General features: G+C 37.4%; 3 protein-coding genes across 3 annotated transcripts in view; 1 reads left to right on the top strand and 2 right to left on the bottom strand.

Annotated features, from left to right (window-relative positions):
* Window positions 1-14054: 14054 nt before the first annotated feature.
* On the bottom strand, window positions 14055-45798 carry LOC145777156 (nociceptin receptor-like). Its single transcript, XM_082588460.1, has 12 exons — window positions 45739-45798; window positions 40394-40568; window positions 35419-35581; window positions 33947-34045; window positions 33424-33559; window positions 30366-30424; window positions 23480-23513; window positions 20973-21001; window positions 20430-20753; window positions 17201-17378; window positions 16893-17044; window positions 14055-16661 (listed from the first exon to the last, which is right to left on the bottom strand). Exons 2-12 carry the CDS (start codon window positions 40537-40539, stop codon window positions 16587-16589), a joined length of 1395 nt encoding a protein of 464 aa, XP_082444586.1. The 5' UTR covers window positions 40540-40568; window positions 45739-45798; the 3' UTR covers window positions 14055-16586.
* A 6956-nt stretch (window positions 45799-52754) lies between these two features.
* Window positions 52755-54182, top strand: LOC145776741 (equilibrative nucleobase transporter 1-like). Its single transcript, XM_082587968.1, has one exon. It carries the CDS (start codon window positions 52755-52757, stop codon window positions 54180-54182), a length of 1428 nt encoding a protein of 475 aa, XP_082444094.1.
* A 968-nt stretch (window positions 54183-55150) lies between these two features.
* LOC145776955 (uncharacterized) overlaps window positions 55151-56003 on the bottom strand; it is a 1671-nt gene continuing 818 nt past the window's right edge. The window contains exons 2-4 of the mRNA XM_082588203.1: window positions 55890-56003; window positions 55541-55659; window positions 55151-55261 (exon numbers count right to left, since the gene is read on the bottom strand). The exon at window positions 55890-56003 is cut by the window's right edge and continues 73 nt beyond it. Coding sequence (XP_082444329.1) covers window positions 55547-55659; window positions 55890-56003 — 227 coding nt within the window. The 3' untranslated portion in view covers window positions 55151-55261; window positions 55541-55546. The remainder of the gene's footprint in view (window positions 55262-55540; window positions 55660-55889) is intronic.

Below are 56003 nucleotides of genomic sequence, written 5' to 3'. Positions count from 1 at the left end.
CCGATACAGCAGGGTAATTGCCACGTCACTATTGGGCTGCTGTGTTAGCTATTGCTAACATTACTTCCAACCATTTGGAAGCAATGAATCAAGCAATCTTTCTGCAGAAGAACAGCTCATTTGATTTACGAAACGACCCATTTTTCAAACGCTGTTTCCACAAAAAAACTTGGATGCGTTTTGGCTGTCTGCTTCCAAATTCTATTTCATGATCCCGTGCAAAATCAATCAAAATTATATTGCCATTGCATCTTCATGGCTATGTGAACATGGCTTTTCTGTTTTGACTGAAATTAAAAGCTGTAAACGAGAGAGACTGCTTGAAATTGACGATAAAATTCGGGTATATGTTTGTCAACTTCAGTCGAAGCTTATATTGGTATAAACAAGCACCACATCCATCGCATTGACACGTGAAAATAAATTTTTTTAAAGCAACTTTTCTTCTTTTGCAAGTGTGCCGCGTGCGTTTTATATTTTTTCTAATGTGCCACAAGCTGAAAAAGTTTGAGAACCACTGCCTTAGACCATGGTTGGGTGAGTTCATTAATCAGTGGTTCTCTAAAAACCGGACTGCAGACGATAAATGAAACTTAACTTTTGCAGGTGACCCTAGTTCCTGGGCTACTCCGTGTGACATAAAAGGAAGAAGTTCCTAATGACAAGTTTTTGTGTGTGTTTAGAATGTAAGGAATATTTTGTAAACTAAACCGGTTTTTCCAAAAGTTTTGGTCATTTGAAGTGTGTTTAAAATGCCTATATGCTTTGGCGCCTTTTTGGGCTACTTGCAAAAAAACTTGGTTTGAAACGTGTTTTTGGCTGGGTAATTTTGTGGAATCTGGCAACTCTACAAGGAAAATCTTGAGAAATGTTTCTTTCTACAATTGATGGCCGATGAGGTTTTCAACTGTTCATAGTTTGCACAAAATCAGTGTTGTACGTTGACGGCGTCAACTTTTTGTTGACGCTGAGGCTAGCGCCGTCAATTTATTTTTCAGTTGACGGAAGTGATAGCGCCGTCAACTATTTTGCCAATTTTAAGCGTCAAGCGCTAAGCGTCATTTTTTTGTTTCCATGGAAAATCTCGTTTCACAATAAGAGTTTCACAATGTATTTTGGCCAGCGCGACTCATCCGAATTACCGGCTTTTGCGTTGGTTGGAATGGCTCCCTGGAATACATGCGGAAGAAGTTCGCCAAATGGTGATCACCCATGTATTGAGAACGGGGGATCAGAGACTGAAAGCGAAAAATCCATGAATGGCATCGCGGACGTTGAATATACTTTATTTCAAGAGCTCTATGCCCCTAAAAAGAGCGATGTTGGTGCAGTGGACCTCGTTAAAAGATTTATACATGCTAAACTATCACAGCACGCTTGGAACAGTAATACATTTCCGACTAAACGTTTTCAACTTGTTTTTGAAATACAACACACCAATACCAACCAGCGCTGCTGTGGAACGCATGTTTTCACTTGGAAAGGACAATATGCGCAGGGGCGCCGGAAGCGGGGGGGGGGCAGGGGGAGCGGATGCCTCCCTGCCCTCAAATTTCTGTGGATGGGGAGAGAAGAGGGGGCAATGGTGCCCTTTTAAAGTCATGTAAGCTACTGCACACTTTGCAATATAACAATTTATGCTATTCGCTTTTAGCCTAATTATAATGTTCTATTTTTGCCTCAAAATAATATTCACGACACAAAATTCTCCATCACAGTAAGTTATATTACATCATTATAAAATAGCATGATGCCCTTCCGTGCCATTGTTCTTTGTATAGCGGACACTTGTATCATTACTCGATAATGAGCTGATAGATGAGCATTATCGCTATATCTTATCTTAAAAACTTACAAAAAAAATTGGCCTTTCAGCAATAAAAGTGCCCTTTTTTCATACTTCTGCCCATCCATTCAAAAATTGCTCCGGCGCCCCTGAATATGCGTCCCAAACACAGCAGATTGTCAGACAAACGTTTTGATATGCTTGTGTTTCTGCAAGGAAATAACTAATAGGCTGGGCAGCTAATTACAATACAGTCTCAAAACATAATACCTGCTCTTTATTTATAGCTATTGTTAGCCTGAACTTGGTTGAAATATTTCTGTTTTATGAGACGCTGGCAAAAAGTAGCGCTAGAAATTAGCGCTGACGCTGACGCCGTCAATTTCTTTAAGAGCTTACGCAGTAGGGTGGGCCGTTTTTGACTTTTTTTCGAAATTCAAAAACGGCTAGTCATAAAAAGTGGCACATGCATGAAAAAATTACGTGTGCAAAATTTCATCAGTTTGGGGGTGCATCTTCTGCCCCCGCAGGGGGGTCAAACTTTCAATTTTTTAAAAAAAAATAGGAAATTTCACTTTCCGTTTTAACATAATTTTTTTTATAATTTTTCTAATGGCTAGTTATAAATTGTAAGTGGGATGTACTCAGAACTTTCTTATGTAAAGACATGTTCGAAGCTTAAGGTTTACTGCCCCCGCATCGACGACAAAAATGCTGAATTTTCACCAATTTGAGATGCTATTTTGTCATTGCTCAATAAACAAACTTGTCGCAAAAGGGCGAGATGGTGTTAACGCTGTAGCCTACGCTCATTTAGCCTATGTTCTGTCCACTACCTTTGCAGGATGATACGAACTGACAAACTATAAGACGTAATATTGCTTAAATTAAAAGAAATAGTAGGCTACGTTTGATCAGTTGCAGCTATCAAACGTAATCCTATAATTTACTTCAGAATAAAAGCAATATGATCTGCAGGTTCCGTAAATGGAATGTAGCCTACTGTACAGTTCCACGTGAATTGCTATCATGATTTTGTTTACACAAATTTGTCATTTACAAACCATTAAACGTTCACTTGATAGGCTACTACAGAACCACATACAAGAGTAAACTTTGTTTGACAGCAATGTAACGATAAAAAAGAACTTGTGTTAACAAAAAAAAACGAAATTGTGTTAAAAATACAACAAACAACAAGGTCTTTTAGCCAGTTCCCCAGATTTTGCTCAAATTTAGTTCTGGTTGAAGTCTAATGAATCATAAAATCTTGTTTAGACTGGAACCTAGGAATTTTTTTCCTTGATTTGATTGTAATATTGCTTTAAAGTAGGCTACCCATCTCTTTCAACGCTGTCCACCACATGTGATCAGCATCTGTTGTGTGTGGCAGAGAAAACAACTGTTGTGAAGGCATCTTTGTTTTGATGTGCTCTTTTATCACATTGCTGTCAACACCACGCATTGCAGGGGGTTCCGTAACTGAAATATTTTGCCAGTCTATCATCTCAAAGTAACGTTCGGAACTGAACTGCAATATTGACAGGGTGAATTTTTGCTGACGAGTGCTGTGAGGTGATAATATTCTTGAATTAAAAATTCTTCTCCATCCTATAGTTCCCTTACATAGCCTACTCTTTGCTATATCATATGAGTGCAATCAAAATGTTTTCAGGATGGGCATAAAACACATTCCTCTATATTACTTTGTTGAGGATATTGCAAGCTTTATTCGATAGCTTCTGATCAGAGTGTAGAATTTTAAAGAAATGTTTTTGGCCATTAGTGAAATTGCTTTCCTTTATAATGGCAAACCATACTGGAATATAAACATTCATAATATGGTCCACACGTTCCACCAATACAGCTGACGCGTTAGATGCAACACATAAACGTAGAATTCTATTGGCTGTGTTCAACCATCTTGAGTGGTTCATCATACCTGGACTCCTATATGCGAAATGAATTGATATATCTCCACTTTTCACTGTTCTGTGCATGTGTAGAAGATATTTTTGGTCAGTGCTGAGGTCATTTTCATCAATTTTAATCTCTGGTGCCGGAACTGCTTTATATTTTACAACATCTGGTTGTGTGACAGTGGCTAGCTGCTTTATAATGGGCCCAGTGAAGCTATCAGGTCTGCTAGTATTGCCATATCTTTTATAAGATGCCTAAGAGGTAATTCATTACTATGGAGTAGGCATATTAACTATTAAAGTGGCTTTTGGAAATGATCTTCCAGGAGCTTTATCACGACGCCTTTTTGACCTTTGTTTATTGCGGTTCCATCGCATCCAATTGCCATTACATTATCGTAGCTAATTTTATTGGATCCAAGATATTCAAGAATCCCGGTAGCTAATTGACACATTAGATCAGTTGGCTACAGTAAAATGACCATTGAAATGAGAACTTGGCTCCTCAAGTAAAGTAGGCTATTGTGCTCTTCAACTGCGAAATGTTTTCGAAGTCGCCCGGAAATTTCATTTTGTTTGATGGTTTAATCTTTTCGGCCATCAAAATATATGCTTTGCAAATTTATGCACATGATTGGCCTACTTTCCATTTGAGTTGCGACTCTCCTCGGAAAACGTTTAAAATTAGACTTTGTGGCCGATTTATCATGTTTATCAATCACCATTATGCCAGTTGTTCTTTGATCAAGAAGGAACTGTTGTTCTGTAACAGGGACACGATTTTCCTGCGGGCAAGTACATTGCAGAAAATTGGAACACTCAGGCTACAAGTACAACAACCAATTTCAAATATTTTTGCTTTGCAGATTCTTTCATTTGGTCCAAATTTTGGTGAAATTTAGGCCCACCCCTAGAATTTGACTTCAAAACGTTATTCATTTTTTTTTTGTAACTCTTTATCATAAATATGTTCTGATGTTCGTACCTCATTCGTATCATTCTGCAAAGTTAATGGACAGAACATAAATGAGCGTAGGCTACAGCGTTAACACCATCTCGCCCTTTTGCGACAAGTTTGTTTATTGAGCAATGACAAAATAGCATCTCAAATTGGTGAAAATTCAGCATTTTTGTCGTCGATGCGGGGGCAGTAAACCTTAAGCTTCGAACATGCCTTTACATAAGAAAGTTCTGAGTACATCCCACTTACAATTTATAACTAGCCATTAGAAAAATTATAAAAAAAATTATGTTAAAACGGAAAGTGAAATTTCCCATTTTTTTTCAAAAAATTGAAAGTTTGACCCCCCTGCGGGGGCAGAAGATGCACCCCCAAACTGATGAAATTTTGCACACGTAATTTTTTCATGCATGTGCCACTTTTTATAACTAGCCGTTTTTGAATTTCGAAAAAAAGTCAAAAACGGCCCACCCTAGTACGCAGTCCTTTACGCCGTAAAGTTTTTAGGCAATTCGTGCTGACGCTGACGCCGTCAAATTATTTCAATGACGCGTACAACACTGCACAAAATAGATAGGCCTAGAGCCCTAGACTACAGACAACCTTACCATTACTTGCTGCTAGTCTAAATCTATCTAGGGAGACTATGAAAGGGAGACTATGAAAACCTATTGCAGTAGGCTTTCAAATGCAGAAACCTTCTCAAGCTTTGCGAGGAATTCGGAGTTCGCGACATTTAAAGACGCCCGCTGTGAAAACCTACACAACTATCAATTGACAAACTTTGTGGTTTTCGAGGTTTGCTAGGTTTGCTACATTGAAAGACGGCCATTACTAAGCCTTATACCCTACATGTGTGCTTCTCTTTGTTTTTGTTATATTCATAGAAAACCTTCATAGTTGCCTTCATAGAAAACCAGTGCAAAATTAATGTAATAAGCTGATTAAACATTCAAAATCGGAATCGCGGAGTGCAAATCTCGACCTAGCTAAAACGGATTCACAAGTAGGCTACAACACAATGCTTTTTTAATGGTGAAAATCATAGTCGAGTAGGCTACACGGGTAGGCTAGTAGGCCTATAATCTCTGACGAGTAGTAGCCTAACACCATGATGACATGTCTGCAACGTGGTTGGCACTTAAGCATGAAAAAACTTTGTAAGACAAATGAATCATTGGACCAACCATAAGTTACAGGAACAGCGTTTCAAGCAACCAGAACTTGCAAGGAAAACATTTCTGATATAAAGTAAATTTAAAAGTCAGCGTTTCGTCGTCCACAGCTTGGCGTAGAAGGTTAGGCAGTGATTTCGATGACGTGTGTTCGACTCCCACTCAGTCTTTCCTGCCCTTTCTGCAGGAGCCGGAGTTTGAAATTCTTGGCAAAAAAAGAGTCAAATTGGAACGGAATCTGATTGTTTTGCCAGTTGATAATTTTAACGTACAACGGTACAAATACGCTGTGATGGATTGTAGTTTATGGTTTGCGCTCGGAGCTACAATGTAGTTGAAGTCAATATCCCAAAAATATTTGGAACAAGAGTGGATAGTTTAGAGTCACAGATTTCGGAGTCAGAGTGGAGTACCGGTAGCCTTCCCTAGGCTAGCCTACACCTCTGATAACTACCAGGGATGTTCACAAGATCATTGAAAATGGGATAGGATCAGGAGAGGATCTTGATTTCCACGGAAAAGTAGGATCAGGACTGACAAAGCCTTGATAGGTTATTCCTGGTACTTGTTCGCATACTTGTAGAGGCTCTTGACGCAGGGCCGGTTACCGAGATTGGCAGAGTGAAGTTTTCCAATTGTTTAAGTGTTGTTGCCAGGTAATTATTCCATTCACTAGGTGCCGCTAAATGGAGAGCAGTCCTGAAATGCGTTGCTCAAGCGCATACCCCGAGAGTCGAACCAGCGCCGCGTGATCTTGAGCCCGACGCGTAACCACTGAGCTAACGGGGTACAACATCATTGTTGTACAACTTCATTGCAGCTAAACATTAAATGACACAGCATGCATAGCGATCATAATTAACAACAAAAAATAGTAAATGTAGTCTATACTGCATCGTTCAAGTGAATCACAGGCAAAACGGGCAGCTGTGAGAGAATCATGAATCAATTCAATGAGAAACATTTAATACCGTATAGCCTACCCTATCTAATCTACACTAGCAACAAAAGTCAAAGCAAAAAAAACTTGCATTCATAATCTGTCAAAATACAAACTTTTTTAAACATTGAATAAAAAAATAACAGTTAACCTCTAAAGAGTCAAAAGGCATGTTAATTTCACTTTGTGTGGAGCTGCATGTACATTAACTGTTAGTTTTTTATTCACTTGTTGAATGTTGATCCATTCATATCAGTTTGTATCCTCTGTGGATCCTTCTTTAGTATCATAGGCCATTGGGCCAATCCTATTGATGTTTGCTGGAACACCCCTTCATTTTCTTTGAATTTTTTTTTAAACAGTTTTACAAGCTGTTTGTGAACTATTTGCCGAACAAAAATATTTTCAAATCAAACCTAATTTCGATTTTAGTAAACTACATAATTTTGTCCAATTTTGTTTTGAACAACACTTCTGAAACGCCGAGAGCTCAAACAAAAAAGGAACAAAAAAGTAGCGGCAGACTTATTAGCCTTTTTACCTCTGGAAATGACAAGATGCGGTTCTTATTGTAAGCTAGGTCGATTTGGTTTTCGTACTAACGAGAATAGGATGACCATTGACCATTGTTTTTACTTCTTTTTTTTTAGTCATTGGCTATCTCGGGTAGTGATGAGCAGTGTGATACTTTTTATAACCAGCAGTCTTGCAGCGAAGATTGCAGGGTTGGAGAATGGAGAGCCTAATTCGCTGCGTCATTCTACTACCACATCGTTGAAAATGCTGAATGATTCAAATGGAATCGTCATATTGGGTAGGCCTATAGTATTCTGTTTTCCCTATATTTGCGAGGTATTGAGGCTGACTCTTTAGTAGCCTACAAGAGCAGCCTTGAATGGTGGGCAATGGCAAACTTCTCTGAAAGATTAACTTGTTAAAACATACATAGCCTACAGCTTCTGTCAAACAGTTTTAACCCTATTTCCTGTGGGGGGGGGGGGGGGTCGGTGGGGACTTGCTCCTTTTCAAAGCAATATCATTAAAGAACTACGCGATCCACAGCTTTAAAATTTCTTGACTTTTCCTAAAAATTATTCAAGTATTTTTTCCGCTTTAAATGACGTTGCTATTGTCTATAGTTTTAGAGATATGGCATGATTTTCATAACATACTCTGATATTTTAGCTAGCTACTAGCTAGCCCTTTTGTTTTCTAATTATACGGAATAATAGGATTACTGAGCGCCGCCGTGCGTGGAACTGCGACGCAGATATCTCATGAGTTGGCTTTGTTGTAAAGCATTCAACCGTTATGAGTCCGCCTTTTGTTTGCAAACTCGAGTTTTGAGTTGCTTTGATTAATCTTTTAATTACATCTGAGTTGCTTTGAAATTATCAGAGAGCATCCGATAAGCTATACTGAAAAAATGTAATTTTACTTTGTTTTCTATGGCGAATACATTTTGTTTCTAACTTATAACAAGAAGCAGTAGGAAAATTCTTGCCAAAACTCTGTTTATCTCATAAAACAAACGGACTGATGTGGTAAGTTTCTTGATTTCTTGTCGGAAAGCAAAGAGTGCGTTCTTGACCCGCCAATAAACTTTTCAATGTACCTGTACACTTATATTCACATGAATGTTGTGAAAATGTTTTATGAAAACGAGAGATTGATGGATATTGAAAAGAACTTGACACAGACTATCTAAACTGCTTGGCTGTTGTGGAAAAACACGCGCAGCTAAATTATTGTGCTTTGACAAGCATTGTGCATATTGTATCACCACTGAATCTTTACCTAAATGGTAATTTTGCAGTTGCTTGAGAGATTACAAAATTATTTTTTATACGAGGATTGAAAAGTTTTGATATATCTCAGCAGAAACACTATTAGGACCAACTCAATAATTTCAAACTTTTCATTCAAATGTTGGTCTTCAAAAGCTTATTTTCACAAAACGGTGTAGGCCTACATATTTTTTTCCATAAATTTAGACGTTTGTGTCATTTGGAGCAAAGTTGTTTGTTGGGTTGAAAGAATCTGAAATCCATGCCTCGTTTGTGTAACGTATCGTAACGTAATCTATCAGTCAGCGCTTTTGTGCCTTTTTGTTTTCGAATACATTTCCGTGACAAAAGATTGGCTTTTGTAATAACGCCATCAACCATAGAGTTGTATTCTCTGACTGCATCTCAAACGCTATACCATACTCAGCAATTTTGCTAAAGCATTGTTACACAAAATGCATATCTGACAAAAGAAGGGAAATATGTTGAATTGAATTATATTTTATACGGATCGTTTTCCTTGTCCTTGAAAAAAAGAAAGAACGATTTTTATCGTTTGGCATAAAAATATGTATATTGAGGTTCACCTTGGTTTGCATAATGAAAATCACCCCAAAGAATTGCTTGAAGTGATTTTTGCAGCTATTTGATCCTTCGCGATGATATCAATTATAGTTTCTATCAGATGAAACCTGTTCAGACTATTTTTTTAAAACTATGGTTCATTCAAGAATATCGTCAGACTAATAAAATAATGGCGTAACTCACTTTTTGACGAAATTGAGATATTAGTGTTTTTTAGGTCCCTAAAATATAGCGCATCTATCACATAATTTTCTAAGGCCTACGTTAACGAGAAAGTGGTATTTTTGTAAAAATGTCAAATGGCCTAACTCAAACGCATGACTTAGGCCATTTTACAAATCTCTTTAATCGTTGGCTGAAAGTAAAGCTTTCCACCAACAGAGCAGATATTCAGCAGACGACGATATAAATTGTACAGAAATTGAGCTTCCACTTCATCACAAGTCTAGACGATTAATTTAGCACAAAATAATTATGTTTTTTTCTATTCCATGTATCGTAATCTTGGCCATTTTCAAGTAACTACCCTACTTAAATCAATCTGTTTTCTTTCTGTTCCTTTGAAAAGCTTCATTTTTCTAGCACTCTGGTTGTGCGACTTATTACCTCACACTGTGATACAGGTCAGATCTTCTCAATGCACCGTTTCTCAGAGTCTTCTTGCACCCAAGGCAGGTTTTTGAAGAAAGCCATTGTTGGATACTTAATTAATTCTCAGATTAATATCACACTTAGCAACTTTATAAGCTCGTTGCTGGTTCATCGCCATCATTCTTGAGTTTCACTGACATGGGAGGAGAATATAGGAAAACATAGATTTAAATACGTTTGATTTGACTTTTAAGTGTAGGTAACTGTGCTAAAATAAAAAAGAAGAAAATTACTTTTTGTCGAAATTTCCCATTGACTTGCTTACTGTAGATTCCCATTAGGCCTACATGTAGTTTCCATTACTGTACATGCCCATGACTGCAGAAAAATCACAACGTACAGAAAGAAGAAATTCTTGTATCGTGGAATTACCATAATCCAATTTCATCGACAATACAAAGAGCTTGCTGAATCATTAGGAATATGATCATTGAGCACAGCCTATTTTAGTGAAGTATTTCATAATGAGAACTTCTCCGTCTTCATCGTCGGCTCCATCGTGTCCGAGTATTGGTTTGTCTTCAAATTGAATTTGGCTTTGGATGGTGATGTCGTATGTGGCTTTGGAGGCCCAGTCTATGATGGAAAAAGACGTGGGCAAAAGGCACTGGGAGACGATCATCATAGATCTACCGCCAATGTGTGAAACCAGGCTGGGGGCTTCCAACTCTACCAAGCCTGCCCCCATTACCAGTGATATCATCGCCATTGGGCTTTGTTTGGTCCAAGTCCACATTGAGACAAAGGCCATTCGCTTGTATGGTTGTTTAAGGTGGTCTTAACTACGCGAGGGCTACGCACACACTCTTGGCCAGCTCCATGTCCACTGCGGTCCAATAAGATCAAAACGTGCAGCTTCAGGGGAACTGGTTGCAACTGGCTGCCGGGTGCTCTGTTCCTACCACGTAGGGATCAGTGCGACGTGTGTGTTTCATTTAAACACGGGAATATTACCAAGGAACAATACGATAACCAGATCAAGTTGAAGAATGAAGCTAGAGATGAGAAGATGAAAGACAAAGAATCCGCTAGCACAGTAAAATCCGTATGGACAATGGATTTACAGGCTGTACTTCTGTGTCCCAAAACTAAGGCAAGAAGTATGTACTATAAAACCAAGCTGCAGGTACACAATTTTACACTATTCAATCTTGAATCAAAAGATGCTTATTGCTCTATTTGAAATGAAACAAAAGGTGATTTACGCAGTGCAGTATTCGCTTTCTTGCAGTTTAGTCATTTCGAACGGGTAATTTCTGGAAGCCCCGGTCTGGAGGAGATAGTTATTTGGAGTGATGGATGTGGATATTAAAATAGAAACTTTAATGTCTCTAGTGCCTACTGTGCCCTTGAATGGAAGCATGGCATCGCTATTACTCAGAAGTACCTCGTGGCTGGTCACACTCAAATGGAGTGCGATAGCATGCACAGTACTATCGAGCGAAAATTGGTAAACGACATTTCTACGACGAGAGATTATCCAGAATGCCAGGATCAGACCGCATCCCAACAATGTACAGAGGATGCAACACAGTGATTTTATGAAAATCGATGGATAATGCTTGTTGAGTATCAGGCCTGAAAAGAAAGCTGGAGCTCCCACGGTTCATGATCTTTGAGGCCTGAATCATAAAAACAGTGGAAAGGTATTGTACAAGGTCCCATTATGTGAGGCTGCATAGTGGGAGGATCTGCCACAGCGGTCACAACCACACTTAGGTGACACTACATCGATTTCTATTTTTTCAAGCCATCTTCCAATCAAATTGAGGAAATATAATGATCTCTAATCTATGAAACATGTTATCCAACAGGGTGCCACTCCTTTTTTGATAATTTGCCTCATCACTGATAATAATGTAGCCTATTCAGCTTGTCTTGCCAACTCTGAACTGTTTTTGGGCGAAATATGCAGTCTAGCATGAAATACAACTCCTATCGTTAGATTGGAGTTGCTACTAGGGATTTTCCTCTTAATTCTAGTCATATTATTACTGTTATTACGTCACCGTTAGAAAACTTATATTGATAAACTCAAAATATCAAATGGCCTAAGTCATGACTGTGCATTCGGAAAATGGCCTAAGTCATCTCAGCACATTATGGGATGCAAAATGAAGCAAATCAAGGTATACATGCTCATTGTACTTGTGTCGACATGCTATTTTCGTTTAACTGTACAATAAATATGATAAAAACAACCGTGTAGACAGTTTTTTTCGATTATCTCAAAACAAGAAAAAATGAGTTACGCCATTAGTTTATTAGTCTGACGATATAATACTTTGTAAATATAGCTTACTTCATTTTTGTGTTTTTACTTCAATTTTTTCACAAGCAAGACTTTACACAAAACAAGTTATTTGCAACGTGAGTTGATTGACCATAGTAGCCTAAATGGACCAAAATGCTGTGGCCAAAACTTGATTACTTTTTATCAAAATGTTTGCACATTGGAAACAGCAATCACTTTGTTTCAAATCAGCAAATCACTTTTTGTCATTGTTTCAACGTCTGCAGACGTCTAATCTAATATACGACAAAATTGGTTTTCTGGGTCTTCGGTTCGGAAAAACATCATTATGATGTATTGTGACGTGGTCTATCAGCCAGCAGTAGTTTATGCGTCTTTTGTTTTTGGATGTGTGTCAATTACAAAAGATGGTTTTTGCAGTAACGCCATCAATCGCAAACTGCATCTAAAATGCTATTTCAAAATTTGAACAGAAAGAAATCTTCTAATGCGTAATAAATAACTTGACACAAAATGCATGTCCAACAAATCAGAAAAAAAATGTAGAAAATGTTATTTTGCAAATCTAGTTAACAACATGAAAAAAAACACTTCAATCATATTGACACAAACGTGCATTTTTAAAATATCAATAACCTTCAATTTTGCTCAAGGAAAAAGTCAACACTTTAGTGATTTTTTGTTTTTTTACGACAATAGCACTCGGCCTGAAAAATAATTTTTTTCTATTTTTCGTATCGTTATGCCACGACTTTGAGTTTGTCACGCAGAACGGGAGTTCCATTTGGCAAACGACCTGTTCTATAGCCTACCAACACGATTTGACTAAACGATTATTATCACTACATTTTGTCACAACTGTTGGCAAAATTGTTTCATTCAAAGTGATCATTGTTGGTAAGTATTGAAACATTTCACTTTGGAATGCATAGTTTATCAGTAAGGAGTTTTAGACGCTCTTTGTTTTTGGAGTGCATGATGGCCTAAAATGGAACAAGCTTCTATCGAAGCAAGTCACTACCTTTGGATAGGTTGTTGTTCAAATACCACGTGACACCACAGGCTACCTTACTTTTCTGTATTAAACCGCTCCCCAGACAGCAAATCAGACACTTTTTACATCGATTCAACGTCTTTAGACGTTCAAATAATGTTAAAAACGAATAAATAGCTTCCTGAGATGTGCTGTGAAATACAAAGTGTTTCTTGATCATGCATAACCAAATTCGACAGTGTGAATGTGAAAAAAAATTTGCTTGATTTAGTTCCAATATCAAGTAATGACAGTACGTTTGAAAAAGTGTAGACTATAAACATGTGACTCAAAAAGAACTTGAAATAGTTTTTTTGTGGTGATTTTGTCTCATTCTCTGCAAATGTTGAAACAAAGCAAATTTTTTTTACAATGCCTCCGGCAAAACAACAAGCAAACGCGAGTCGGACGCCAATTACGATTTCATTGAAGCGTGGACGACGTCTCCGCGTAAGAGATTAAAATCTACACAATGGAATTAACCCGTCACACTCAATTATAAGTTAATTACGAAGCAATTTCTCAAGTCAAATAAAAAAATATGACCAACCATCAAATTATTTGATTTTTCAAGTTGCGCTGTTGAACAAATTGCAAAAGAGTTTCGATGTTATGTTGTCAGATAAATTATCTACACCATGTGAAAATTTGATTGATCTATCTTGCGTAGTTTTTGAGTTACACGAGCTCAAAGTGATAGTGTCGAACCGACCCCCCCGTCTGCAAGTCAACTGGCCAAAATACGTCACAGGATAAAGGGTTAAAACTATCAAAAATGTCGCCAGTGTAACACTGTAAAGCTACTTATAGTCGTTGGTTTAGGCCTAGGTCACCCATGTGCTCCTGCTTGAAACTTGGTAAACTGCCAAAAATAGAATGGCCTAGCTGAATATATTGCAAATATTGCTATTGCAAATGGAATAGCTTTGATAATCCCAATATAAACAAAGCTTTGTATAAGGAAATCGTGTTATATTTACAGGAAAGACAAAACACTTCAACAATATTGAGCAGCAAAATATATAATATACTCATTTAGCCCATGATAGGCTAACACATCAACAAAATTAAACGAACGACGGAGAAAGCTACAACAACGCTCTGCATGAATCTATGGTAGTTAAATCTGGGGTGAGATGTAGGCTATCAATATCACTATCAAATTCGTCTTCTCGTGTAGTTTGACTTTTTTGTTCAACGATGCATCAATGGTTAGGCATAGTGTGGAATTAAAATTTTGAAAAAAATAATGCAATTTTAGGGCATAGCCTACAAAATAGTGTGACAAATTAGGCTAAAATAAGCCTATACCTTAAGTTATTTTATAGGCCAAAGAGATGCTTTAACCCGTTTTCAGGACGACTATAACTTAAGGGTTGTAAGAATTTTGAGAGTAGCCAGGCTTTTTTTAATTTTCGTCCTTTTCATATATTTTTAATTTAATTCAAATGTAATGGCAATTAAAACGGCGACTTTTTCAAAAACTGGCAAGAACAAACACTTCTATTTTCTGGTAGTTTAAAAGCGTAGTACAAAGAACAAGAAATAATATTTTGAAAAAAGTTTGCAAACAAAAACTTTATTGTTCAACGTTTTCTATCAAGGCGGAGTTGGAGTCGGCCTTTTTTAACTTCTCCGACCTGTCAAACTCCTTCCCACTCCACAGGCCTGGCTTTAACCACAGATAAAAATTCTACTGACCTAAAGCATTATAACTATTGAGTTAGCTCGCTTTCTCGTAAGAGATAAGTTGTTCAAATTCCAAGGCAGTTGATGACAAAGCCAGGTCAAGGTGATTCAGTCTAGTGGTAGGTAGGCCTAAATAGGTCGGTCTTGAATCTTTACCCTCAGACTGATAAAGCGTTTGATAGGTTATTCCTGGTAGTTTCGCATAGGCTACTTGTAGAGGCTTTTGATTTTACCGAGATTGGCAGAGTGAAGGTTCCGATGGTGAAAATGTTGTTACAGGGAATTATTCCATCCACCACGGGCCGCTGAACGGAAAGCAGTCCTGAAATGCGTTACTCAAACGCTCGCCCAGAAAAGCGAACCAGCGCCGTGCTGCTATATTATGCTTTCTATATGACACTTTATAAGTAGGACACTCCAGAATGCCATGGTTAGCAGTTTGTTATTCAAGTCGAATCCGCATGCCACTGAAGAAGCTAAACGACTCCTGGTGTAATTCGATTAAGCTTGACCCACGCAGGTTAAAAGTTAGGAAATCAGTAGTGTTACAGGAGGTCCAGGCGGTAATTTTGGACCCGGGACCAGGATGATTTTAGGGGGCCGAAATCTTTCAAGAAACTACCCCATATTCTTTTATTGTGCATTTTTCTTGGAAATGTTTTAATTTGTGGCCCTATGACGATCACATTGATACCGGACCCAAATTACCGGACCCAAATAGGCCCCAGTCCAAAAAGTATCCCCTAGACCTCCGTTGCCACTACTGGCTGAGCTCCTTGAGTTAGCTATAGCAGCGCGACAAAAGAAGCGGTGGTGTTAGGCTAATAGGCTATGCAGGGCCGTTAAAAGAATAATTTGGATTCGGTGCCAATGCAAGCTCTGGGTTCTAAATTGACATTTCAGACAAAAATGCACTGTATCCAAACGCATAGGCTACAAAGTTTTCAAGCACTCAGCCCCTTGGAAATGTTACGGGCCCCTAAAATTATGAGCCCCCATCTAAAAGTACCTATGGACTCCCTGTCAACGCTACTGCTAATATGTAGGCCACCGTAGCTTACTGATTATATCTGAATTAGTTTAAAATAGGACCAAGTGTAATTAAAAGACAATAGCCTATGATTGAAAAAAATATAATACAGTAGTAGGCTGCCCTACGAATATTTATTTCATGTGTTACTATTTGGTTGATGAGACCCTTCTTGAGAATCAGAAATAATGGTTTTCTAAGTCATTTGCTGCTTTAGGTCATATAAACACAAAGATGCAAACAAAAAATAATAGGTGCAAAAAGACAAATCAAAAACTTTGTAAATCTCAATCAACAGTCTCCTCAGTTAAACAATGTTTGTAGGCAAAGGCGATGATAACATCCCTCAAGTTGAGTGATTGTGACAATTCAAAGATATTGGTAGGCTACCGGTAGGCCGGCTGGGATTAAATCATTTGTTGAAGACCATAATTTGACACCCCACCGATACCTTCATCATGATTTAAGCTTTTGAACAAAGCTGCTAACAGTAAGCTAAGCCAATTTTTACTACATTTCATTGAGGCTTTACCTCAGCATTGATAACATTTATAACAGTTGTTACTTTTTAGAATAAAAATAAAAAATATAAAAGTTATTGAAAACCAAAAAACTGAAATAATTTTGTCGTGGCAGCAACAAGTGGACCTATACAAAATCAATTTTCGTCAATAGAATGACTGGCGGAGCTGTTTTTTTAACAATGAATATTGAGTTGTTTTCACAACACGAAACTATAGTTAACATGTGAGACAAATATATGAAAATATTGATCTTCAATGTCGATTACAGATGCACTTGGGTTGGTGGTGATTTGTGTTCCCATGGCAACTTGATGAATGCTCAGCTGCCTGAATGGATGATAAATGTTTTGATGAAATCCGAAATATGTTAACAACAGACTACTTTTTGAATGATTTGTAATCTCACAAATAGCAATGATGTCACATTTTTTGTTATTTCATCTCTGGTAGCCTGATTACTATCGAGCAGGCCAATTGACAGCAGTAGATAGTTTTACTTAAACCAAATGATATTCAGACAGACAAATAAAAACAAACAAAAAAGTAGTAATTCTCCACCTTATGTGGAATATTACAAGTAGACGTTCGACCATGGGTGGGCGCTCCTGTGCGAGAAGATCGAGTGTATTTGACGTGAATGGAAGAGCGATTGCTATTTGATCTTTGAAGGGAACACACTGCTGACCGAAGACGTTGGTAAAACTTGGAACCTGTTTTATTAAAAACGTTTACTTTTTTAAAATTCAATAATAAAATTTAAATATTGGAATACTTAACGGTAGCCTAAGGTATCTTGTGGTGTGGTGTTTTCATATACACTAATTCTGGTTTGTAAGTCATGGAAACATAAAGAATTTAACATTTACCTAAAAACGTGTAAAAGATTGGATTGAGCATGCTGTTGAGGCACGCAAGCAAGGATACAGCATGCGTGATTCTTTCACAATTTTCTCCTGAGGAGGGCATGCCTCCTTCGCCAAGTTTGACAAGTTGAACAACGTAGAATGGCAGCCAGCAGATGATGAACATTGCCACCAATGAAACCTAAAATTAGTGTATTATTTCATAAACGTAAAATTGATTAATTGAATCTTTAAATAACAAATAAACAAGATTCCATCATTAGCCTACCCAACTTAGTAGTGCGATGCAGGGTTTATAAAAGTAGCCTACAGGATGTCTAACTACTAGAAGTGTAAGCTACAGGATCAGAACTTGGATCTTACTTTGTTTTAAGGGATCGGATCTATAGGTGCTTTTTTATGGAATCCGGATCTAATCTTGATCTTAAATTTGCATATTTTTTCAACTTTAAACACAAAAACGTTAAAAAGTGTTAACCGCCACCCGTTCCCCCCGGACGAGAGGGAAACGACTGTTTAGGGGCTCACTCATTTTAGTCTGCAGCTTATAATGTTTTTTGACTATTTAAAACAGAAAAAAGCTGATACAGAAGCTCGATGGAATCAATACTTTAAATCCTGCAAGACTATATCTACTGCTTTCCAAACCTCGGCTGGGGGCCCACCTCGGTCTAGGGGCCACGTATATTTAGTTCGTGCAGCGTTTTTCGGCTTGTAATTTCACATGTAGGGAAAAATTTGATTTGGAATGTTTTTCCATTTCTGCAAAATTTTCTCGTTTGCTTTGCTCGCTCAACCATACTTTACTCACCTAATGAGCGATGTCGGGATAGTTTCATAAGTATAGATTGAATGAGTAAAAAGTTTTCTGTGTCCCACAAAAAAAAAACAAAAAAAAAACTAACAAATAATATAACATTCCGAAGTAAACACTGCTCACTCAAATAGCCTATAGTTAATGAATAATAAAATTGATAAGTTTTAGTGCTAATGGAGATAAGCTATAATGTGAAATGAGCGGAGAAAATACTATAACTTAGATGAAGCGAAAGTCAAGACACTTCAGATAGATTTTCGAAGTTTTAGCCTGCTGAAACGCTACACCATATCCTATTAGGCTATACAAATTTTCAAGAAATAAATTATTGAAATCCTTCTATGGTCGTGAATGATTTTTTTTCTTGTGGCAAACGAATTTATATTTTAAACCAAACTTTCTACCAAATCCAAATTTGATTTGATGATTTGGGTACATAGCCCACAAAGCAATCTACTGCTACATGCAAATTGTGCATCTTGATAAAAAGCAACATTATTGCTCTAAAAATACATAAAAACTAATCAAAACAATATTATGTATGTCAAATTTTTCCGGGAGCAACCCCCACACCCCTTTTTCCACTTTTACTTGTTTTGGACATTAAGTTTTCCATTGTCCCTTTATTTTATAAACGTTGCTTTGTTAAACCTTTGATTCTTCTCCAACTTTTTTCCTGATCCGCTACTGCATTGTCGGCATATTTACTATTTTTTTCTAAAAAATCTTAGAGTTATTGACTCTTTGCTGAAATGATGAAAGTGAATTTTTTTCCTACATTGAAAGAGTTTGCGGTCATAACCTAACGCTTTCTTGTCCTATTTTTAAGCCATCACGAAACATAGGGGCCCATTAGTGGATTTCGAGGGAAGCCAAATTTGGTTCTCACACGGCCCTATTCCTGTCAACATTTCCAAACCTGAGAATTTTTTGAATCATGGCGTTTGTGTAGGTGAGACCCTATACCACTGGGACACTACCATTTTCTTGAACCATTGTGAACGTGAATGACTGAAATTTTGCGTGTGTAACTAAGGAAGATAAATGTTGTTTAGCTTAGTTTGATGACGAAATCTTTTGTAGTTCAAGCATAACATCAAAAAGAGTATTTTGTACTTGTTGAAGTAAACAGGAGTGGCCTATTTCTTTTGTGTTTTTGATTTAACAGTTGTTGTGTAGGAAATAGCTTGTAGGCTACATAGAGTTAATCCTCATAACTTATATTTTCATAAACCAAAAACTCCAAAGTTAATTTGTTTAAGTTTTAGACTGAGAGGCAAAACTATTTCAAAATGGGGTTCAGGTTCAGGCACCAGTGGGACATTTTGTTTAAGGACCTGTGGGACAGTATAAACGTTCAAGGACCTGTAGGACAGTATAAACGTATACATATGCAACATATATAACACGATAGGATGGTGTTGACAAATTCCTCTCTTAAAAAGGTCATGAGCCATTTAAACAACTCCATTGTGTAGGCTACTCTTTTTTTGTTGTTAATAGCTAGTATTTGTTTTGTAAGTTTTGCTGAGTCAATCCGTTAAAACTATTCATTTCAACGTTTCTTTGATATGCGGTGTGGAAACAATACTTTGTAACACATAAATGTATGTATGAAAGCAATGTAGAATGTCCATTTTTTTATTTGCAACTAGTTTCTTGTGGCACTAAATGTATTTCTAAAGTGTCCCACTGCTCCCTTAGGTTAGGCACCAATAAAACACTTCAGTGGCACATTTAAAACTTAAAAATTAACATTAAAAATCAAATTGTTTTGTTAAAATGTTTTAATAATGTCAGCGAAAAGTGGAACTTAATAAAAATTGAGGTTTGCTACGCATTGTTTGTAAATTATTATTTGAGTTAGAGAAAAAATTATTTTGTCTCACTGGTCCCTGATCTTTCTTACTGCCCAGTCTCAAGCGCAGGCTACTGCCTTCATGTTGTCCCTTCACCAGCAAATGTCATACCCTCTTAGATGTTTTGAAAACATGTTTTAGAAAAACGCATGAATATGTTAAGTTGCCATAGGGGAAAAAACAGTTTTTGAAGTAAAATTACTTCAGATCCGCATCTTAAGGCCGATCTAGAAAGTTTTCGACAAAGGATTATTCACTTTCGCTGAGTGGTTTTGGGTACGAAGCCATCAAATACGATATAAAAGCGTGAGTGCTGTAAAAGTTGAAGCTATTAAAACTATAGTTTGGCCCTGGTTGGTTCAAAACCTCTCCAAGTAGCCTATGCAAAACCGCCTGCACAGCCCTTTCAAGATTGCCTACCCAGCCCAAGTATGAAGGTTCTCCCAACCAACGAAACAACATCATTATAAAACTTTATAATAACGTAGCCGATACACTATGTTGTTTAGCCAATTACATTTGCTTTAATCACTACATCGTTGAAACTAATACTTACTACAATGATTGTCACTTTATGTTTTTGAGATGTATTCCTTAGAGAAGACCTAGAAAGCGTGGATCTTAAGCTGGAACGAAACGATTTCAAAACCGAATATCTCATTCGTTGAGAACTTGCTTCCTGAGATTTGCGACGCCCTGAAGACTTATTTGCTGAAGTAACAGAGGGGTGTCTTACTCTCCATAGTATGAAGCTGTAGCATACCCCCATGACTACAATAGGTAATACGAAGGTGAACAAAAAGTTGCATATCAACCAGGCGCGGTAAACGCTCCATTTCGGATTGAAACAGACAGCCTCTATATTTCCAGTTTCTTGAAGCTAAAAAAAAACAAATGTGCTTTTTATAAGTTATTAAATAGCAATATATCGAAAAAAACATAGAAGTAGTAAGTCAATGTGTCGTGGTAGACTCCGAAATTCTTTGGTGTGCGGTAGTGCCAAAGGTTTGTAAACAATTGAAGAAATTCTTCAATGGTGAAATTGGCTACTAAGGTTTTTAGGAAACTAAAAGCCATGGCCATTTGCTTTAAAACTTACCGGATACATGCCACTGAATTCATCAAAGTCTAAAAAATAAATAACATTACATTTAGAAAACATTGGAACTGGTTGAATTAAACAGGCTAATTTTCTGCCATTGTTCGTTTTTTAAATTTTTATTTCATATACATTGGTTGTCTGGTGACGTTTAGGCCTACTTGTGGGATGACTGCTGAAGTTAAGCATTTATTCTTACCACTCTTTAGAGCAGCATAGACCTGAACGTTATCTCAGAATCAGTTCTCCCTGTGCACAATTTTTCTGATATCTATAATATAAAGGGTGAGCAATTGAATTGCTTTTCTAACAATACTTGAATAGTAGGGTGGGTCGATTTCTCCATTTATCATATAAATTTGAACATAGGTGCCACTTTACCTTCTAAACATTTCCTCAAAGTTTAAAATCGTTTTGTGCACAGCAACCCATTACCCCAATGACCCTCTGTTTCTATAACAGGGTTGCCAGATTGGGCGAAAAGTTGCATAAATTTTTGTCATTTTATCTCATTTTTTCACCCAATCCGGCAATCCTGCGCAGTGAGCGAACTTCTAATAGTTGTGCGGTTTAGCACGCCACAAAAAAACTTTGTGAAACTGACTCTTTATCTTATTCATCCGATAATGATCCGAGTTTCATGGAGAGTGTCTCAAAAAGTAGTGCCTACAATACCATCCCAATCCCTTGTGTTGCAAGGGAAGCCCATCAAAAGATGGTTTCTGACGAAACAGTTGCTGCTATTGCCACTGCTACTTTGCAGGATGTGTTAGGAAAAGACTTCTCCACAGACATCATTATTGACCCACGGAAAGTGAGACATAGCCGAGTCAAGGGGAGTACTGGATTGAAACCAACCCAACATGTCGTCAATAATTTATATCGCTCTATTTCGATGGGAGAAAGGATGAATCATATGTCTTTGATGACTGCCACCACAGGAGAAAAATAAAAGAATACCATTAGGCCTACGTTTTACTGACACAACCTGGTGACATCTACATCTCTCACGTCACAACACCAAGTGGTCGTTCAGTTGACATTTTAAAATGTATGATCGACGAGAATGTAAACGTGGATGTAATTCGAATAACAGGTTGTGACGGGACAGCAGTGAACACTGGGAATCGTAATGGAGTAATTGCGAGAATAGAAGATCATATCCATTATGAAGTTCAGTGGAATATATGTTGGCTTATGCTGCCCATCAATGAGTTACCATTGAACCATCTAATTTGATTATTTGGAAAGACAACTGGTCCAGAAACATTCATTGGTGAAATTGGAGATATTCTGTGGTCAAACCTTATAGCCTTGGAGATCGCATTATTTGATAAAATTGAAACTCCCCATTTGCCAAAATTGGACAATTCAAAGATCTAAACACAGACCAGATGTACCTTTTGGAAATCTGCCATGCAATCAGTTCTGGGAAATGCTCTGAAACACTCTTACACAGAGATCCTGGGAAATATAGGCTAGCCTAATCATTCACAGGAGAAAATCGAATGTGGCGCTATTATGTTAGTCAAACCCATCCATCAGAAGGTGTTAAGACATTGACACGATTCATTGCAACTGTATAGCCTACATGGGCCTGTATGGTTTGCACTAAGATGGCCACAGATATCAGTGATGCTCCAGCAGTAGGCTACTTTTCCTTACGACACAACTCAGTCGTGGAATTGAGCCAGTAGAAGTGCAGTCTGTCATCGACAAATCGATCAAGCAAAATTGTTATGCAGCTCACCCCGAAAACTTGCTATATGCCAATGCCATGTTTCATGACAATAGACCTGCCATTCGTGAAGTAGCTGTTAGGCGAATTCTGAAAGCACAAAAGCTTTCATCTACAATACTTTGAAGATTCCATCGCCCTGCTGATCAACTTAATGCGATGGATTATATTGATCCGATCGACTGGACACAGATTGACGTAACTGAACCACTATTATTATCATCTAACTTAAGAACTAAGAGTGAGGATGAACTTTGGGGTGCAATAAAGTCAGTCCCAGTAAAGTCGTCATACACACCACAGACTCAAGCCGTTGAAAGAATGATTCGTGTAGTCGATGAGGTCAGCCTCAAAATACTGTCGAAAAGGAGAAAAGCAACTCTATGATTTATTCTATCTTAGATGCAAGGAAGCAGCGGCCTATTTTTGAATCAAAGAAAGACTGTGTTGTTTAGTTTAACATCCAGGTGTGGCTTTAACTCATTACTTTTGAATTGTGTTTCATTTTCACTGTAGCCTAGCCTACCTATTAAATATACTGTAATTTACCGTGAAGTAGAAAACTGTATTTTTCCATACCACCTGGGGTAAGTGGTTAGGAGCACACCATCACATTGAAATTTTAACACTTCGTTTAGTATGGCAAGCCTCACCTAAATACCGATTTATGAGACAATCCGAAAATTTTATGTGAAAATCGACCCACCCTATTGAATAGCCTACTTGAATTGTTAAACGTAAGAATTTAACTAGCCTATTTGGCACTTACCTTCAGACGAGTTTTCATCTGCAGTAAGGCTTGACTGCAAACAAAGCGTGAGTAAGTGTTAGTTAGCCTTGTATTTTAAAAATTCATATTAACTTAGTCTAATCTAGTTTCCACAGCTCTGTAAAATTTTACAAGAATCATGCATAAGTAGGCTACAATGTGCATAACAAGACGGCAGGGTTGGAAGTAACGATTAGTTGTCACTATTCGATAGCGTTATTTGTTGCTTTCTGAATATCGAATGCTTATACCCATTCCTTTTAAAAATAAATATCGAATGCGCGTGATTCACTGCTTTTTTATGCAAGCAACGAAACCATTATTCGTTTTCCACTAATCGATATTTAGGAAAACTGCTGGAATCATTTTTTGTTGTTCACTTACTTCGTCGTCAAAATGAATTTACGAGATTTAGTTTTCGGATTACTATCCGACCTAGTCCCCTTCCGGTTTTCGATCTTTAAAGAATTAAGGAAAATTTTGCGGCAACACAGTTCAGAATAACCATGCCAGTGAGAGTCGTTAACAGTTTTGCCAACCTTGCTGTTTTCCTGCAAGTTTGGGCTTGCGTTTTTCCGAATTTGGGTATTTTTTTTTTAGTTTGCCGGTTGCTGGTTTTTGGGCTTGTTTTTTGGCCAGTCAAACTTTTTTTAGCTTGTTTTTGACACTGAAATTTATTGTAACTTAATCAACATTGTACCCCTTCTTTTCAAGATAACTATTGCTTGGAATGGCGCAAACAAACGTCATTCTTGAAAGAAACGTGATGTAAGGACTACAAAGGTTGTATTGAAAATTTTGAACTGTTAAACTGCGTGCTTTATGGTAATTGGTATTGATTGCAAATTAATGGGTTTGTTTTTGCTTATTGTCACAATCAATGTGCAAAGCCTCGCGTCGGGCTGCTTTGCGTCTTGACAGAATGTGCTGTTTTCATTATGGAATTCTTGAGCGGTATGTTATTATCGGTCAATGACCACTAGTAACCTCTAATTGTGAAGTCGTTGTTCTGCAACGTAATTCTAGATCATTCTGTATCTGGAACGTTCTGTTGTTTTCACTATTGCCAATATCGTTTGTCATGATGTCACAAGGTTGTTTACGAATGGACCTCTGATTACGAAATCTGTATTATGTAACAGTCCTCTACCCCTACGTGACATTCTTTAGATTTCTTTGAACTTGCTTGTTTATGCCGCTCAATGCTACGTGACCGACGATGAGTTCGTGTGATGCAATACTACGTCACCTTCTTGAAGTTACTGGACTGAACAACCAACTATATAAATAGTGGTGTAGTTTGTGTAATGTTTTATTATTATTATGATGATTATTATGAGTTGATTATGAGAGTTGTGCTATGAGTTGTGGATTGGTAGTTGATGCAGAAATTAGAGTTATTTGAGAAGCCGTTCGTTAAAGTTCTTCAAGAAGTCAGATTATCATTTCACTAGTAGAATTATTCGACATTTAATTGACTGCTTTTCGGTTTGACCCATTAAACTGCGTCATTGAACCTTTCCAAGTCTTTTTCCTGGTAAGAGATAGAAAGAAATCGTGACATTCTGGGGGCTCGTCCGGGATTAAACCGAAAAAGAAAAACCGAAGAATACCGAAAGATTTATTGAAAGAATAATAAATTAACAACAAGCTGTCAAAATGGCGGATGCCGTCAAACATGAGATGATTGAAGACTTACGGAGCATGGCTGAACGAATGGGGCTGAGTGACAATGAAAAGTCTCAGTTTGTGATGGAAGAGTATCACAAGGTAATGGCCCAAAAAGCTCAGCGAGAAGCTGACGAAAGAGAAGATAGAAGAGCTGCTCGTGAAATAAGGAAAGCAGAACTTGAAGCTGAGGAAAAGCGAGCACAACTTGAAGCTGAGGAAAAGCGAGCACAACTTGAAGCTGAAGCAGAAGAGAAGCGGGCGCAACGCGAAGCAGAGGAGAAGCGGGCGCAGCGCGAAGCTGAAGCTGAAGAAAAACAAGCTCAACGAGAAGCTGAAGAGAAACAAGCGCAGCGCGAAGCAGAAGCTGAAGAAAGAAGAGCGCAATATGAATTGGAAAAGTTAAAACTTGAATTAGAAAGACAAAAGCTGGACATTGGTGAGCGATCTAATTCTACTAATGATAATGCTCGAGATGTTATTGTGGCGCAAGTTAGACGTCCAGATTTGCCATCATTTGTTGAAGAAAAAGATGTGTTGGATAGTTATTTGTTAAGATTTGAAAGATATGCTACAATAGCCAAATTGGAGAAGTCGACGTGGGCTACTCAGCTAAGCATGTTATTATCGGGACAAGCTCTTGATGTATATTCAAGACTTTCGCAAGAAGAAGCCATGAACTACGACAGATTGAAGTTAGCTCTGTTAAAGCGATACAATTTTACCGAGCATGGATACCGTCAAAGATTCCGTGAGGCAAAGCCTGAACGACAGTTTATTGAAAGTCCAGGTCAGTTTATTGAACGTTTGAGAAACCTTTTGTTAAAATGGTTTGAACTTTCGGGGGCCGAACAATCATTGGACGGATTGGCAAACCTTATAGTTAAGGAACAATTCACAGATTCATGTTCAAAAGATCTGTCTGTTTATTTAATGGAGAGAAGTCCAAAGACTCTAGAAGAAATAGCCAGTGTGGCAGAACAGTACTTAGTTGCTCATGATGAGAAGTTGTCGACTGAAGAAACGTTGTCATGCGATAATGACGAAGAGCAAACAAATAATTTTGAAGGAGGTGCTGTTCCAAGAGAAGTACGTTGTTTTAATTGTAATGGCTTAGGTCATAATTCTGTTAACTGCCGGAGGAAGACTAACAGAAATCATCAGGAATCAAGGAAGTGGTGCAATCGTTGCAATAGGCAAGGACACGAAGCGAAGGAATGCAAGGACAAGTCGTTTTCCCTTTCCAATCAGTCTGGAAAAGATAAAGACACAGACGTTTATCGATGCGGTTGTGCATTAATGATTCCGGAACCCAAGCTTGACGAGGAGAAACCGGATGAAGATGTTTGCGGAAAAATAATACCTGAAGATTACCTGCCAGTAGTAGATGGAAAAGTTGGAAACAAAAAGGTAAAAGTTTTACGTGATTCTGGTTCTACTGGTATAATAGTGAGGAGAGATTTGGTTAAAGACAGTCAATTAACGGGAAAAACTGGAATTGTGATGTCGATAAATAACACTTCAATCCAAGGACCGTTAGCGAAGATATATATCGAAACTCCGTATTGTAGTGGGACTGTGAAAGCGTTATGTTTACAAAACTCTTTAGTTGATCTTATAATCGGAAATGTTATTGAGAGAAATTCTGAAGTTACTTGTTATTCTTGTGGCAAGAATGGTCACTTTGCTCGAGATTGTTCTGTAGATAATCAGCAACGATCTCACGATGACGGATATTACGAGCGCGATGAACCGAGGAGAAGAGGCAGGCGACGACCATTTGGAGTTTGCTATAGATGCGGTAGACGCGGACACTTCGCCAGGGAGTGCGTTGCTGACGGCGGACATTCGGAAAATAGACGTTGCCGTGACAACCACTGCTACCGATGTGGAGAGATTGGACACATAGCCAGGAGCTGCCCTTTTGATGAAAAGGCTTGCTACAACTGTCATAAAGAAGGTCATCTCGCCAAGGACTGTCCGGAGAGGAGGTGTTTCCGATGTAAGAAGATGGGTCATCTTGCTCGCCGATGCACTGAAGATGTTGAGGACGTTGAAAACTTTCACAGTAAACGTGACTATTGTTTTGAGAAAAGCTATCGTTGGTAGATCATGCAACGATGGACTTATGAGAATTGATTATTGAGTAATTAATTGTTTTGTAATATGTTTTGTATTGATTGTGTTGTTATATTGTTTACAACAACATTCTAAGGGGGGGCGTATGTCACAATCAATGTGCAAAGCCTCGCGTCGGGCTGCTTTGCGTCTTGACAGAATGTGCTGTTTTCATTATGGAATTCTTGAGCGGTATGTTATTATCGGTCAATGACCAGTAGTAACCTCTAATTGTGAAGTCGTTGTTCTGCAACGTAATTCTAGATCATTCTGTATCTGGAACGTTCTGTTGTTTTCACTATTGCCAATATCGTTTGTCATGATGTCACAAGGTTGTTTACGAATGGACCTCTGATTACGAAATCTGTATTATGTAACAGTCCTCTACCCCTACGTGACATTCTTTAGATTTCTTTGAACTTGCTTGTTTATGCCGTTCAATGCTACGTGACCGACGATGAGTTCGTGTGATGCAATACTACGTCACCTTCTCGAAGTTACTGGACTGAACAACCAACTATATAAATAGTGGTGTAGTTTGTGTAATGTTTTATTATTATTATAATGATTATTATGAGTTGATTATGAGAGTTGTGCTATGAGTTGTGGATTGGTAGTTGATGCAGAAATTAGAGTTATTTGAGAAGCCGTTCGTTAAAGTTCTTCAAGAAGTCAGATTATCATTTCACTAGTAGAATTATTCGACATTTAATTGACTGCTTTTCGGTTTGACCCATTAAACTGCGTCATTGAACCTTTCCAAGTCTTTTTCCTGGTAAGAGATAGAAAGAAATCGTGACACTTATTTGTGCTGTTAGTAGTCTAATCATTTATTATTTTTATTTTAATTATTTTTAGTAATTGCTATTCATTGCTTTTTTTAAGGATCGATAGCGAAAAGTCATTGCTTTTTTGGGCACTTTCGAATGGTGAAATAGTCATTGCTTTTTGACTAACGACTTCCAACCCTGAAAGACGGTACAAAACGACATCGGCTAGTGTAAAAGAAGATTAAACCGATTTGTGTTACAAGAAACAAGAGAGAGATTGTTTTTATTATTGTTATTAAATATATAAATTTTTCAACAAAAGTGGTAAGTGTAAAAAGCTGCTACAACTGGTCCAAATAACTAGAAAGCTGAAGGTCTTTCGATGAGCAGGCTATATGTTGAAGTTATAATCAAAAGCAAACATCTATGAGATAGGCAACTTTCCAATGAGACATAATTTTTCTACTTCACAATCTACGGTAATAACGGTTTCGGTTTCTATACCAATAACTAAGAATGGCTTTGAAAATAGATGAAAAAAGTGGTTTTAACTAATCATAGCTTTAGCTCTAATAAACTTTAGCACCACGATGTGTAGCCTAACAAGGCTTGATTCAAATCGACTGCGGCAACCTGTTCCCGACAATTATTTACCAAATCAAACGTCATATAAAACCGTTATGGTCTACTTAACCTAGCTGGCATCTTACGTCCTGGAAATTGCTAGAAAATGTCCAAATATTGTACCATCGGTCGTAAGACCTGATGAAATATTGCATCACTACCTTTGAACACCGGTTTGAATTGCGTGACAATGTCTTTCGTTATGACGTCACAGTACTGCGTACGTGAGTTTGAGATATTGAAAATTATTTTCGTCATTCGTAAAATTGTTGCTTGAAAATGAGTCGCAAATTTAACTGTTTTGCGTATTGCTTGCTAGCTGGACAAATTTTCCGTCTTTTATCCAAGTAATCTGTTCTGTAGTGACAAGTTTTAGTGGTGTACGGCGTTGCATCCCATTTTCGACAGCCAGGTGGCTAATTTTACAGAAATACAATTTTGAATAAACGTTTCAAAGGAGTGTTTCTTTTTCGGTCATTACATACAGACGAACGGATTCGGGAATCTTATGTTACAATTTTCCCACGAAGAGATTATTATTTACCGCTGTGACCACAACCTGATCGATTCTAAAGCCTTGTTGGATTACTTAGAGTAAAAGTTAGTATGACTTCTTTTTGAGTTTACAACGAAACAAAATTCGGACTTTTAAACAAAACCAAAACAAACAAGTTTGCGTCAAAACGAATCATTGTATTTAAAATATTTCAAAATGTAACCTACTTGTTTCGGACACAGAACAAATTGAAAATGCATAAAAAAGATTCTGTTTGTTGTAGGCCAATTCAATTTAATCAAAAAAATGAAGAGCCCAAATTGTAGCCTACTAACTAAACTCATGTTTAGAAAACTCTTAAATCGAAAATACAAAGTAACTTTTAGCAAATGGAAACCATTTTTAGCAAATCAAAATTGTTACCCAAGTGTTGACTTACAATGCTCATTACCTCTTTTAACTTATCCCCAATTGCAACCCCATTTCACCTGCATTTTCCACCGCAAATCGGCTTTTAGTACGTTTGCAAACTCATAACTTTGTTAGGCTGTTTCTAAAAAATGTGTATCCAATCCGAAGCGCTGTTTTCGCATCATTTTTTTTTATCTATCTCTCTCTTCATATTGCTTTAAAGAAGCCCCGACACATCAGGGTCGACCAATTGCCTGAAGCTTCTCTCTGTAGTTGGCATCTTCAAGTTTAAAGTTTTCCTTTGCCAGATCATGCTTCACTGCGTCTTATCGCCACTATCTGCATAATCACTAAAATGAAGACCTTTGACCTCTCAAACGTTGGTTCTGGCATGTTTCTTTGTCAAGGTCTAACTTCCACTTCCTTTTTCCAAGATCTTAAAATTTCTCCAATTCCAAATTTTTGTCTTCAGCGATCTTGAAATTTTCCCAAATTAGAGACAAAATTACAGAGGTAACAACTTATAACTTTGCAATGCTTATGATTCCATATTGAATTCAGCTCGAAAGAAAGTAAAATACTTCGCGGACTGGCACAGATTTGTGCGGACCGGCACTAGTCTGCCGACCGACGGTTGGAAACCACTGTTACATTGGATTTGGTCGTGTCAAAATTGACTTTTCTAGGGAACACACATATTGCGAAATAAAATCTATCAGAGTTTCAGAGCAATCAAAGACTGGCAAAATGTTTGGGACAAAGGCCTGTCCTTTTCAATAATGTTTTAAAACGAACTTACTGCTATATATTCGTCATCAACGTAGTTATCCTGGTCCTGGTTGTAATTTTCCATAGTATCTACAAACAAAGCAAGATTTCTAGTTATAAAGCCATTAGCATGAAGAAGTAATGTAATCTTTTTTGGAAACTGCTTTTTTAATACTTTTTTGGTTGACGCGATGTGAAATTACGATTACTGTATAATTCAGGCCTACAATTTATGTTAAGGTTTAATGTGTGCTGGCTTGAACCATTATAACTTACATAAGATGATGTAACCTACGTGATAGTCTACAATTAGGCTACAACAGGGGTGTGCAAATGTTTTCCCAGATGGGTCAGATTTGATAATGCGGAAGTGCCAGCCAACAGCCTCTAGCAATCTGTTTTTGCGTATAGAAAGACGCACGTATAGGAATATTGTATTATTTTATGTCATTTTCATGCAACAAAGCAATATTCAGGTTTAAGTATTGTTGTGTACGTATCACGTAGGCTATGATACGTTCATGGCCACCTGGAGATGCGGCCTGATTTGTCACATTTTGCAGATTTTGATTACAGCTACTGCTAGTGCTTGACTGACATTTTTTGAGATGTTTTTACTTTTTGCGGTTTCCTAATGACATAAAACTTTTTTGTTGGCTTGGGGAAGCAATAGCAAATGAGAAAAAGTAAGTTGAAAAACGCAAAATCAGACTGTTATTGAAAATTAACAGTCTGACTAAAATCTTCGAAATCAAATTTTCTTTGTTTTTCAACATGTGAAACCTATTGTGTCATCTGGGGAAAAGAATAAAGAAAGCGTAAAAATCTAAATTTTAGAAAAATTTATTTAAACGTTCACCCAAAGTTAGAAAAACTTGGAAATTTCTGCAAAATGTGACAAATCAGGCCGTATCTTTAGGTGGCCATGATACGTTAGTTAGGTTGTATAGGTTATCTGCTTTTCCATCAGAAATTAACACATCCGGAAACTTTGCAAAACACAGTTGGTTAATCTGAAGGATGAAACTGATTTCTGTACCGTCTTGATTTCTGTACCCAGGTCAAGTCTGGTTCAAGATTAGTGGTAGACAAGGGTAAAACTTCACGTAGGTGGGATTCGCTCAGTTTTGATCTCAAGCGATTCTAGTTCAAGTTTTTATACGAGAACGTTTGCTCACACAAATACGTTAAACCGCACAAGCTCAATTATTTTTGCAAACTTTTTGCATTTCTGGAAATTTGTTCTTATCCAGTTGCTGCCAAACAGGCGCAAGAGAAAAATGTTTCTGTAGGCTTCGCAGAGAAACTCACTTTCCTACGTGTGAGCGGGAGCCTCATAAGGGTTTAAGCAAAAAGAAGTGAATGGCAATAAGTTGTTTACAGTTGCGACAAAATCTCGAAAGTGATCGTTGAATTTGCTAGCAAGAAAATGAATAAATTCTTGACTTTACACACAAGAAGATAGTCTTCTGTTTGGGGCTTGTTGCCACAGATAGGCTACATGTAACTGCATGGGCACTTTTATAGCCCTACTTTACCATTGAAAATTTAGTACGACCTACACCGGTTCGGAGTCGATGAAAACTATAATGCATTACTATCATTACAATAAAATGTGTAATTGAATTATAAGTAAATGTATTACTTTGTGCGTCTATCTGTTTGATACAAAAGTGAAGGTACAATTTTTTGTAATGCATAAACACATGGCTATGCAATATTAGCCTACACAATTAAATCAAAATTAAATCAAATTATCAAAGTACTGATCAAACAATAACTTTATGACTTGTGTAAATCGCCTTTTCGGCAACATTAAGGGGGCAGTTCTACTTAGAATCGCATTTTTCGTACTTGTCAATGTCATAAATAACAATCTACACACAAAAGTTCACCCACAAACCCCAACAAACCATATACGGTATTGCTGGAAAAAGGAGGAAACAAGCTATCCAAATATATTTACTTTGTTAGGCTAGGGCAATCCATTAAGGGTTTATACCATTTTGAATTTGTACATAAAATCAACCGATTGTCCCCATTGCAGCCCTAAAAACTCGAAAATGGCTAGAGGTAGGGACTTCAAACTGCTTGGTGATCTAGTAGGGTATCCTAGCCATAAATTGATAGAGGGGATTTCTTTTAACTCTTTTTTTTTTAAATAAATTTTTTTTTATAATTGCTATGCATCGAGAGCACATTTGACTTCAGGATTTGGTAATGAAATATATATTATTCTGAATATTGAAACAAAACTCAATCATTATGTCCGTAAAGGTCTACTGTAGCCTACATCTGTTAAAAATTTTAGCAAATTCTGACAAATGCTTTTCTAGAAGAAACATTTTGTGCACAAAAACATGATTTTGAGTAAATCGCATTTGAAAAATAGAATTAGGTAAATGTATGCCTTTGACTTTAAATGTGGAATTCTTAAAAAGAATTCTTTGTATTTTCAATAAACTTGGTTAACCTTTTGAAAAGGTGGCGCTATTTAGCTTATTTATTATTAGATTTTGTAAAGGAAAATACAAGACATCTTGCAACTAACATTCTCACAAAAATGCAAATTTTTATTCACATTTTCAACTGAGGTCCGTTCAGAAAACCTTCCGTTTGAAGCATAATGAGGGCAAATGGGTAAAAACTGACTGCATATTCGGAATCTACGATAGATTTCCAATATATATCAATAAAATAAATTTGAAATTTTTTTTCTAAGTAGAACTGCCCCCTTAACCAATTTCATGCATCAAAACGTTAAATCATTCAAGCAAAAAGTCTTTTGGTCAAAGCAAAACCAAAACTCAACAAAACTGTGGTTCCATATACAATTAAGCATAAAAGTGGTAAGTAACTTAAAGTAAGCATACATACAACATACAAGAAACTTAAAAAATAACTTTGTTCCTTAGGTTTATCAAGCAAGAAGAAGTAGTTCGATATCTGACTGCGATGTGCCCATCACTGCCCAGAGTAAAATTTATCAGAGTTGCCATCTTGGCTTTTTTTCAAAATCATGCTAGAGCTATAGTAACTACAAAAGTGCATTTCATTTTCGTCTAAACTTTTCGCTTTTGATAGCCTACCTTTTCCATAATCTGAATTTCCAGTATGGTGTGTATTAAATTCTTTATCTGAACGTGGAAAGTTATATCCACAATGGCAACCCCGTTGAGACCACACCCATGCTGGAATCCCCATAAGGATTGAAATAATCCAAACCTGATAAATGTTTAAAATAAGATAGACTATCAGTGTTCCAATAGGTCAACATAGTTAAATAATAACATACTACCACATCCATTTTGCATTTCAAGCTATATGCTCGTAAACGCTGCAGTCTTTAGTTAAATGATGACAAAGTAATTAACTTCAAGAAAAGTTTTGCATTAAATTAATGCCCATAAAATACTGTAGGCTACTCAGCTTTTTGTGGTGGGTTTAGGTACCTAGGCTTGCGCTTGGTGGTTGAGGAATTTGATTAAGTAGACGGTAAATTCATGGCAAAATTAATTTGAAACATATAAAGATTTTTCAAAAACAGTAAAGTGACATTGTGTGCCCAATGTTCATCAAAACTTCACCTGGTTTCTATAAACTACCACTTACGGCAATTGTTATCATAACAGCGTTTCCATGAGTTCGCAATTTTCTCCAGAAAGCCGATACAGGATGCACGATAGCCACATATCTGTCAAAGCTCATAACCTGAATAACAGGACAAGAAAGGATTGGTGGGTTTAGGTAAACAATCCTAAAACAATGCGGCTTATGTCGCCAACTATTTTTTTACACTGGTGCGTTCGGTGATCATCACAGAGATATACATGTAAACTTTGTGAACTATTTTTTAAGTATTTTAAGATTTGCTTACTATGAAATAACTTGCAGAAATAAACTATGGTAGTTTGAATATAAAAAAATCTTAGCATAGCTTATTCAACTTTCTAAAGCAATATGATAGTTGGATGGTAGTTTTAGTTGATTTTTGATTCTTTACCCTCGGACTGACAAAGCCGTTGATAGATAATTCCAGGTAGTTTCGCATACTTGTAGAGGCTTTTGACGCACGGCCGGTTACCGAGATTGTCAGAGTGACGTTTCCGACTGTTGAAATGCTGTTGCTGGGGAATTATTCCATCCTTTAGGTGCCACTGAATGGAGAGCAGTCCTGAAATGCGTTGCTCAAACGCACAACCAGAGTGCCAAACCACCGCCACTGGGGCAAGAGTCCGACGCTTAGCCACTGAGATAACGTATCGAGGTTTCGTATGGGGTCAGTCAAACACATGCTTGGAAATGCAGTACCGGTGAGTCAACAGGACCTATTTAACCAGAGCAATCACCCAATAAGTTAATCCTATATGATAGCCTTTAAAACCGTTGCGTTAATATTTGTTAAAAGCTGTGGACATTTGTTCATTGTTTTCAGGGTTGTATGAAACCAAAATACTTCAAAAATCTTACTACTCTTCAAAAGTTTGAAATATTTGTTTTCTTTTAAAAAATTTTGTTTCTTGAAGTTGCTTCAAAATAAAATTTTTGCGATGAATTTCGTTTTAATCTTAAAGATTTACTTGGAGCAGCTCTGTTTTTTTGTGTTGTTGGTCCCAACCTCACGCCTGGAAGTGAAGAAAAAAGAAAAAAAAATGCTTGTTTCCTACATTTATTCTAAAATATTACAAAACCGCTTCCTGCTCTTTGAACTAATTTGCTTTTAATAACCTATAGGTATTTAGCACATATTCCCATCAGAATAGCACAATAAACAAGGGGGTTGAAAACATTACGTCAGAGTCACTCAGACTACTTGGTGGTCAGCAGAGGCGTAGCTAGGGAATGTGCTGGAATGTGCCGCCCGGGGCGGATTCAGATTTTGCCGCCCCTTCAAGAAAAAGCATGTGAAAATGAAATGCGTTTTTTTATCAGATTATAATCAAAATCAAAAATCGTAGTCTGAAAGTGCCGCCCCCAAACGTGCCTCCTTGGGCAGTCCGCCCCCCTAGCTACGCCACTGGTGGTCAGACAGCAGTCCCTACGATTAAAGAAAAACTTAGGAGGAATAAATTTATTTCACTTACTGTCAGAAAAAGAATTCCTGCATAGTAATTGGTCATGAAGAAAGACTGGAAAGCTTTGCAAGTCCAGTCCGGAAATGACCAAAATCCTATTATATGTTCATGACCCCTCAATGTCAATAAACCAAGAAATATAGAATCAGCAATAGCTAGCTGGAGGACATACCTATCATAAAGAAGACATAAAAATGTTTTTTTTTATTTAAACCTTATTATTCAGGAAAAAAAATAGAAAAAAAGTTAAACATCGTAGATTAAAGACCATGTTCCTTTGAGCCTTTATTCGGCTGGATAACGATCAATTGAATTAAAATGAGCAGTATTGTCAAGACCATCAGGAATGTCACTTATGTGAGTAAACCGTGGTCTATCTTTGCATACAACACTTTAAGATTTTGAATGACAGTCCAGAAGCAATAATGGAAGAGTTTCCTTTATTTTAGCGCTAACATACAGTAGTATGAGACTATATCAAGTTACTTTGAATAGTGCATGAATGCCTGGCAATCACTGTAAACCAATCACCCCCACGGTACTTTTCTGCGAATTGCTTCAGCTATGCTGTTAATACAATGACTTAGTGCAATCTTGAAAAAAATGTCACTGAATGGCTTCTTTGCGGTTATGAAAACGAAGGCTTTGTAACAAAGTCTTTTCAACAATTTTTAAGTATAACTGCAACAAACTGATGAGACGTTTGTAGTGACATTAAACAGATAAAGCACAACTGGATATCAACATGGTAGGCTACAAGGTAGCACTCAAAACCATCAAAAGTTGATTTTCCAATTGGATTAAAAAGTTATTGTTTCTAACGCAAACTTTTCTATCTAACAAAGCATGTATAGTTAATTTAGTTATGATAAATAATTTTTTCAATCAGAATATTTTTCTTCAGCTCTGTTTTAACCACACCACTAACGAAAAGTGACCAAGATTTGTCCAAATCTAATTATATAATAGTTATAAAAACTTGCTTGTATGACCAGCAAGTCAACTTGTTGAAAAAGTCAAAAAGAAGCCTATAGATTAAGGTTGATGTTGACAAAGCATGTCAAAACTGATAGAGTGTGAATGTGAAGACAGAAGTGAAGAAATATGCAGCTGCAGAGTTGTCAGCAAACGCAGCAATATTTTTGTTCTAAATCCGGCCACTCACAAAAAAGACAAGCCTAAATTTGGCCTGAAACCGAAACAGCCTGAAGAATGCCAATCATTTTGGCATCACTGAATCGTCTACAACACAATTCTTGGGAATGAGATAATAACATTGCAAAGCGATTTTGAACTCAAACCGAAGTTCAATATCTCGAATAAATTGTTCTGGCTGTAGAACTAAATCAAAGAGAAATATCCTGACGTGTGGAATCAGGTCAAAACTTTTTTCATTGCCTTTCCCAGCTCATACTTGGTGGAGCGTGCTTTCAGTGCCGTGACAACGCTTCTGAATAACAAAAAAAAACTTATGACACAGTTAGACGAGGACATTAAAGATTGCTCCTATCCGTCCTGAAACCCGCTATCGAGAGGGTGATGACAGTGTACCAGCCTCATTCGGCTCATTAGAGTAGGACTATAAGTTGTGATGAATGGAAAATAACGTTGGTTTCACTTTTATGTCGAAAGGGTTTTTGATACTCTGTTCATTGTCCAAGGGGGCTCTATTAAAAAAGTTTGGAAAACACTGACTCTACAATATAGCAACTGATGAATAATTTGCTCTAATTGCTAATAAATGACTTATTTAAGCATGAAGGACCTGTTGAAGAGTCAGTTCTATGGTTTGTTTAAAATTGTTTTTCAGATGCGATTTACTCAAAATGACATTTCGGACAACAATTGCTAACTACTACAAACATACCAGTGAAAATTGGCGAAAAGTTTGCAGAGATGTTCAATACACATAGGCTACACACCTATGCAAACTTTGACTGAGCAATTTTTAAATATTTGCAAAAATAAACATTTTGTTGAAGAAAACGTGAAAGAAATTTTGCTTTTTTCGTTAGCTTTTCTTGAAATCTCACATTTAAAAAAAATAAAGCAAAAAACTAATCTCTGAATAAGTTTGTTGCCAGTGTACCCTACGAGTACTAACACTTCAATAAGTTTGATAGCATTTTGTCAAGTCCTTGGTCGGTTTTTTATCCTTGGTCAGTTTTAGGGATTTTGTAGAGATAGTCAGAAAACTTTCAATTAAGTTTAAAAGGCTGTAACTTTTTAATGTCATTGCCAATTTTAAAAACATTAACGTTTTTGGACAGCTTGTCACAAGATCATTCCGGCAATATATAGTTTGTTGTGACTTGGATGAAAGTTAGATGTGTATGTACGCATTTACTCCGAACACTATAACTCCAGTTCTAGATAGGTGTGTCCCGTTAAGTGAATGGAAAGGCTAGTCCGATCGGTCTTTGTGTCTACCTTCAGGCATGTCATTTGTCTTAGACTTGGACATGTGTTCTCTGTAAGTGTCAAACGAACGTTAGTTTGATCGGCTTGGAAGAGGTCTCACTTTTCAGAAATAGTCGACGGTTTTACAATAGGGTTTAGGTCTAAAGAAGGTTAAAGACAATAATACAATATAGTTGCAATAAGGCTTAATATGGTTAAAGACAATAGGGTTTTGGCTACATCAATATCTATTATAAATTAATGAAATTTTAGTCTAAAATTGACTAGAAGATTTTCAAGCCTAAATCTGACCGAAACCTCGCGCTAAAAGCTTGACTCGATTTTAAAAAATGCGCATATTTTCTGCTCTAGTCAAAACTATAAACAGATAAAACCAAGCAATCACGCGGAATTTAACATAATATATTAAACTGAACATAAACTATAAACTACGAACGTTTTCAGCCATACACATGTTGGCCCTTTTCAAGTAACGAAAAAATAACTCTTTCTTGTTTTAACTTATTTTTTCGTTACTTGAAAAGGGCTAACATGTGTAATGTGTATGGCTGAAAGCGTTCGTAGTTTATAGTTTATGTTCAGTTTAATATATTATGTTAAATGCCGTGTGGTTGCTTGGTTTTATCTGTTTATGGTTGAAACAGTCACCACTTTACCAAAATTGTACCAGTCAAAACTATGTTCAAATGTTTTACTAGGTGCATTTCTCATGGAAGATAGTTGAGCATTTGGAGATATGAAAGTTTTTCTTATTGTGGTTGAGTTTATTTCACGGTTAACTAACATGAACAGCATGTTTAAGAATCGATAGCGACTGCAACGCCAAATTTCATGTCAAACCATAAGTTTGTGACTGTACAGTGTGCAGGATATGTTTATTAGTCGAATTCAGTTACCGGATGTGTGTCAAACGCCTCTGCATAGCAAGATAAAATTGGTAAACTTTGGTTCCTGAAAAAAACAAAAACAGATCATTCACATGCAGCTACATACATGTAGGTTGCTACCTTGATTACAATTTTATGATTTCCTTCTGACACTGGCAAGGCGATAATGGAACGTTTAACTCTGACGTAGCCTACGTGACAAAAAAATGCTATGAAAAGTGATAAAAGAATTGCGTATCGATACTTTGGCATATTTGTTCTTTAGACAAGTATCTGTATTTTCGAAAAATCTTGTATAAAACACAACAAATGCGATTATATACAGTATATCGTTCTTTGTGCAGTTTATTCGTCTTTTTTTTACTGTTTATTTTTGAGATTTTGTCCGAATCAATCCAACTATTTTTTAATTTGTTTATTTGTTTATTTATTAAGTTTTAAATGCGCTCATTTAACTCTTTGTTCTATCCAGTTATATAAATCTAAGTGGCTTACTGAGAAATCTAATAATCAAAACTCGTAGGCTATGAGTTACTATTTGTTTATGATAGGTCTGCAGCAATTATTATATAACCATACACATCACACAGATATTCAGCAAACTAAATTCCTTGTCAACATTTGTGTTGTTTTTTGTAGAAAGTGAAAACGCTTTGAACAACGTCCAATAGTCTGCTATCAGCCATTAGCTTGTCTGCTTCTAACACCATTATGAAACTAAAACCGTAATTGGTTACGTATAAAGTGAAAATGGTTTGGATAAAAAAGCTTTAACAATTTCTGGTCTTAAAATCATATCGGACCGGGGTCCAAAAGTGGGCCTACCTCATGAACCCCCTTATTTATGCCACTGGGGCTAGTCTTAATGAAGGCACCGCTTCGGAAAGGTTATAGGCCTACTGTACAAAGATGACGAAGCCCATCCCTACAATCAGTCGGCCGCCATGCAGCAATGCTAATGGGCATCATGCAATATTGAAGAGCTTTTAATGGTTAAGAAGCTTTCAATGGATTGGACCCATGTTAGTATAAAAAAGAATAAGTGTCAACTTCCTTGAGGTATAAACAATTACAAATATCCAGACAATGTTTGTACTACAACGGACCTTTGAAATCATATAGTAGTGAGAGCAATGTAACTTATAAAATTAGTCAAGAATTCAATATCACTAGGCTACTTGAAGTAAAATAGTTACTGGGAACTGGCACAAAACATGAACATACCCAAATGTAGTTTGTTCAGTCGCAAATAACTTTGCGATGTCAAAAGAAAGATTGATTGAATCTTTATCCTCGGACTGGGAAAGCATCCTGTAGAGCTTAATCCTGGCAGTTTCGCATACTTGTAAATGTAGAGGCTTTGAATCACTGACGCAGGCCCGGTCACCGAGATTAACAGAGTGAAGTTTCCGATTGTTGAAATCTTGTTGCCGGGGAATTATTCCATCCATCAGATGACGCTGAATAGAGAGCAGTCTTTGGAATGCGTTCCTCAAGCGCACACCCCGAGAGCCGAACCAGCGCGGCTTGATCTTGAAGCTTCTTCGTTCCAGAAGTCACGCGCTAACCAATTGAGCTATCGAGGCGGACGAAAAACCTTTTGAAAGACATTGATACAAGTCGGAAAATATTTTATTGCAACATAACTGAAAAAACAAACGTTCCTTCCATCTTACCAATGAGAAATGCTTTTCTTGAAATCTCTCAACGTAAAAATGACAAATATTGCAATGCCGTTGAGGATGAGTCCCAAAATTGAAATTGTCAGTTCTAGCCTTCCCAACACAAGATAGGGCTTTGCAGGGCAGATATCGTCGGTCATTTTCAAAATTTCCGCCAATGTAAGATTTTCTAAATTGGAATATTGATAGATAAGTTGTATGATATATACCATAAGGACCAGTAATGGACTTACTGAACAAAATTTGGTTAGAGAAATTGTATTTTCAACTAAGCAAACTTGTAAAAGAAAATAGACAAATTGAAATGTAGTTTTAACTGATTCTTTTTTTATGACCGCAAAAACATTTCAGTAACTTATGTTGAGATAAAGTTTTGTATGATCTTGTATTATAATGTTGCGTGGTCTATAAGTTTTGAAACTTCGTCCGAGGTGTCCCACCTTCCTTTGGAATACGAGGTATATTTCAACTCATACCTCTACTAATACTGAAAAAGTTAATTTAATCGGTAACTTTTCAACAGACAATGTGTTTACATTTGAAAAGTGCACTATCTATAGTTTCTTTGTTTTTGAAACTCCATAAAAAATACGTCTTATATTCAATGGTGGAAACACGCCTGCCCAGTTTCACCAGATAGGTTCATGACAAGTAATTGGTTGAGCAAGCTAAGCAAGCGAGAAGTTGTGCAAAAATGATAAAAATGGATTTTTGTTTTGATTTTTTTTGGGAGGGGGGGGGGTAAACACGTAACTAAATGCCTCTTTGGATACGCTACTGCCAAGTGCAGGCGATTTTATTTACTCGCTGTGCATTTCCTGCCATATGAAGATGGGCTTCACGTTGACTACAGTGGAGTAATAATTTATTAAACGAGAGCTGAAAAGCTGATGTATCTGTCGACCAGGGCCTCTGAAAGAAATTTTTACTAGGGGGACGAAGAGTCTTTCCGGGCCCCCCTCTCACTCTGGGCCTCCTTTGTCATGGGAAAAACGCCTGATGTGCGTATTACAAACCATACAAAACTTTACTGCAGAATTGGACATCTGTGCCCAATAATAGTATCAGGCTGCAATAAAACTATTATTTAGTGTTTTGTGCATATCATGTGATCTGTCCCAAGCCAATTTGTGTAGGCCTATCTTGCATTGAATTCGTGTGTCAGTATTGTTGTTGATGGTGCTGTTGAGAGGTGTCGCTTGTACAGCTTTAATGAAAAATTTTCAAATGCATTTATTTATTTATCTTAGATGTAGCCTGCAATTGGATCGGAGTGTGTAGCCTCTACTTAGATCAGTGGTTCTCAACGGGGGTGGTACCGCGCCCCGGGGGGGCGTTTTGGCTTTTCAGGGGGGCGGTATGATTACTTCGGATTAAGGAGGGCGTTTTGATTATTAGGGAGCATTCTGGTTTGACCTATCTACCACCCAGAGTAACGATTTCGTCAAAGAGCTCGTATCGTCGTGGTAGCATTTCCTACCTCATACCTGGTGGAAAAGGGATTCAGCTGTGTTGTTCTGCTGCATACCAATACCAACCCACTTGACATATCCATAAGAGGTGATCTTCGAATGTTTCTCACTGGCTTTACACCGGATGTGGAGAAACTGGCACTTTCTCACCAAACCCAAGGTTCACACTGACTACCAGTAGGCCTATAGGCTAGGCCTACCGTTTTCATGCTCGCAAATATATATTTGCTTTTCATCAAATATAGTTACTAGTCTCTAAAACCCTTACAGCCTGTTTCACCCTAAAAGGGAATCATCAAAAGGCCCTTATTCTAATATAAATAAAATTCTATCTGAATAAGGACCTTTTGATGGTCGGATGGTCCCCTTTTTAGAGTTAAACAGGCTGTAAGGGTTTTAGAGACTGGTAACTAGCCTATGTTTGATGTAATTCGCTCTGCTTGGCTTTTTGCTTGGCATAGAGCACTTTTTGTAGTATTAACAGCATTTTTTGTTTAATATTCGGTTTTCATAATTAATCGTTTTTGTTGGGGGGCGGTAAAATTGTGCCAGTTCATGAAGGGGGCGTTGGGCCAAAAAAGGTTGAGAAACACTGACTTAGATGTAGCCTCTACGAAATCGGAGTGTCTAGGGAGCTGACTTTGTTCAGCCTCCATCTCTATGGAGATGCCTCAACGCGGTGTAGACTAGATGTGAACCCAGGCTAAAAACTAGGCTCATTTCTAGCAACTCCTGGGGCTAATAGACACACGCAAAAGTCCCCAACGGCATTTTTTGGCAGAAGAGGGAAGTGTCTGATCGGCAGGCATCCTGTAAGACGGGCCTCGATGAACAGAACACCCGGCAGCCGTTGCAACCAGTTCCCCTGAAGCTGCACGTTTTGATTTTATTGGACCGCAGTAGACATGGAGCTGGCCAAGAGCGTGTGCGTAGCCCTCGCGTAGTCACGACCACCTTAAACAACCATACAAGCGAATGGCCTTTGTCTCAATTTGGATCTGGACCAAACAAATCCCAATGGCGATGATATCACGGGTAACGGGGAAGGCTTGATAGAGTTGGAAGCCCCCAGCCCGGTTTCACACATTGGTGGCAGATCTATGATGATTGTGTCTCAATGAACTGCGGTGACATTGGGTTCCGGTAGCAAGACCTGTGTCTAGGCTGGCCTATCAAGGATTTCCTGCCAGAGTTGGCAAGGACCATCGTATGTGGAAGGGTGCCATACTGCCATAGGCCATCACGGTATTGGGACATGCAATGCAAACGGAGAATGACGACGACAATTATTCCTGATGAGGACACTATGTGGTGTCGAAAACGTTGGATTTAGTGTTTTTTTTCTTGTTTTTTTGTGTGTTTAATAAAACATGTTAAATCCGTTAACGTTACTGAGTGTTACATGTATCTGGTACAAGCTTGTTAAAACATAACCAAATTAATCATCTGACCAATAACCTTTCGTCATTAACTTTTGCATTCACCACATCCACATGTCTAGGTGAACAAAGTAATTTTTTTTTGCTCACGCTCCGCCATTGCTCCGAAAGTATTGACTCCGGCTTATGCTCCAACTTCTAAACTCATTTTGAAGTGAAATAAGCGTGAAACTATCTTTTTCAAATAGTTTTTAAAAACACTAAAAAAAAAACACCGGCTTTTTCTCAAACCAGCTTTTGCTACACTATGCCCCCCCCCCCCCCCCCCGGACAGGAGAATAACCAACTTTTATGACTTAATTTGGGGTGCTTTTGACAAAACATTTTTGCACATAAAACATTAAATCACCACTTTGGGCTCCTAATTTGCTCGCAATGCGCCCAATTACCTTTTCGGGCCCTTTTGCTACATTACGCCCCCCCCCCCCCCCCCCCTTCCCAGGGCTAAAGAATAACAACTTTTATGCTTGATTTTAGTCGTTTAGGATGGTTTTAACCAAACATTTTTGCGCATAAACTATACAGTCACAATTTCGGGCCCCCCAACAAACACATGCCTGGGCCTACAAGGGTACGCCGTATCCCCCTTTCATAGGCCTTGCTGTCCACTGTCAGCAGTGGCAAACGTCTTTCTCGAACTAAGACATGACATGTTGAGTCAAATGCAGCTGTGCCTTAGCTGCTAGTTTCAAATCAAATACTCCGACCAAGTAGTGTTTCTAGAAAAAAAAAGTTAAAAGGTGCGTCAAAGTTTCCACCAAATCAATCTAGTCGCTTCTTTCGACTTTAATTTTTACGTTGTCCATTTTGCATTAACAATTTTTGTTTTGTTGAAACTTTGGTGGACCCGTGTACAGATTTGTTTTCTAAATCCAATATAGGCTACTGGCCGAAAGTCAGAGTAACATGTGACTGTCAAATGAGAAAGGAATTCAGGTGGAAATGCCACAAGAAAAAAAACACAAAATGATGCACGATAAAAAATGACATAACCTACTTCAAAAGGACACTGAGATATGGCGAAAAACAACCAATACCAACACGGCAATACCTTAGTGTTTTCTTTTTCCTCGTTTATACATTTCTCCTTTATCACAAGTAGCCTATATTCTTTTACATAAGAAGTGCATAAAAATACGGTGCAGCTACTACAACCGAAAACAAGCAGTCGGATAAAAATTACGGCAGGGATCATTTTAAGCAGAAAAAATCAATTGTGCAAAAAAGTGGTAAAAATGTAGGCTATGCTAAAATTTCAGCTAAACGTTGATGAACGGATAGCACCGTATTTATTTTGAGTTAAAAAATTTAACATTTTTGCAAAAGCGTTCAGGCAGATCAAAAACCGAATGATGTATTTGATAAATGCGACAATACATAAATCAGAAAATACTGTAAGTTAGCTAAACATAGGTTAGCCAATAATGTAGGCTATATTCTATAATAGGGTGCTCAATTAAGCGCCATCAGAACCAAACTCCAGTGTTGACGAAATATGGTAAAAATATAACTTTTTTAACTTCTTAAAACATGCTTTATAACCAATTTTAAGTAAATTAGGCTACAACTTGTAAGCTATAAAAGCGCAAGGATAAAAATATGTAGCATTTCTAAAAATGTTAATCTACATACCACTAATTTTAAACAAGGCTTCGGTCAAATTTGCTTCACTGTGAGAAGTGAAGTATTGCTGTAACTTTTCTTGGATTGAAAGCATGGCAGCATCTTGCGACATCTTGATTTCGCAATAAACAACATGCGCAACTTAAACAGCTAAGCCAAGGACAAAGAGAAAAATACAAACGATTTTATTATGTTTATTTTTTGATAATTATACAAAAACAATGCGACAGAAAAGTTTAATCAACCTCTTTTGACAAGGAAGTTTAGCTTACTAGTAGGCTATACTTGTTTCAGTTTATTAGTTAGAATTGCTTACAGTCGTATTTGTACACAAATTGATATTGGTTCTTTTATTTGGAGGTCTGATTTAACTTTCCCTGCGTGGCATCTCTAGATTCATACCAATACAATGTAGCCTTTGCTTACATTGATTCCAAGTCAATTGCAAGTGATAACATAACAAGACAAAGCTAAGTGATAACCCAGACAGCAAATCAACCGTTTTTTTTACATTGATTCAAGGTCTGCAGACGTTGAATCAATGTAAAAAACGGTTGATTTGCTCTCTTGGTAGTTGTTGTTTGTTTGGATTATGAAGTTCCTTTGAAATTAAGAAGTATACAGGAAAGATTCAACGTCACTGTATTGATTTTGTTTTTGGAAAAAAATGGACGTCGTTAGCCTACTTTCAAGCAAAACCACCTGATCATTTCACAACATAAACAGTAAACATGCTTGCGTAAAGCAGCAAGAGTAAAATCATGCATAAATCGGTATAAAAACAAACAAATCTACAAATACTAACCTCATATAAAAAGAGATCAATCCAGAAAATAATATGAATCGAAGTACTTTTGCTCTTTTGTTGACAAGCTAAGCAAACTGAATCGTGGACCATTTCTTGAAAGTAAAGTTATCACAAAGAATAAACGCCTCCATTTCCCAGCGAGGAGTGGGTTGTTTCCTTTTCCTTAATTAATCAACCTAAGAGCCTACTCCATTTTCAATCCAGATTAGTTTACTTGGCTCTTAAATAAAATGGATTGACACAAGCGCAAAGTTTGCGTACGTGAAAAGTAAAACGACGTAATAATGACACTAAGTTTGCAGCATAGATGTGCAGTTCAAAATCAAAAAAATAGCAGGAGCTGCAGTTGCATAACTGAGAAAATTGCTGTGCAAAGTCATTGCAAAGTCAAATAAACTCTTTCAGGTTCAATCAATCTTTGAGGAACACACCGCCGTGTCATGTGACCCTGTCAACAAACCACTTTACTTTGTAAAACCAATGAGTGATGCATACATCGAAAATGGCTTACAGCTTCCGACATAAACTGACTGATTTTTGTTTGGTGAATTCGATCACGTCATTCACGGACTTGCAGGTTTGTTTGTTCCGATCTGCTCCAATATAATAAGGTTAAATCTATGTTTTAAAAACTTGCTTACAGAATAATTTTCTCTCAAGAAACACAACCGTTCCCCATTTTTGTTAATATATTCACAAAGCTTGTTGGCTGTTCAGGTGAGACTTAAATTGCATCGCATATTATTCTTCATGAGTAGTCTTCACTTTTTTACAGTGACTTCTGTGAGAAGACAATGAACGTCGTATTGCATCGGGCATTAGACAGTGCCTTGTTGCTACCTCCGTGGCCCTGAGCGAGAATCATTTTGGATCTCCTATCAGCGCCATAGTAGAAAATAATAAACCTACGATAATGTAGTTAATATTTGTATGACATCACTAAGGAAAGGAAGTTTTCTTGTATGGACGCCAAGTTTGTATTTGGTTTGTTGATGAGCAGCTTAGTAAACAAGGCACACGTAAATTACGATAAACAATAAATAACGACTGCAAATAAGCTACAAAAACCAAAATCTTGATCTTGGGACAGTGAGCTATGATATTATTCAAATACAAAAAAACACGCTCACAAACCTCACTAACACAAACGTTTCAACATTATATTACATAAAACGGCAACAATTTTTTCTTTTGCCACAAAACTCATTCTAACACATTCTAATAACGCTCAAGAATCCATCGACACTAATTTGTGTGTAGTGATCAGTGACGTACCGTGACCACTTTGACAGGGTGTTCAGTCACGGCAAAGCAACAGCGGGGGGGTCTGGGGGGCCTCCTCCAGAAATATTTTAAAAATAACATTGAATTTGGTGCGTTCTGCGTTCTGAACATGAACAGAACTGACAAAAATAATGTTGTCGGAATGGAGAAGAATACAAAATAGATATTTATTTGACAGCGCCTATTGAATGAAAGACTTAATAATATCAAACATTAAGTTGCATTTCTAAAGTCACATACTTCAGTTCAGTTTTTATTTCCCACCATCAAAACGAACAATATTACTTGCCATAACACAGCAGGAGTCTGAAAAAACGCAAAAGTTAAAGCGTGCTCGAGATGGAAATGATTTACTTCATGCAAGGATTAGGCACGGTTGCAACACCTTGAGAAATGTACAAGCGAATTAAAAACAAACATGTAGTAAAAGCGGATGTAGTCTAAACGCAGCTTTAGCCACTAGCCAATTTTTTTATTATCAGTACCGGTATCATTTTGTTCATTGGCTTCACATTTTAATATATATAATATATTATATACCGTACCGGTGGTACACCCAAGACGAAACAAACATAGGCAATAATTAATGTTAGACTAACCAAGAGACACAGAAAGCGACTTTGAGTCAGCTGGCACTTGCTACATAATTAAGGTGTTTCAGCAATAAGGTACAATACCAGTAACATACAAACACTCTAACTACAAAACGATTAGATGTGTTGTTTTAGAATGGTGCATCAATGATATTGGCTGTTGCCATAAGCTTTGTTGCAGATTCAGACAAGCTAGTCCTAATTTACTGGCACTTGGTGCATAAAAAACATTTTATCTTATCTTGTTTCCAACTCTGATCACCTCAAACTCTAATCCAACAAGCTAAAACTTGCTATTGCCTGGGATTCCCCCAATGACGCGCCAAGGTGTGCAGATCAGCGAGTGCACAGCCTGGCTAACCTAAAACCATTGCTGTTTTCGCTGCCTTGTGACGTCATTTTTCTTAATTGTTTATTTTAAATAGCACTCGCCAAGCTGTCAGTGCACACCCAGCTTAAAGGTAATGACCGAAAAAAATTAAAGGCAATGACCTTAAACGTTGGAGTATTAAAATTAGAAGGGGACGAGTTTTGCAATTGAAAAGAAAGCAATCAGCATGCAGCAAGATGTTAGAATATCATGAAAGTAAAGAACATCGACAACCGATGGAAGTTTTCTTTTTTTCTGGATTTCTTGGGGTGTTCAGTGCACACCTTGAACACCCTGAATGTACGCCACTGGTAGTGATATCTTTCAAAGTATATCAAGTGCATGCGAAGGTATGGACCAACCTCAGAGAAATAGCATGTAGCCTGCAAAGCTAGCTCTAAACGGAAAAAAATGACACTTTGCACATATCCGCAGTGAAATTCAAAAACTAAAGAATGCATACTGCTGTTGAAACGCAAAGGTTGATTTTGTGACCCCCTGAGACTGTTGGCTCGGGGGAAGGGCAGGGCCGGATTTAGCTGATGGGGGGCCCCGTGCAAAAACCACCTCTGCGTCTACAGTAGCATTAATCCAGCATTGCACTGCACAGCATTTTGCAGAAACTTCAAAGACTGAAAAAAAAATAAATATCCTAACACAAAATCAAATCTTTTCGACGTAGGGGGCCCTTCAAAAGTCGGGGGGCCCGGGGCACTTGCACCTTCTCCCCACCCCCTAAATCCGGGCCTGGGGAAGGGAATGGTCTTGCAGTTCAGTTTGAAATAATTGTTTTTAATAGTTCTGCTAACTGCAATCATTTTAAGATAATAATAATACATTCAAAAGTGCACATAACAAGGCTGATAACTTGGTTAATTTTACTCGACTACTCGAGTTTCACTTCACAAAGTTGGCCGATTTGCAAGATTAGCCTACGTGTTAATTTCATGCTTAGCAAAGTGTAAAGTTTTCCGGACAACAAAGACTTTCTTAACTCTAACTTTCTATCATTGTTCTTCTCTTTCGTCTTTACTGGTAGTCTTTGTACGGCGACAGATCAAAAATATTTTTAGTTTCTTCCCCAAACTCACCAAATTAATCAATTTGTACTTAACGCTCATTTTTCGCTTTCACTTTCCAGTTAACAGCCATGGAAAGTGACAGAAAATTGTTGCAATGTGACAAGTGACGTCAATTGTTTTGAAATCACATACAAAATTACAGTGATGACCATTAATAGAAGTAAGCTATGCCCCAGAGAACAAAATTAAATTGATAGGGAGGTCCAGTGGGTACTTTTTAACTCGGGCCCAGGATGATTTCAGTGGCGCGTGACCTTTCCAAGAGGCTCAAAAATTAAAGAAACTACCGCACATTCTTTGGATATATTACGTTTTTCTTAGAAGTGACTTGATTTAGGGTCCGAGGATCCCGTTGGTACCGAGCCCAAACCATCCTCTCAACGAGCCTGAACCTAGTAAAAAAAAAAAACGATTCTTCAGGCAGGAATAAAAGTCTTTGTCAGAATATTGAGAGTTTTTGCAAATAGTTTGTCAGTGAAGCTTGCAAGTGTCACAAAAAATGGAAAAACGGATCGATGCCTTCGAGCTCTGGTCATACAGGCAAATGTTAAAAATTTCATGAAAACAAAAGATCACTAACGATGAAGTATTATCCAAATTTAATTCAAGCAAAATTCTCTTACAAATAGTCAAAAGAAGAAAATTAAAGTAGTTTGGACACACAATAAGGCAAAACTCGTTACAAAGATCATTAATAGAAGGGAAGATAAACGGTAAAAGAAACAAAGGTAGACCAAGAATGATTTGGACATCAAACATCACTAAATGGGCAAAATTAAGTTATGGAAATGCAGTACGAACAGCTCATGGTCGAGAACAATGGCGCATTGTATCCAACCCTCAATACGAGGAAGGAACATAATGATGATGATGATGAAGCTTGCAAAGCTTTGCAAGATTGTACGGTTCAGTTTTTTTTTTTTCTGTTGAAAATGTCAAGAAAAAGCAGACGTAAAGAACTTTGCAAACTGAGAAAAAAAGGTTTTGCCAATAATATGAACTGGTACAGTATGTTGTTTACTACCTAATTTCATGTAGCAGCAACACAAAAACTTTTGGTTCTATGTTTTAGATGAAAATGCTGGCTTTGGAGAATAAATTCCAACCGGATACACCTACAGTAAAATGAGGAAGAAGCACTTAGAAGAATAGCATGGGATGATCTAGTATATATTAATAAAATGGAAGATATAAGAAAGTCCGAAAAGATAGGCTTAATCGATAGGTTTGCTTTTAAAAAAATATGATAGACCATAATAGACCTAGTGCAGTCGTTTTTATTTTTAGTTTAATTTTACAGGGCTGGGTGAAAGGGTTTGAGTGAAACTTTTACAATGAAAAAGTTTGCTTACTCCACAGGCTAAAAATTTTACCTGGTTGAAAAACTACTGACATACAGTAGGAAAATGAGCTCATGAAATAATCATGATGTCTACATTTTATTTTTTTTTAAGTCAAAAAAGTAACCAGACTATAGTAATCAATTTTTATTTTGTGGTCATGGTAATAACATACGACAAAAAAATCGTCTGGTCGGTTAGCTCAGTGGTCAACCGGTGGACTTTTTACTCGAAAATAACTCAAGATAATGTGGCGCTGTGGTGCAGTTTTCTGGGTGTGCACTTGAGCAACTCACTTTATGACTACTCTATCTTCAGCGGCATTTAGTGAACAGAATAATTTATAGCCTAAACATGCGGAAACTTCACTCTGCCAATGCCGATAACAAGCCCTGAGTCAAAATTCTCTACAAGTGTGAGAAACTGCCCGGTATAACCTATCGGAGGATTCGTTAGTCCGAGGATGAAGATTCAAACCAATCAAGCAACCACTGCTAAACACAGGTGCAACACAATTGACAGCTGGAAAAAGCAGAGACTTGAAGTCATCGAATTACTGTAGTTCAGCGGTTCTCAACCGGGGGTCCGGGGAACCCAAGCCAAGGAGTCCGCAAAATGTTTTCCGGGCGTCCGTGGAGGTTTCCGAATTTGCAGTACGATTGATAAATTACGACATTTAATAATTGGTTGTTCTTTATTTGTGCACATTAAAGTATTATAGTGATTCTTAAACTGTGCGACCCAATGCCTGATGAGTCGTTTGAAATTTTAAAGGGCGTCGCACAAAAGCTTGGTGTCCCAACTAAAAATAAAATCATATAAGAGAGTTAAATTTTTGCATAAGGCTGTGTAGGCTAGGTTAAACTTAATGCTTTTGAGACAGTAGATTATTGATCAAAACTTAATTCAGAAATAAAGAGTCTAATTCCGAAAGTGCCTAAATCCAAAATTCCCAGATTAAGTTTCCAAGTTTGAAACAGAACTGAATTTGCCTGCTATTAAAACGGAAGTTGATGCGTGTTGTGAAATCTGTGACATTCTAAAATGGACTTCCACCCTCTTGTTGTCTTTTCGTCCAAAAATTTTGAACAACGTTTAAGTGACTGCCAAAAGCACTTTTTCCTAGGCTAACTCTAATTGAGCAAAATGTGATTTACGCACTTTGAAAACTACACTCTTCAAACACAAATAAACTCCTCAAAATTTCAGGCTGGGACAAAAACGATGTTTGGTTGTGAATCTTTATTCTAGGACTGACAAAACCTTGATAGGTTATTTCGCATATACTTGTAGAAGCTTTTGACGCAGGGTCGGTTAGTGAGATTGGCAGATTGAGGTTTCCGACTGTTGAAATGTTGTTTCCTGAAAATTATTTCATGCACTAGGTGCCGCTGAATGTAGAGCAATCCTTAGAATGCGTTGCTCAAGCGCACACCCCAAGAGTCGAACCAGCGCCGCTTGATCTTGAAGCTTCTTGTTAACCAACTGAGCTATTGGGGCAGACAGAAAGGAGTTTCAAGAAGGAAATTGCAACAATTTAACTTAATCTACGTAATCTCTTTTTCTGATATGCTTCTTCGATCTATAAGCCATATACATCTCATCACTCTTAGTATGTTTGAAATCCAAACGTTAGTCAGCAATTTCTTAGCACTCACAGTTTTGCCATGACCGTGATTACATCGAAATATTGATTACGGTACAAATAAAAAAGAGACAAGTTCTTTGTAAAGGTCGCAAAAGTTCTATTAATTTTCGAAAAAAAATTTGTAACTTAGAAAAACTTTCAATCAGAATATAGATTATTGATCTTGTGTGCCAACAAAATAGATCATAGCTTAACATATACTTATCAATGTCATCAGTCGTCATAAGTGCATTGCAAAATTAATAAATTCTTCTAAGTGTTTTTCTGCAAAACGTAAGATATCGTACATTTGTTTCCGATAAGAAACACGATACAGCAAAATTTCAGGTGATTTTTTAGAGCTCTGCAACTGCTTTGAAGACACCAAAAAAGGTCCGCCAAGACAAAAAAGGTTGACAACCACTGCTGTAGTTGGCCGCTCCCATTAATTTAGCAGGTCATAAAGTGCCTTGCTGAGACACGGCCACGTATTTTGGAGCGGTGTTGAATCTTCCGAGGGTCGCTTATGCGCCCACACCTTGGTCACAAACCTGTCTGAAGTTAAAAGTAGAACTAAGTTAATAAATTGCCACATAAAAAGTTAGAATCTCTCTTGCACAAATGTATAACAGGCAAAACAAAAATGACTTGACAGCACATTCAGCGTATTCCTAATTATTTATTTTTTTTAATACAGCATAACTGAATTTGCACAATATGAAAATTCAAGCTGTAATCACTTTGATAAGCACTTACTTGGAAAGTCTTTTATTTTCGGGAATCACTTTCGGCTGGCCTTCACTTCAACTCGTGTTTGAACAAGAAGGATATTTTCAAGATCGATGTGAAAATTCAACGACAATAAACAATATCACCAACATCACGACATATCTAGAATCATGTACAAGGAGAGAATCAAGTTTCAATTTAGTTTTCACTCTCAATACTGCTTGCATTGCTCTTCTTAGTTTACCCCTGGGATACATTTTTGATCATTTTGGAACTTGGATATTTCGTTGCATTGTGACAAGTATGTTCACTCTTGGCAACGTGTTGTTGCTCATATCATCTTCATCATCATCCAATTTAGTATATCCAGGAATCATACTCCTCGGTGTCGGTGGAATAGGATTTCATATTGGAAATCTTCCACTTGTGAATCTTGCTTCGCGTGGAAGAGGAACTGTAGCGACATTCATGGATGGAATGTTCGATTCATCACCGCTTATATTTTTCCTCATCAAAAAAGTCTATGAGTCTGGAATTGAACTACACACAATCTTCCAATTTCTTACTTGTTTGTCAATACTTCCATGGATGAAAACGTTTGTATTCATGCCAAGAAAATCACTTCCTTCCCCAGTGCCTACAAACCATCGATATGGTTGGAAGGAGTGGTTTTGTTCCAATTCCAAGAATGTTCTAGAAGCAGAAGCTCCGAATAAATTTAAAGCAATTGATGAAAAAGATAGTGCAATGGCAGAAGTAGAAGCACAGGAAAAAGATAATTCTTTCAAAGACTGTGTTCGAAATAAATTATTTTGGACCAATGTGTTTCATTTCGTGATCATAACGTTCAGAGTCAACTTTTTTCTTGGTAGCTTTATTACTTGGTTAAAAGCATTTAACAATAAAAACGAAGTCAGTCATTTAGCGGATATCTTAGGCATAGTATTTTTGTTCAGTGCATTTGCTGCCCCTCTCAATGGATTGTTGGTTGATATCGTTATCAAACTTGGTAAACACAGAATCATTAACAAACAAGCCTTGAATTTGACAGGTTTGTTTTTCTCCATGCTGGTAACGAGTTTGTTAAGTATTATGCTTTCAATTATGGCAGTTATTCCAAGTGCATACGGTTCAATTGCAATTATTTTTGTTACGAAAACATTTGTGTATGGTGGATTTTCAATTTTCCTTCTATTCCAGTTTCCTGTGCAACATTTTGGAAAACTTTATGGTTTAAAAAACTTGATTGCGGGTCTCGTGAATCTTCTTCAATTTGCTTTGTTTGAACTTTCACTTGCAGTAGATCCTACATTCAACTCAATTCATGTTGGTTTATTGGTGTTTACGATTTTAACTCTTATTCATCCCTTTACTATATTATTTCAAAGTAAGAAGTTGCATACATCTACCGTGTAAGCACTCCCACTCAGAAGCTTGCTGACAATTGCAATAACAAAATTGTCTAGTTAGTCTTTAGTACTGCCTGGTCTTCATTAATTTGTATCTAAACTTCCGCATTTTAATGTATCTCGTCGTATCTACTGTAACCTATAAACCAACCTAACCTCTATGATTTGGAGTGACGGATGTTATAATAACATCCCAGTAAACATTGATTGTTGGGGCAACACTGGCAAGAAGTTGGCCGCAACATTGGCAAGATGCAGACGCCAACGTTGGCAAGATGTTTTATGCACCATTTGGATGCATCTGGCTAGCGTTGGCGTCTGCATCTTGCCACCGTTGGCTTCTGCATGCCAACATTGGATTATGCATCTTGCCAACGCTGGCTTCTGCATCTTGCCAACGTTGGCTTCTGCATCTTGCCAACGTTGGCAAAATGTTTTATGCACCATTTGGATGCATCTGGCCAGCGTTGGCGTCTGCATCTTGCCAACGCTGGCTTCTGCATCTTGACAACGTTGGCTTCTGAATCTTGCCAACATTGGCTTCTGCATCTTGCCAACGTTGGCAAAATGTTTTATGCACCATTTGGATGCATCTGGCCAGCGTTGGCGTCTGCATCTTGCCACCGTTGGCGTCTGCATCTGGCCAACGTTGGCAAGATGGCTTGTGCACCATTTTGCTTCATCTGGCGCCTAAATTCTGGTTGACTTTTATGCACCATGATGCTGCTTCATCTGACCTATTGACTATTGTGATGCCTGCGCTTTGACCAAGGTTGGCCATGCGAAGCAAGCTGGTGCATAAAACATCTGAACAGCATTGGCATCTACATTTGCCAAACGTCTCTGTACCTAAACCTCGTTCATCACCAAAAGTTTATTGTTGAACCTAGCTAATCCTTGGGCGAAAAAACAGCAGCAACACGGATTTATAAGCAACACTACTCCCTTTGTGACAAAGCAAAGTAAAAGCCGAGCTTCGTATATTTTCACATTTATTAGAAACAAGCCACATCAAATCGTATTGATAGATGGAGATTCATTGCACATCAGCAGCTTTTTCTTGTGTATCTTTATCATTGTGAATTCCTGCGAATGAAACAAAAATATTTAATTCAAGAGGGCTGTTTGGCAACAGTGTAGGATTTTGATCAGTTATCGTCCAGGATAATACGAAGTTAATTGACAATCTGCAATATCAATGTAATATCCCTCTCTCCAACGTGCGTGACAAAAAACTTATCATTCGATTCTGCGCCACGCAGAGCGATAATCAAGTTCCAATACATTCTAATTGCGTGTACAGTAGTTATTCAACAACTAAAGCAACACATTCGCTGTTGTCTTTCAAACATATAACAAGCTCACCAAAAGTTAGTTTTTGCCGTTTTCGGCCACCTTGCCTGTCCTTCCAATTTCGAAATCACTCTGAAACTCTTCATCAATTTGCTGCACGGCAGCAGCTTTGTCGTGCGCCATCACCATGTCTAATCATGAAAGTAAAAAAAGAAGTGCTAAATCAGTATATAAATGCCGACATAGCCTACTAACCACCATGTTCGTTGTTCACATCAATGCGAGTACACCACTAAAACATTTTCATACATTACTCAATACTCTTCACAATTACATAATACATTAATCAAAAGAACAAAATGGCATAGTTATGACATACGGTAATCATTTAGTCGTAGTAGAAACATTTATCCGTACTCACCAAGAACAACCTTTTTCAGATTCTTTTTTAAACAATCAAACGAGTGCTTAGACTTCACGACGTTTTTTTTTTCTTTCTTTTTTCTCGACATGACTTGAACTGTGTTGTGTTCGA

Source organism: Aplidium turbinatum, chromosome 9 (assembly GCF_918807975.1).
Source record: "Aplidium turbinatum chromosome 9, kaAplTurb1.1, whole genome shotgun sequence".
In the NCBI taxonomy this organism is placed as follows: domain Eukaryota; kingdom Metazoa; phylum Chordata; class Ascidiacea; order Aplousobranchia; family Polyclinidae; genus Aplidium; species Aplidium turbinatum.
This window is presented reverse-complemented; position numbering and strand designations above follow the sequence as displayed.

Coding starts and splice junctions, on each gene's coding strand:
- LOC145777156 (XM_082588460.1), bottom strand. CDS start 40,539: ATGACCGACGATATCTGCCCTGCAAAGCCCTATCTTGTGTTGGGAAGG. Junction 30,425..33,423: donor AAATTCAGATTATGGAAAAG/GTAGGCTATCAA, acceptor CTTTGTTTGTAG/ATACTATGGAAAATTACAAC. Junction 17,045..17,200: donor AATCTTTTACACGTTTTTAG/GTAAATGTTAAA, acceptor TTAATAAAACAG/GTTCCAAGTTTTACCAACGT.
- LOC145776741 (XM_082587968.1), top strand. CDS start 52,755: ATGAAAATTCAAGCTGTAATCACTTTGATAAGCACTTACTTGGAAAGT.